Below are 67,404 nucleotides of genomic sequence, written 5' to 3'. Positions count from 1 at the left end.
CACGCTGTGTTCAAACTCACAGAACTAAGGAGATCCCAAAGTTGGTAAACAAAATATCAAAATGCTGATGATGTGATGCACGAGACATTTAAAACCTTTGCTTTTTTGAAATGATGCTGCAGCCTTCTGAAAAAGAAAGCACCGTGCGGCTTTTATCACGAGCTGGAACACAGAATATGACGCGTGGATCTCGTTGTGTAGTAACCCACAGTACATTGTGCATATTTTAATATCATGAATCATGCAGTGCTTTGTTAGAAGCATTGTAATGTTGCAGCAGTACGAGGACGAGGAGCTTCTGCGCGTAATGTTGGTAACTTCAACCAGTGGTGAAAAGTAACTAAGTACTACTACTCAAGTACATTACATGATGAACTTGTATTTAACAGGATTATTTCCATTTTATGATTCAACTACATTTATTTGACGGCTGAATATAGTGGCTGAACCAAAAACACAAGAGGTTATAGAGTCGGTTGTACACCTTAATGCATCAGTACAATAATTCAATAACAATACATCACTGGGGGGGGGGGGGGGGGGTCTTAATGAGTAGTTCTTATTCTTTGATGATGGTCAATAACAATTCAGTTCTTATACTTAATCAAGAATTTAAATGCAGGACTACTTCTATTAATTGTATTACTGTAATAAAGTTTCTTCCAAAACTAATGATACTATTATTGAAGTTGAAGTTTTGGATCTAAAATATTTATCGACAAAACAACTTATAAAGAGCTATAAAATAAATGTCCTTCAATCAACAACTTTCCTCTATAAGTGTAACTATAGCTGCATTTTTAATGAAACAAACTGGCCGAAGTGGGATTCAAGCTTTAGTATTGTTTTCTGCTGCTGACATGTAAAGAGGGCAGAGATTCAAAGTCACTGATGTGGTTGGTTTTCAGAAACGCGGAGCATCAGCCTCTGCATCCTCCACTGGAGCAGTGATCCCTCTCCTCAGCTCGGCTCCTGCTGGGCTGCAGATGGAGAGGAGGGGTCCGTGAAGGTGGCAGCTGCTGATTCCCTCAGTCACTGAATCTGGACTGCTTCTTTTATCAGCTTGTAATGGGTCTAATGTATGTCTGACAGCCCCACAGTGATAAGATGGGGCTGGGGAGGGGGTATACTCCACATGTTGATATTAGGTTGTTATAAAACCAGTGTCCCAACCATAAGTTCATCATCAAACCATCTTCTGTCTCTGTGGTTACAGTTCTGGGACATAGTTGCAATGGAGAGTATTTGACATAGTGCACGGTGGCAGATGACCGTAAGGTGTCCTCTCGCTCAGACTGAGTACAGGGGATAAAATGAAGGACAAAACAAAACTTATTTAACATTATTTCAGTGTCGTTTTATTGTACGAATATAAAGAATAAATAGCAAATGTCATTAATTTACAGGATAAAACAAGTCACCGATACACGACTCTGTATCAATGATTCCACTTTTAACTCTGAGGTTGATCTGCTTCATCCGAACATGGGAAACAGCACAAGTCCTTTACGCGGCTCTACGCGCCACATCTCCATAAATACAAAATATATAACCAATATTCTCCACAAATAAAGTAGACTCTGGTTACAAATAATACTGACTTTGTACAGGGAGTTATACATAACTGCGTGGCAACCGCATATACAGAAAATACATTCCTACACTCGGTGGTGCGTGTGAGAGGGAGAGATCACAAAAAAGAAATGTCGAGCTTATAATTGATGTGGTTCAGCTGGAACAGGAGCATTTGCAGTCCGTGATGATGGGGTATTGCACGGGTATCCACGCGCACTTCAGCCCCCCCTTCCTCTGCACGCATCTCCACCTCAGTATCGTCAGGTGGGTCGAGTTCGCGGGCTTGCACACCATCCCCTCCGGCACCGAGCACGACCTCTTGCTGAGGCAGCTGCCCACGCGCACGAACCGCGGCCAGAACCTGTTCCCCAGGTCGGTCCAGGTGTAGACCACCGGGCAGAACGAGTACGCCCACAGCCACTGCTGCAGCCGCCGCTTCAGTTTCTTACTCGGCTTGTGCTTCTTGCCGAACTGTACGTCGAAATCCATCGCTCGGATCTCCTTCGGCAGCACCCCGCCGGGCTTCTGGACGTCCAAGTCGTCGAGCTCCTCGTTCCCGGTGTATTTGTCCTCCGCGGGCGGCGAGACGGACAGAAAGTGGCTGTCAAAGTCCCCCAGGACGCTCTTCAGCTCGGTCTCGTTTAGGTCCCTCTCCTTGGGGTCGAAGACGGGGTCCGGGTCCTCTCTTAGTTCCACCAGCGGCAGACTGTCGCTCGGGATGGGGCGGAGGAGGTAGTAGTGCTGGCAAACCCCGCTGTCCATGAGAAGTCCAAGAGACAGCACCAGCAGATACAGGGCCACGCACTGCTGAGGTTGGTCCATGTCGGACGGTCCAGCGGCGACTTCAGGGCGCACACGGAGCTGCTAGAGGGGCCACTGTCTCGTGCGCAATTACGCGTATCCAAACCTGAGTGTTGAGCGTCTTTTCAAAAATCACCGCTTCCCATGATGAAAATCCGTGACAGAAATAAAAAAAAGCGGCATCAGGGGAACCGAGGTTCCGTGACGAACTTCGTGGCAAGGCTCATGTGTCTCCTCGGGCTCCGTGCGCGCGGTCTCGGCATGATGCCTCTGGTGCCTCCTGTTGCAGAAAAGCGCTGAGCGTCACCCGCGACCTCCGTTATATCCTCCGCACGGAGCGTGATGTAATTCGTGTGCCTCTCTCTGAATGTGGGTTTGTTGTCTAGGAGGACCCCCCCCCCCCCCCCCATACCTCCTTCTTCCATCGTACTGGAGGCGGAGGGGGGGGGGGGGGGGGGGGGTACTGGGGGGACGGGGGTGCGGGGTGTGCAGGCAGAGGAGACGCCCCCTGTCGGTTTTCCTTAAATCAGTCTCACAGTGGGCATGACTGGTGAATTTTTTTGTTTATTCTCTCGGGGTTTTGCTGGTGAATCCTTCCCTGCACTCTCCCAGCACCAACCGCTCAGAGTCAAAGTATAGAAATGAGGAATTTTACATTTAAAGTCCATTTCATTTTTTGAGATACTTTATTCAAGGATTACCATTTGAATCCTCTGTGGCTTAAGATGTTCAGCTGATTAAAAATAAGAAACGCAGTTATTTATTCAATTATTTATTTTAACCGGCTACAGCATATGAGTGCTTCTCAAAGCAACGGTAATGACAATAAGGTCAAAAATAATCATTTCAAACCATCCAAAACCGCTGCCAGCATCATCATTACATTACTTTACATTACATTTAGCTCAACATTTATGAGGGGCCATTTATGAGTTCAGTATCTTGCCAAGGACACTTTGGCATGCAGATGGGGAAGAGTTGGGATTGAACCGGCAACCTTCATGTTGGCGAACGCCCGCTCTACCCCCTTGGCCACACGCACAAAACCCTCACAGTACACCACTCCTCATCTAGTGTCACAGGCTTCCTGTTTAACAAAGACTCCATCATAAAATGTTACTGTTCTCCTTTAAAAAAGAAAAACCTAACCTGCTGGAGCTTCTCCATCCTGGGCCCTGCGCCCCTCTTCAGCTGCACCTCCTCACATTTACACTCCGCTCTGTGGGTGTCAGGGCCTTCATGCCCTGCACCACGACTCAAATATTAACTCAGAGCAAATCGGTTCGGATCAGTCTACCGAACATAACAGCTTATCCATTCCGCCCCAATCAGAATGTAATATTTGTGTACTGGGGTTTTTGCCTCTTAACTGGAATTTATAGTTCTACTTCTTATTCTCCTATCACATATGGTGTATTGATAGGTGTTGGCATTTCCTAAATCAATTTTAATGTTTGTTTTTACTTTAATTACTTTGATGATTAGTATTGCCTGCCTGAGCAAACAGAGTCTACATGAATTACAGCTCATCCAACTAGCAGCAGTAGGTCCTCTCACCAAATCTGCTAAAAGAGAGTGTAATATATCAATACAATTTTAGCTTCTCTTCACTAGGTTTCAGTAAGTTTTGGAGTTGATTTTAGGATTTTATTGTTGACTCTAAGGTTTGGCTCTGGACTTGCACCTAAGTACATTTCAGATCTTTTGACACCGTATGTCCCTGGTTGTAACCTGAGGTCCTCAGTGAAGGCCATACTAACCATTCCACAGCCGAGGCTCCCAGTCTGCACAACAATCTCCCTGAAGATATTCATCCAATGAGCTCCTTATCCTTTTAAATATCTCTTAAAGACACATTCTTATATGTGTGCCCTCTCCTAGTTCTGGTCTTAGCATCTATTATAATACTTTTATTATGTTTTATTGTGTTTATATTTGTTCATCTTGCTTTTACATTTATGCATTTCAAGTGCGTCCTATACGTTTGCAGCTTGTAACTGTGATTTGAAATATATAAATAATAATAATATTAGTATTGTTATTAATATTATTTATTATTATTAATAACAAGTAATATTGATAGTGCCCATGAGTACTTTTACATTAAGTACATATTTCTTACTTTTACTTTTTGAATGCAGGACTCCTGTTTGTAATGGATTACTCTAACATCGGTGACTTGTCTATTTATATATAAATGTTTTACCACTGGTAAAAAACTATAATTAAGTTCTGGAAACACGCTTCATTTGGTTCAGAGCCCGTGTAAACGTTTTAACGACAGACACTCACAACCGTCAGGAGTTAAAACTTTTTTCTTGCCCTCGGAAAGTTTTCGACTCACCTCTGTATCATGATCCAGTTTTCAAATAAACAACTGCACATGATCATAAAAAGTACCATTTATATTTTGACATTCAGAACACACTGTGGTCCATGTACCTCTGAACAAAGTGACACTGCAATATTCCTGCAATTGTCCGCTACTTCTGGACAATGTTATTCTATATTTGATGACAGGGAGGAGAGCAAAATTACTTCAGATGATTATCGTTCAAATAAAACAAAATATGCACAAATGTCTGAGCCTAGTTATTCCATTTAGTCACAGATCTCATTTTTCCCTGAAGCCCTACTAAGTAACTGTCAGATGGACCGGTCTGTCCTGGGTTTGAATATTTTCAAAGAGCAGAAAGAAACAAACTCCGGCAAAATGAAACAGTTATTTGAAACTTGAAAAAAAGAAGACGAAGCGTGAGATGGCTTTTATCCGTTTACAATTTGCTCACAAATCTTATTTTTCTTTCTGATAAGAATCAAAATTTTTGTCTTTATTAAAGATGGCTGGAGACATCCTGCGCAGGAAACAAGCATAATCATATCAACCACATGAACCTTTCGCTAGTTTGAAGAAAAGTCCAATTTACAGCGCGGATCAGGGTCGAAATAGCCAGTTCAGTTCACTTTTTGCAGTGTATTTACCGCTTGTGTCCAGCTCGAGTGGGACAATATTTCTGCCTGTAGCGGTGCCTCTGCAGCGCGCCTCTCAATAAAGCCGGCCAAATTAGCTCCCAAATAAACAACGCTCGCTAAGCGGCGGCAATGGAAAGTATCACAATTTGCAAACCTGTCTAAACTCATGCTCAGAGAATCATTCTTTGAAAAATAATTTAATGGAAGAACTTAGCCAGCTGCTGCATCAGCCATAAACCATTCGCTTTAGATAAATGCATCTCTGTTTCATTTTGAATGAGCTAATTCACACAAGCACTTGAGCACACGACTCATTTAGTTTACGGTCGAATGATGGGGAGAAGTCTGGAAAACGTCACCCTTATATTTTTCATCTGACCAGCACGTATCATAAACTAGCTACCCTCTACACCTACACCCCCCCCCCCCCCCCCCCCTCCGCTTGACAGATAGGTTCATTCCAGTGGTGCATTTACACATCATAGGGAACGACATGTACAAACCTAATGTATGGTTGCATTTTGAAAGGCCTTTAATACACACAAAAGGCATATTTTAATGCATAGTAAAACACATATTTTGTTAATGCATAACAATTTTATTTTTGACATTTCAAATGAAGCGGTCACAAGTTTGGAGGAAGTTTGAAACTAAAATTGGCATGTTTTTCCTTTTCAGAAATCATGTTCCACACACGGGAATATTTCATCTCTGATGTGGCTGCGTGGGTGAAGACCAAGTATGGTTCTCATTAAGGGTCATCAGGATTGCCAGGCTCATTTAACGCAGAGTTGTTTTCGTTTCTTCTAATCCCTTCCTACTGTTTTACCACAGGAGCATTTCGATAGTGATATATTCCTCCTCGAAAAGACGGCCCGGTGGAGACAGACGCCTCTTTAATTGGGGAGATCTTTTATTTTTTTCCGTAAGTTCTCCAAACAATTCTCTTCGGCTAATAAACGGCCCGAGATAATGACCATTTCTTGAAGGGGTCTGGTTGCTGAAGACTTTTAAAGCTGCTCTTAAGGACGTGCATTCAAAATGAATCTCCTTGCTTGAGCCTTGCACGGGTCAATGTGGCCTTCCCTGCTGATTTCTCGTTTAGTGAGAAAAAGCAGACTTCTCTCTTGGCAGACACCTTCAGCGCTGGTACCAAGAAAAGGCACGCTCAGGTAGAAACACACACACACACAACAGAAAGGACCCTGATAGCCTCCATCCATGCGAGAGCTGACGGCAAAAGTCCAGAGATATTAAGACAGTCTCTTTTGGTCCTAAATCATCCAAGCAGGCTCTGGAGGCCGGACGTCTCCTCGGCGGCGGCCCGGTGCAGGAGCTTATCACGGTGACACGAGGCGGCTACAGAGTCCGAAAAACACAAAGCACCTTTCACGTGCTTTATCTCCATCGCTACGTGGTTTCACACCTGGTGCTAATTGAGGCCGCGCTGCCAAGCTGAATACACACAGACATGAAGTGGGTGCTATTCTGTTTACTCTGGCACTTGGGGAGGTGTGCAATTTGCTAGTTTGTTTAGCACTCCCCTCCCCTCGTTCCTCTGCAAGCCAAGAGCACACAATCACAATAATCACTCCTGCTGAGAGCTTAATTAAAATTAATTGCTACTTCTGACCACTGACCGTGAGTCGGAGAGCAGTTTTGCATCATTGCAAGTCGCATTATTTTTCCCCTGTTTGAGCTAATAAGGACTTTTTCCTCAACACTGATACTTTTTTTTTTTAACTTTTAATGGTGATTTTCAGTATTTTGCACCAACCTGAAACATGAAAATCTAACTGGCTTCAGTTTAGCAAATGATTGTCTGAAGTTTTCTAAAGCCACAACAAATCCATTGTAACGGTTCCTTTACTTGCGAGATACACCAGTCAGATAATATATCATTCAAATGAAACCTTCAACCTGATAGTTGCCTTCAGGTGGTTGAGAACACTCATAAATATCTGCAGCTTTTAACAAGGACTATATTTAGCACATGTGGGTCGTTTTTTCCCAACAGGATTCAGTGTCAAAACTCAAAGCACCTAATTCCCTGTGGGAGTGTGTGTTCCTTCCATTCCTCCATAAAATCTCACCGAGAGAAAATCCGCATCCAAACAAAGTCAAGAAACCATGAAAGTGCTTCTCTTTCCTAATTATAGATTCCTCAGTAGGAGGAGGAAAACTACATTTCAAAATAAAAGTCCTTGAGCCATCATTTGGTTGATGAGATTTATAAATCCACTGTTACACAATGTTGTGTGGCATTGAAACAAGTCTATTTAATGTTTTGGCTCGATACTCCTGGATTGTACTATTCTTTTAACTGGTGTTTGGTTCAGTGCTTGCATCAATTCCTGCTAAGAATGTTTCCAGTGTTGAAAAAACACTTCACAGTCTATCTAAATTAAAACTTTGCACAAAGTTTTGTATTACATTTATATACATTATTCGGTTGTAATGAAAGAAAACACAATGGACAGAAACAGAAAAGTATTGCCATGTTTAGATCATAGACTGTAAATTAAGAGGAACGACACGTCTCCATTTCCTCCTGTTGAACAACAATGAAGCCGTTAAATCCAGGATACGAATGCTGCCATCTTGTGCCAATGATGTCATTTGGAGTCTGTGTAGTAGTGATAGTGGTGTCCATCCAATCACGAGTAAGTTTCAGCTGTCAATCACGACATGATGTAAGTGATTAAAAAGAAACACGAAAGCTTGAACAAACATCAGTTCAACAAAACGACAGAAAAGGACAATAACCATCTTTGACAATAAACACCAATGTGTTTGATGTGTGATTTGAACTTTTAGTTTGGTCCATGTCTAATTTTCTACCGTGGAGGAGGTGGGGTTAATGACCTCTACTGAAGTAGGCCACCAGGGGGTGATATAGATGATTTGGCTTCACTTGTGGGAGCTGTCATGTTGTCCATCTATATTTGCACTGGTTCAGACTAGTTTTAGCAGGAAGCAATGGGTTTTCAACTGTCATGCCGAGCTGTGTCGGGCAAACACGACAGATGATTGATGAGTTCATGGCCTTTTAGAAAACATAGCACATTTAATTTTATACATAGTCCCCTCCTATGTAAACATACTTCGTCCAGTGGTCATAAAAACTGACCCCTCCAGGACGAGGGATCATCTTCCAGGCTCTCTCTGGAGCAGCCCACTTCTTCACCAGACAGGAAGACGGAGCACCCTGGCTATAGTGTTGCCACCACGTTCTCGAGGACACCCATGGGTGATTAGCCCTTGAGACCGATATAGCAGACAACCGCACGAAGGCTAGTTGTCTGCATTATCATCAAAAAGAGATGAACAGCAATTGTGTTGCCCGAAACAGAAATGCCAAGAGACGGCATGCGAATGCAACAAAACACAAAATTGTAATTTGGGACTATAGTGGAGGCCAGGGAACTTGTAAACGGGATCTACTGATCATTTCTGAAAGTGAAATGTCACGTCCTGAAAAGTATTTTGGTTAAACATTCTAGTATTAAACCAAATCATAACATAGGCTATCTCAACGCACTTTTCATTGTAAGGTTGAGACCTTACACAATTATAGAGAAAACCAACAGTTCCATACTTGGAGGTTAGTGGCTGGATCCCCAGATCCTACTTGACAGTTGTGTCTATAGTTGAGTCTATTATCACTGTCAACTTATTTGACCAAAGACATGAACTCCATTACAGCATCAACTACAGTCTTTCTTTGATTCAACATGATTCTCCTCAGTTTGCTCTGGTCAAGAAAACTAACATTGACTACACAAGCTCACAAATGCCAAGCATTCACTCTCCCTTGGCCCGGTCAGCAGTTTCAGATCAGCCTATATTTTACTGGAATCCAAGTAAATACTTGAACCCTTGATGGATGATTCAGTGTCCAGCAGCCCGCCATGTGATATAAATGAAGTCTGACAACCAACACAGACACACAGCAGGGGTCCCCTGCGGCCAGCCGGGCATTTAGGGCATTTCAATGTCCACATGGCGATCTGGCCGGACTTTTACAGACCATCGGAGCTGCGGCCGTGCCAGATGCTCCTGTGAATGAGCGAACGCGCCAGGAGTGGGATCGAGCGGTGGGTGGTGGTGGTGGTGGTGGTGGTGCGGATGACGGGAGGTCGCGGTGTCTATAGCCCCTACAACACAGACGGCTGTTTGTGCCATGCAACACCCCCACCGACCCCACCTTGGTCTCCAGCTCTCAGCTCCTAGTTCACACTTCATAAATCAAGATGGCCTGTCCTCGTGTGAATTCATCTCTCTCTGTGCTGGATAATAGTGGCGGTATTGTTCCACGGCAAGGATTCATTTCAGAGACATAAACTACCCTCTAGGCCGATGTACGGCCTTGATAGCTCTAACAGGTCCTGGGTGTCCATACGGAGACGCTGAGGACTGAAATTGCAGTCCTCCCGTGTCATGCCACGTCTGGTTGGTTATATTTTCAACTCCTCTGGCAGCTCAAATAGTTCCAAAAATAAGAACACTAATTGGCCAGTGTTTATTTCTGTATGGGAGAAATACTCTAAGTGTTTTTAGCAGGTTGTTTGTGGCACGATGGTTTAACAGTCAGGGCTCTCTGGGAGGTACGGCTCAGTCCACTGCATGGAAAAAGAGCCGACTCTCCCCTTTTTTTAATAAATAAGGCCTTTTATACCAAAATTGGTAATACAGTATAGTTGTGTGTGAGGCTGGCAGGGCAGCGTGTGACATCATGAGTGTTGACTCATGAGCAGATGAGTGATGCACACTGAGCTTTTTGCCTCAAACTCGTGTTTAGTGCCACAGAAAAGTAGTAAAGCCTCTCTCTCTCTCTCTCTCTCTCTCTCCCTCTCTCTCTCTCTCTCTCCTTCTGTCCGTCTCCGTGTCTCTCGCTCCACGGCTCAGAGTCGGGGAGGGGGTCTGGTAATGAAGCAAGTGTTTCTATGCGTTGAGAGGGGGGCTGTCAGCTCCACACACAGCAGACCTCTGTCACCTGTTGCCACCAGTGGGAGTCTCGGCGGGCGACAGGCACGGGGCCAAGCGTGGCAGCCAGTAGCAGGGGCCCCGGCTCCACCTATAGACGAGCCCGGCGGGGTGATTTACGCTGCCTCCACGCGGAGGTGTCTACGGACGCTCGTGGAGCCGCGGCGGCACACAGCCAGGCCAATGTCTGACTTTTTAAACTCCCCACCGTCTCAGGCAGACGTGAAACAAAGTGCAGCTCTCACTGTCGGATTATTTGGTACAGTGATAAAAAAAATGAAACGGACGGCACAGCTAATTGGTTCTTTCATCACTGAATTAGCTGAGGATGAGAACCTTCACAGGCAGCCTCAATGAGAACAAGTTGAAAAGGGCCAGTCACGGTTCAGTATACTTGAAACAAACAACAGTACGTTGTCTGACCTCATCTGAAAGCAAAACATTTGAAACCTGAATTGAGCAGCCTCACGACTCAAGGCGCAGTGAGACGCCTGTTGTCATCAACACTGTTCGCTTTTAGACTCACTCAAACTGCATTTACGCCTGGCGTCTGCTCCCAAACTCTTAATTTGACAGCCACTAAGATGGAGACTTTTGAAAATGCTGCTGGCATCGTTTGTTTGAAAACTTTGCGGTCGTCTGTTAGTCTGAACAAATGGAGACAGAGACTTTAGGAAACAATGACGCAGGCGCCCACGTTCACTTCCTGGTCGGTTCCTCCAAGTCCCAACGTATCCTTCCCTGATTGGTCACACTCCCATCATGTGAGGAAAAGCGTTGCGTGCCTTGTTTTCTGTGCTGCAACAAACAGCAGTTATTTGAGCATCCACGACTATTTCCGTACGCAGGCAGTCCAATCCCAGTGTGGGCAAAGGGTCATGTGATCTGGTCATGCTTTAGCAGAAACAGTTATTATTGTGTATTCACACAGTGTCAGAATAACCAGAACAATTAGGTCCTTCACGTGAAAGCCATCTCAAGTTGGAACAACAACTAAACAAGGAAAACTTTGAGTTTAATGTTGCAGGGCTAATACACAAATCAACAATTGTACAATCAGCTCCAAACAGAGGCTTTTGACTTGAACTAGTCAAATGTTACACAACTATTTAACCAGAACTGATTTCATGATTAACCTTCATACCTCTTCTATATAATGCAAATATTGGAAAGATGATTCAGAGTGTATCCTCTACACAAAGTCATTCATGGTGTTGCACTTGGTTTAGAGCAGTTGTCTAAAGAATGGTGAACAGGACCGGTGGTGGCACGTGCGCTTCTGACGATGTAGGCAAAACTTTTATTTTACCGCACCTCTTTTTGCAACGTACCATCCCAGCAGTAACACACAAACGCCAAAATGCGAATCAAACAAACACTAAGTTACTTCATGTACTGATCAGGTCCTGATAACTAGTGATGAAACAAACCAACCTTCTAACCAGCTGTGGAGAACCTCTGTGTTTCCACGGTTCTACAACAAAGTCGCTGACCTGCTTCACACTTGTGTGTGTGCTGTCTGGAACAGACTGTCACACATTTGCTCTCACTCCTGGTATTTCACATGATGAAAAAAAACGGTATCATTTGTCAAGTGATTTGTTCAGTTCAGCATTTACTAAAAATATGAAAATGCACAACACTGCATCAGTATATTTTAATCGCGAACTTCCATCTTTTTTTTTTTTTTATATTCGCAACCAGATAATTTGGGTTGTTTGGATTTGAGCACCATCGCTCATCAAGTTAAATAACTCTAAATCGACCACTGACTCTTGAGAGCTGGGGGCAGGAGGCAGGGAAAGAGGCAGCTGTGATTGACACGCTCCTCAGCAATTCACATTTTGCCTACATGGACGCGCCGGCAGTAAAACTGGCTTTCCTAAGATGCAAATAGAACTTAAATCAGAAGCAAACTGACATCAACAAGTTCAAATTAGAGCCAAAGTGGATTTTTGGAAACATTTCAGGATCAACACCAAGTCACATCTTTTCTGCATTATTTATTCTGTAAAATCTTTGCTTTCGTAGTGTGCAACAATGAAAAGACAAAGCACTTTACTTCATGAGAATGTGTCTTAACAGTGACTGCAGCATTTGCAGGGGCCTACCATGGTGTTTACCATATGGATAGCATATTTGTAAAAATGGTAATAATAGCTTAAGTACAAAACAAAGTTACGATCTAAGTTTATACCGACATAATCTTCAACACTTTAATGCTACTTTCTGAAATATTTCCAGAAATGCCACAATGCATCAGATTGACCGCTCATGAAGTTTTTCAGGTGAGCTCTATGTGCGGCTGAAAAAAAAAAATCCCACAGCAGCACGAGATGAGACGGAGTAATGAAGACTGACGGCAAGAGCAATGGGATTTGAGTCGGGAGGGGGGAGGGGGGCTAGGGATTGAGACTGGCTCGCCGCTGCAGCAGCAGCAGCAGCAGTCAACACTGCAGTGGAAAGGGTTAACACGAGACAGTAAAGTGAATCCAGATGTGCTGTTATTATTAATATCTCTGGCTGATGAATGGGAAGGTAAAATTACAGGCGCCAGCCAGGGAGGCCCCGTGTGCTGCCCTGCCACCCAGGCGCTTCCCAGTTCACCTCCACAGCTCCGGCAGCAGCAAATTGGGGCGAGACCATCGTCGAGCCTCCACGTGGCCTCAGCGTGTCCAGGAGCAGCCAGGAGGCGAAGCGGTCGAATTAGACTAACAGGCAGTCAATGTCACAGACCAGTGGTCCAGCGGCGGCCACAGAGATGGCTGACAGACACTCTGTTAGTTGACACTGTAAGTCCAATTGAAATGCAGGAATGATTCCATGCTAGTGTCCAAAGATGGGTTTGTGAAGTACAATAAATTCGATTGGATTTGTATCACTCAGACACTTTCATGGCGCATTTTTCCAAAAATCAGTGTTTCAATGGAACTAAAGCAGGACCAATAATCAAACGCTGTCAGGAGGGCAGCAGGAGATTGTCCAGGTCAGATACGTTCACAATAACAGGAACATTTCCACAACATTCAGGAGGCACCCAGGTCAAAAGTGCAGGACTTGATGTATAAATTCTGCTACAGATCCTGCAACTTGTTTGGGAATTTCTTCATTAGCCCGTATCATTAAAACTCTCAAATTTCATTGAGTTTAAGTTAAAATATTAGTACGTGTATGGATCTTCTTTATCCAGCTTTGTGACCTAATCGCGTTAAAAACATCATCAACACGCCCACTGGCCCACATGGGCTCACTGGAAAAAAATTCTGGAAAATGTTCCGACTTTAGTGCAGGTCTGAAATCAGATATATAGTCAGTAAACAAAAGTTAATTACAGACTGTTTTCATAAGATTGATTGTTTGAGTTTCTGAAATTTTCCTCTGTACAATAAGCCTGTAACCTAAACATCTTTGGGTTTTGCTCGGTTCATCAGACAAATAAGGGATTTGAAGACATCCCCTTAGTTGACGGAAGTTACAACATAGAACCTGAAAAAAATCAAGTAAAAAAGAACAAATTGAAACTGCGATTAAATCAGAGAATGGGAACGTGTTCTGTGAGGCCCAAACAACATTTTTGTTTGTTTAACTTGACTGAAGCGTCAGGCAGCTCCGTGGGCTTGATAGGAAGGAACTATAATCACTTTATTGGCTCTATAAGCTCCTCACACCTCCTCCAATTCACACCTCAGTCAGCCTCTCGTGTTGGTTCAACATGCGACTGTGTTGTTGCTGTGAACTCAAACAGACATGGAGACAGACAGGATTTCACACCGATTCTGGGAGGCAGAATAGTTAGTTTTTTTCAATCTCATTTCCCTCTTTTTTTATCTGTGACACAAGTTTCTGTGTCGGGTTATTGAGCAGAACTCCCGCTGGTTTCAAGTTTTCTAATTTTGTTCCCGGAAAACGCTTCAGTACGCAGCCCTTATAAGATGTTTGCACTACAATCATAAAGTTAATCCATTTTTATTTCATTTTCACAGCTTCCCTTTTTTGGTTTCAGTTGCTCCACACACTTCCCAGCCTTCTAGTAAAATGGAAAAATGTCAGAGTGAGCCCATGTGAGAATACAGCAAAAGAATGTCCGGAAAATTCACCATTTGCGATTAGGCGTGTTGATTATGTTTCTAACACAAGACAGACTCAAAACTAGAATACTACAAAAATCCAAGGCTTTCGACTCTTTGGTTGATTTTGCGTCCAAATGAATGCATATGGCTAATTCAGTAGCTTCTTCTCTCACCATCATCGATGTGCTATAAACAAAATCACGTGATTTCTACATCTCAATTCATACGTTGTGTCCTGCCTCCTGCAGGCTCTACCAATGGCTCCACCCCTCACCTGAATATTCTGGAGATTCTTCGGTTGTCTGACCCTTACATTCTCCTGCTGCATTCTTAAAAGGCAAGAGGCAAAGTCTGGAAAATGTCCAACTATAAATCCACCAACCTTTTCCAGAGTTCATGTCTACAAACAGCTTTAGACTCAGTATATAGTCCGGTGACAGAGTTTACAGAACCAAAAATGAATTTAACACCTCAGCTTAGCAGATAATGTTCATTATTGCAGCTACTTTCTACATCTCCTGTTCAAGGTCTCGTGCTATTTCCCAGAATGCAGCATTGGAGAAGTCTGGCGAAGTCCGCCACAGGATGATGGAGGCAGTGCCAACATTTTTGAATGGTTTTACATTTCTGTGTCGATGTCGAACTTTAAGAAGACAATGTAACAATTAGATTTTGTTTAAACAACGTAAATAGCCTATGGTTATTTTCAGTGCCAAAGCAGGAAGTAGTCAGATGTTCCTTCTGTGGGGAAAGTTCCAGGAAGAGGTTCAGAGCATGAAACATTCTTCCTCTAAAGACTGCAGCTATAGGATTCCTCAATCACACAAGTCTATAAATTGCACAATGGAAAAACAAGTCTTTTGGTAATTTAGATGTGAGGATTTATTGCAGACTTCAGGAGTGGTGAATATGAATATGAATCCGACTTCAGAGACGAAATCTGGAATATGTCCGCACAATTGGGTCCGGACTCTCTCCGGAGTTAAGGCAGAATTATAGTCGGGTTGCACGCACGCACGCATGCACGCAAGACACGCAACACGCCCCTTTCGTGCCCTCTGCGGGCTTGCGTGCGTCCGCCAATTTTTCTAACTACACGACAAAGCGACGCGAGCCTCATGCAGACCGCAAGGCTTGTGATTGGTCGGCTTACTACATCCCGTCCGGAGTCTAGTTTCCAGTTTCATGCCCCACAATACGCGGAAATCACGGAAGATTTAGAATGAATATGGACCAAAATAGAAGAACACTTGGCAGAAGAGATCCGAAAGTATGACCACTTGTATAACTCGTCACTGACTGGCCGATTTGTCTGCCAGAAATAGACTATGAGGAGCCGGAGTGGCGATGTAACAGTCAACGAAGAAGAAGACGTCTCTTCTTTGTGTGTTTTGTCTTTGAAAAAAAACGTTACTCCGCCTAGTGTTCTGGCGGTGAATTGCGTTGCAACACGCGCAGCACGTTAGAGAAGTATAAACCTAAACGAGTCCGTCGATGCAGCTGCGTGGCCTTCCGCGGTTGCAGTCGCAGGACTATAATTCAGCCTTTAGCCTTTCGCAAATTAACTATTCAGCGGGAGATTCTCAGCTCAGATGCATTCACAACAACACAGAAATCTTGTCTTTGCAAGTTGACATTTTGGTCGGCCTCTTCGACCCTTATCCTTCTCTTTTACATTCTGAGATATTTATATTCATTGTGTTTTATTTCACTTTTGCATTTGTCACAGTACAAACATCCTTAACACGCCAGCTCGCTTGCTGGGAATGTTCCGGCCATTTGCTGCAGTATTATCACATGTGCCACCTCAATTTCACAGACATTTTACAATGGGTTTGGTAGGAAAAGTTCCAGAAAATGTCCGGAACAACTGACTCACAAATTTGTGTTGACACAAACAGCCCCAAATTTCAGGAACATATCTGGACTTGAGCACAGGTTCTAAAAGCAACTTTGCCGCTTCAGGCAACCGATCTTTGATGGCTGTGTGTATTAGGTTTGTACATAATGTTTTTGAAGAAGCTGTTTACAAGAGCAGCAGCACATCTCTACAGACGAAGAAAGTCACGGAGAAGAGAAGGTTCCTGGCCGATGGAGGAGGAGACAGAGGGGAGGGTGCAGCAGAGGCTGGTGGGAACGAGAAACAAGCGTAAATCCAGTAGGGAAGCTGGAGCCTGGCTGGCCACAGGGGCTGTTGTTTTAACCGTCAGACGCATGGCAGCAGGGCGGGGGGGTGTAGGTAGGATTTGGAGGGGAAGGGTGGTGGGTGGTGTCCCTCTCGGGTTGCTGCTGTCCCCAAGCAGTCCTGTGGGAGCTGACCCAGCCAGCCTCTCTGTCGCTGGCTGCCCCCCTCCACCACCACTGTTGCCCGGTATGGGGCCCCCACCATCCCTCCACATGACAGCTCAGAAGACAACCTCACGCTGGCTTTACTCACCCTCCTTTGTGCGTTTTCAACACAGGGATACCAGACAAATTATGCTTAATGACCGGCGGTGGTTGCCAGAGGAATGGCTGCTTTGTTGCCAGTGCCAAGTGTGTAAATGTTAGGTTGCAACCTTATCCACTCGCCCTCAGCCCCACTGAGCAGATGCTCTTTCTGTAGCTGGAATAAACAGCCTGCGCCAGGTTAGGGTCTTTGGGCAACATGAAGCTCCTGAGTGCAGCTAATCAGTGGCGGCTGGATGTTCCCACAGTCTGACTTTGCACCCAAATGACGGTATATTAGATGTTTTATGCCTCTTGCGTCTTTACTAAGTAGATTCCGTGGCTGTCTCATGTTACCGAGGCCAAATCTTTATTATCACGTAACTGACCTTGTACTTGGAAAAGTGCTGCATGCTATAAATGTATTCCACTGACGTCAAAGGGATAATCCGGGATTGTAGGTTTGAAAACAGAAATCAACAAGTCAAAAAAAAACAGAGGTTGCACATTGAGTTAACTTTGCTTGCAAACAGAATGAGATCAGTGGTCTTAAGTTTAAATTGTACAGTGGTTATTACTTTTAATTGATCCTGGTAGTCACCTTCCTCCCCCATGTAATATTTCTAGAGCCCAACTGATTTATTGTTCGTCCGATAAAAAAACTGCTTAAAAGTATTGCGGCAATAAAAACTTTTATTTTATAGAATAAACAATGCAGAAAAAGAATTGCATTTATGTTTGGTTGTATTTTGTATTTCTCCTCAGTTATTCCTTTTTTAGAATAAAATATAATAAAATATCAAGCCTAGTATTATATCAAGAAAGAAAAATCAATCTCAGTTAATCTACACAAGAAAAAGCTGAAGATGTTCATCTAATGGTGAAGGTTTCCTGAGCACAAGGATCATGTGTGAATCTCATTCCTGTGTCATAAATCTTTAGTTTTATCTTAATCCAAAACACCTTGCTGCCGTAGATCATCAAGAAATGTGTATTAATCCACCACTGAAAATATACATATTAGATTGAACTACAACAAAAAAAATTGCAGGTCCCTGGTAAAAAAACTAAAAACTAAACTATATATCATTCTGACATTGTGTTCACATTTTAAACCCATGGACTCCTTACTGTTTTTCACATCGTATATTGTGTTTTACTTCTGTTTATTGTGTTTCCTCTGAACTGAACTGCTGACAGGACTAAACTATAATTCAGCACTATTGTTTCAATTCTAGATTTTCTTCCTATACTTCAGAGCAAGTCAAAAATAAAAAAGTTACTGCACAGACTTTACTTTGCTCCGAGCTCTGATTTATCTCCGGTGGAGTTGAATTACAGAGCAACTTTCACAACAGGAAAATGTTAATTGATTTCTAATCAATGTAACTGAGCTGTGTGGGTACGGCAAACACAGCAAGCTTAGGTTTCGTCTAATTCCACAGGTCTGAAAAATGAGGAGTGGCAGAGAGAGGAGACTTTTTAAAAAGCTGGAGTCAGTCTGATTGCTCCCCAGGGAGACATTTCCACCCAAGTGTCCCACAAATGACATGTTTGTATGTAACACAATATGCTTTCTTTAAGAGGTGACGCTTTGGTGCGAGACACATTCTTCCCCAGGGCCCTGCAGTCAAACACTGAAAATGTGTGGCTTGTTCCCCTCCATCTTTCTCTTGTCGAGCATTAAATACTAGTGAGAGATCATACCTGCTCAGGTGCCTGATTGTCTCTGATTTATCCGCCCTGCTGATTCACTGACTTCCTCCATGAGATCTCTCCTTATTATACATTTATTCACACAGGCTGCATCAACAATGTGAAGAAATAAATTCACTATATTCTAAGTGAAATTGAACTCTTTTACTTTTTTTGCTTAAGAGGGATTCTCGAGGGCAAATTTACTGGACAATGAAATCGCACATCTGTCTTGCACACAGGCAAATTAACGGGCAATTTGTACCAATGAGATCTGTGTTGGTTTAAATTAGGCCGTCACATAAACACAGAAATAAAAACATTTTCCACTGCTCCGGGCTGCGAGACGTTTGTTTTCTGAAGCATTTTTCTCACGCAGCACGACACATAAAGACGTCCGCAGAGCTTCACTGCAGACACGAGCTGCATGAGCAAGATCCAAAGAAGTGATAGTATGTAGATGACACCCGTGCTAAGTTCAGGCCCCTGATGCTGAGTCTTTAGTCGTATGCAGACAAAAGAAGCCCACGTGTGAAACTCTGGACAAAAGTAAAAGGACACATTACAGGTCACAGTTTGAATTCCATGGACCTCAAACATTAAAACATTTGATAACGTTCGGTCTGCGCTTTTTGATGTTGTCTGCCGTTAAATTTATTGACCGTATAAGTGTTTTTCTTACTTGAACAGGGAGGGATACAAATTTTCATTTAGTAAATGATCCTTATTTTCCACATCAAGAATTACTTCTACTATTATATATATATCATAATATTTGATGTTACTCTGGCATGAATTTGTAAAATAACGTCAGAATTTTGTAATTGCTTTAAAAGGTGAAAATGGTTTATGTGCTCTAAGAAAGACCAGAGATCAACAATAGATCACCAAAACCATGAACTATACTATGAACTAAACGGATGCAGACTCCGGGTCCGGAAAGTGAAGCCAATGCAGAAGTGCCTGAAATCTGTATTATCTTGAATGACCAGCAGAGGGCGACTACGCCACTTTCAAAAAAAGTCCAAAGAAGTCTCTCGATGAATAACGTCAGTAAGCATTAAATAATCCACAACAAAGTAGATTATGGTCTCAATCTCTAGTTTCACGGCTACTCCAATACAGCACGGTGTTCATTATGTAAACTATAGTCCCATTTAGTCCCAAATGGACCATAAAGCACTGTCTGCAATAAGGAGTGGATACCATATGATTGACAGCTTTTACCGTCCAATGGGTGAAGGTGGGCATGCACTGTCAAGCTCTCAGTCAGGCTTCACCCCAACAAAATCAGATTCAGCTGGCAACATATTTCGTCGTGATCAAAATTAAACAATAACAACGTGATTCATCTATCAGTGGATTTCGTCCCCAACACTAACATGGAATGGGTTTGCTTTGAAGGAATGATTACAGGGATCGACAACTCCTTTAAATATTGTTTTAAGACAAAGTTCAAAACAGTGAACCTGTCCTTTAATGTAAATCTGAATTAATTACGTAAAAATATGAATGTGTCCTACTAATCCCACAAATGTCTGTGAGTATGCTGAGCACTTTTCTCCAGAACCCTTCATGTTATTGGCTTCAATTTTTTTGCAGCAAGCAGCGGTGGACTAGCTGTAGGAGAAGAGGGACATCGGACTGGAAGGGTCTCTGGTTCGAGACCATGGAGAAAAACATGATACCTGGACCGGAGGATGGACCAGACCATGCTTCTATTGGACATTCCTCTACCTATCCCACTGTCCAAGTGCCCCTGAGCAAGGCACCTTACTCCCCTCTATCATCTGCTCCCTGGGTGCTTTCCAATATGTAGTGGAGGTTGAATTTCCCAATTTGCATGTAGCATGATTGTGTGGATGATGATGCGTGATGAATAAAGGAAATCTTAATCAAAGCTTAATACTGAACTTTTATTATGAAAAGTTTTCAAGTTGGATCTGAATATTGTGTTGATTACTTAACAGATCACTGAAATAACTGACTGCACTGAATGAGAGAAATACCAGCAGTTCAGGAAGTCATTCAAACGTATATATAAACCACACAAATGAACAGAAATTTTGCATAAAAAAAAATTTGCAACAAATACAATCCTGTTGATCATAGCTCACTTTTATAGGAAAGAAAGTTCCGACCAGCATCACCACAGGCCAAACTAACAGCACATTCCAAACAGGCAGGTTTAGAACAGGGACTGCTCTACTTATCCCTAATAAAGTCACATTTTATGTCCTTCCCACAAAGGGAGGAGGTGTGCAGACGTTCAAATCTACTCTAAAAGCTCACGCTAAAATTCATTTTCAAATAATCTCCCAACTCATATTAAAAGGTCTAAATTAAATTACTTTAATCAAACTTTCCCTTTTGTGTTTTAGACTGTTAATTGTCAATGATAATTTCCCAACATCTTAAAGTGACATCGATGATTTGCTTGTTCTGCTTTTATTTTAAGTGTTTGTATCAAATGTCCGACAGCAATAAAAAGGAAAAAGAGGCAGATTTTCACAGTTGAGCAGCTGCAACCCTTAAAAAATGATCTTGTATTTAAACCATTAATCTCTTATCAAGATTAGTAGTCGTTGGTTCTATTAATATTGGCTCCAGCTCATGGAGTCACGAACGCACACATGCTGCTGAGAGTCGGCGCGCGTCGACCACCGCCTCCTTGTCTAGTTTCAAATCTTCTGCAGATAAATGTTGTTTCTTTGGGGGGAATCGAGAGTGATAGATGGTCTGCTGGGTTGTGACATGGCAATTTGGTGTGGAATGGTTCACTGTCACCAGGCTCCAGTGATCAAAGCAGTCACCGGGGTCAGCAGGACAGTTCACAGCCTTCACACCCAAACCAGCCCTCCTTCACAATCACGGCATGCTTCTCCATCCCCTGCCGTGTGAGCTCGGGAGGCCTGACGTTTGGATGCAGACAAACTACTCCTGCATTTAGAAGCTGCTCTTAGTTTGTGACGCTTTTCTTTTTGCACAGGACTTCATGGAGATCACTTGCTCATCAACATCTCCCCCTTTGGAGTGTTTGAGCATCTTTATCTTGGCAAATATCACCGCTCAGTATTTCTCTCCAGGACGCTTGGTATTTACAGCTACAATAAAAACTGTAATGAACTGGAGCCTCATCAAATTGCTGTTGTGTGCTACTGCAGTGGCCAAACAGATGTGATCTATATTTTGTAACTATTGATTATTTGTCTAATTCTGTTAGTAAGAGGCAGAGTCCATGTTGTTAACCCTTTAGATCCGTATGCCCCGAGCTCTCTTCTAGGGGATCAAAGAAATTCTCGGCCAGCATGGGCGCTGTTTGACTGTGAAAACTCAACGTCGTGCCCCCGACTAGAAGGGATTCACTGTGAGATAGAGACACAGAGGGGGATCAGTGGTCAGCCCGTCTGAGGGCAGGGAGCGAGGGAGGGGTTGAAAGCAAACAGCCTACTGCCAGTGTGATATATGTCTAAGCCCACTGGGTGCAGAGCAGAGACACCCGGCTTAAGATCTTTAACTCGTCTCAGCAACCGGGATGGTCGATCCCTGCCGACTCTGTGACCCAAGCTGGTGCTTTATTAAAGAAAAACAGAGGCTAAATGTCCATATGAAGGCAAAGACGAGAGCACAGCCTCAGATGAGAAATCTGTTAAATCTGTCAAATAATTACGTAAGTTGCATGTGACCTGCAATTGCATCATTTTAGACTCCTCGTGAAAATCTGAATCAGTAAAATAATTTGCACCGGGTTGTATTCCAGCACATTCCTCGCCGTCTTTAGACACAAAAGTATATGTGCTCATCAAGTTACAAGAAATGAGGCCATTTTGTCCAAACTGGGTGATGTACTGACAATAAAATCCTCGATCTTTATATTCGTTTATATTGGGATATCAGTATATCAAATAATAGAGCATATTTTCTGGAATATTATGGATAAAACAACTGAAAAAAAAATATTTGTCCAATCCCGTGGATTTAATACCTGACAAATAAATAGATGTGTTCACATTGACGCCAAATCCCGGAAAATACTATATATAATAGATACTTTAAAGATCACGAGAGTAAATGTTGTGTTCTTTAATATTGCCTTCTAGTCTTAAAGGAAATGCTGAATTAAAAAATCTGAATTGTTAAGAAAATACAGAAGCTTAGCAAAGTAAATGCATTAAAATGAATGTAAAATTTAAGGGCTGTCATGAACAATCATTTAGGATATTGTGCAACTATAGTGATATTCTATCTGATTATAATTAGAAGTTTAGTTTTTTTTAATGTATTTCTCTAACGGTTTATGGTTAAGTGCAGCGAAGACTGTTGCTGTCGACCAGGACAAACTGTGGACTATGCCTCCACAAATTTACTCCATGAATGGGTTGATGTAGTTTTAAAAGGTTCTCTTCAATCAGCGTAAATTGCAGAGAAACCAGAGATTATAAATAGATAAGTTTCACTTCACAAGTTTCAGTCTCATCTGTTTTTGCATTTAGCCTGACACGGCTTTAGCTCAGCTCGGCTCCGTCCAGCTGCTCCGACCGATTCTTCGCAGCGCCATGAAAATCCATCAAATCGTCTACGAACATTTACCGCTCTAATTCGTCTTCCCAGACATTGAAGTATGAAAATAGTGGTTCAGAGACAGAGGCCTGGTACCTGACCCTGAAACTGACTGACGGTTAAAATCTTCTCTTTTTCCTTCTCTCTCTTCTTTAAAATGACAGTCAGACGCCAACTGAGGTCTGCGAGTAAAGACGGGGACGGTTATTTGCCATGCTGTAACAATTAATGAGGAGTTGCTCAAATTACCTGAGTGGTCCGGAGATGGTCAACTGAGACGCTCCCATGAAGAAAGACCAACTCAGACCACCCAGATCCCTCAGAGAGCACCCACTGCAAAATACTTTTAGAATAATAGGAAATATGGTGACAACCTATGGCAGCTAAAAGAACAAAAAGCTTTCGGATCATCTCATTATTGGAGCTCCTTGTAATGGGCTCCGGACGGCATATTGTGAAATGGTTTCCTCTGCTAAGTTTTCAAAAATAAATACTCTGGCGTTCACAGGGTTTGCAGGAGAATGGCAGGTTGGCGACAAGCAGCGGTTCAATATGCCTAACCCCTGTGACGCGGTCCGATGTTTTTAATATTCTAACCCATTTCACAGAACTCCCTGCAGCAACAAATGAGCCGAGCTGGTGAGGACAGACGTGAAAATGTTGACAGTGAAAGCTGAGGAGTCTGTGGTCACGTTGTTTTTATCGTCTTTCTGATTCTGCTTGGCGGGGTGCCTGCCTCTGTACCTTCTAGCCTACTGGGCTTTCCTTCATCCTGACGAGGTTCACACTTAACCACTTTGGGATTTGATATCATTTACACAAGCATCTGGTTGTTACAGAGCTTAACAGACACAAATAATCCTGGAGATGTGATAAGAGAAAAAGTGTCAGTCTTTTGAATGTCAGTCTTTGTGGGTCAGGCCCTAAACTTGCTCAGCATTTTTCCAACATCTCTCAAAGAGAATTGTGAGCCAGAGAGGATGATTTGTGTTGAATTGTACCCTGGTGTTAAAATAAAAATGATATTTCATATGACACTGATAAAATCACCTGCAAAGATACAAACTGTTGGTCGACTGCCTTCTGCTCAGATAAGAAAAATATCAGCTTAGCCTCTTAAACTAGATCAGAAGAATCAGAAGTGGAAAGAATAAACTGGTAGAAAATGATGAAGGATATATTTTATAAGACTACATTTAGTTTAGTTTATTTTACTCATTGGTTGGAAGTTATTTTATTGTTTCACTCCATATATAAGCCTATCATGATGCTCGTATGTATTTTTTAACACGTTAACATATAAATAGGCTCCTTACACATTAATGCATTAAAAATGTTTAGTTTAATAGCAAGTCAGTGCTTATGTACTATTACTTCAAAGAGACATATTCTGCTCATATTCAGGTTAATCGATAACATTTTTACTATTACTAGAAATGGTGCTCTAATGTTCAGACACATCACTGACCTCACATTGCCCAATTGCTGCAGCTCCTCTTTTCAGCCGCTGTCTGAAACACTTGGTTTTAACTCCTATCTCTTTAAAGCCTCATGAGCCCAGTCTGCTCTGATTGGCCAGTTTTTACTCCTGGTAACAGACAGACAAACGGAAATGAAAACAAGACTCCCTGGTGGCAGTATTAAGGACGAAGAAAATTACTGAACTCAATCATAAGTTCATGCTCAAAAAGACGGGCCGACATCTGAAGGTAGAGACAGAAAGAAATGACGGAACTCTTTTGGCTAAGGATGGGGAATTAGATCTAGCCTTAAACTGACATATTTCCTTGTGACGGTGTCACTATAGTTGAGAGGTTGAGTTATGGGAGCAGATGTAGCCCTGTACAGCTGATGGTGAATGATGTGCTGCCTCTTGGGATCCGCATCTCCAGAGGCTTTAGGAGTAGGAGAGACACAGCGGTGTCAGACTAAACAAAGCCCCCCCCCCCCCCCCCCCCGGCCTCACTGCGGACTACAAAGACCGGTGCTGCTCCTTCTCAATCCACTCTGAATCCACACCAACGAGGTAAACCACTGGAAGACCTCACATGATACGAATAATCAGCGTCGTATATTCTTCCGAGGTTTCGTTGAAAGACCCCCTCACTTCATAGATGTATTATCTGTCAGGTCTTGGCTTGATTACAATGAAGTACAACAGGTCACCAAAAAAATGGTGGTGAGTTAGAATACAAAAAGGAAACTGAAGAGATGGAAAAGCACTGCCACAGCCCAAAGATCTTTGAGGTTCGGACATCCAGAGAGCAGCCTTACTTCCTGACTTGTGGTCTCATATATGGTTTAAGAGATGTCAGAAACAAACAAGGTTGTTCATCAAAATAAATTTTGATAATAGTTTCATCATTCATTCATTTCTTAAGCAAATGTTCCCCGATTCCAGCTTCTGAAAAGTCACTTTAACGCTGCAGTTTTCTCAATGAACCTAGTTGGAGTTTATCACACTAGTCTTTAAGTTTTCACAACATGATATTTCAAAAGAACTTACTAATTTAAAGTATATACATTAGAACTATTTCTAGATCTATAAACTGAAATGTAAATGGAATGATTTCAAAGTCAAATTCATGATGCAATTGGGAGAATATTAATGAATGCAACAAGAATGTATCATAGGGGACTGAATCACGATAATGCTTTTGTTACAGACCACAGACTCTGTACAAACTCACAACAGGTCTCCAATTCCACCAATTAAAAAAATAATGAAGCCAAAATATCTCTGATACAAACGTTGTCATCTTGCGCAGACAACGCCCTGGACGAGCTGTCAATCATGATGTTTCACCCAATTTTTATATCTTCGAATTAAAACTTCAGAATCATGAACACCTGGCTATGAGTCACTGTAATAAGAACTACATAGAATGATAAAAACAACTTAAAAAAATTGCAAAACTTAACATATACTTGAAGTGTTTTGTTTAGTCCATGTGTCATCTGCTAACAAGCAGGAGGCAGGGTTCTGTAGACAATACTGCAGCCAGCCACCAGGGGGTGATCGTGACACTTTGGCTATCCTTTTGGGGATTGCCATGTGATCCTTCTTAATAGACAGTCTGTGTATATAAAGAGTGTTTGAGATATTTGCTTTGTTTGAGAAATGAAAAGGAGTCTTTGTAGAAAATAAAACCTTGACTTAAATCATTTTATCAGCACCAGACTCAGGTATCTTATCGGTAATAGCATCACATGATACTCAGCCTCAGGTAAAGGTATCATATACAAGAAGCCATTTTCTTTTCTCGTATTTCAAGACAACGAATATCATAATTATTGTGCAGTAAGAGAAGCAGGCAGTAAATCAAAATGAATAGGGAGAAAGAAATATGTATGTGGAGATAATGGGACTACAGTATCCAACACTGAACACGGAGGGGGCTGATGTTATTACACATCAGAAAAAAAAGGGGCCTCAACCAAAGTCTCCATCTAAAGTCGATATAAATGTTCTTTAAACAAGCTCCGATTTTAGATCAACTCATCCCATAGTGCTTGTGAAGGCGGTATTCCAGGGTCAAGCCTTTTCCTCCCACAATGTTTGTACAGTTCAGCCTGCGAGTGATTGTATATACATCCTTGTTTTGAGCAGTGTGTGTGTGAGTGTGTGAGTGTGTGTGTGTGTGCCTGCGCCACTAACAGTGCAGAGCTAAAACAAACTACAACATGTGGAATCAGCCGACGTAAGAACTGTGGCACCAGACTCATCCAGACAAGCCTGAATGGCGAGCTCTGTGAGAAGCCAGTCTGCCGCTTGAATTCCTTCCAGCATTTGTGAGACAGCTTAATAACTGTAAAATTAAACTAATTACAAACACAAAGTTGCAGCGGCAGAGGCTGAACCTGCCAAGCTCAGGGAACCCTGATAGTCTGGACGTCCGCCTATCTCCTGATTCCAAAAACAAGCTTGAGAAATAAAAAAATAACCAGGATTAAATTGAAGCAGATTGAATTATTCATGCAGACGCACACACACAGAAGTCTCATTCTGTTAACTCCATTGTGTTCGCGGATGCAGCAGGTTGCGGCAAATTGCGGAGCCGACGTGAAATCGAGAACCAAATGTGGGGAAGTGGTTCGGCTCTGTAAGTGACAGTTATTTCCAAACACAAGTGTGCGAGTGCAGCTGATTGAGACCCTTTTTTTGTTTTCCTTTCCCCAGGATGGAGAGAAAGAGGCACAATTTCTGTTGCCATTGCTGCAGCCACTAAACACTTTCGATTCCTCCCGGTGTGTGTGGATCCGAGAGCAAAGCCGTAACGAGCGGTGGCGTTAATGACACTGCAAGATGTGCTGCTGCAGTTAACTGGCTTCGTAATGGGGTCGTTTTCCAGGCACGTTTCTGTAAAGCGCCGACAAAGAGCAGGACTCAATCATATCTACGTGCGTTACTGGAAAGCAGCGAGAGGATGTGCAGTTATGATCGGCGGCCATTACTGCTGTCGTACGGAGAGATTGGGTCAGGCGAGGTGGAAGGGGGTGTCATCTTTCATTTTTTTGAGGCTTCTGGTTTTTAAACACAAACGTGAAGCCTTAGAATTTGATCTGTAAAGCATCGATTTACATCCATAGTAAATCACACAAATATTTCAACAACATCCCTGAGGCAGCACATGAATCATACCTAATACTAGTGATTTGATAGCAGCAGCCCAATGATAACAGTAATATTGTACTTCCCACTTTGTTTGTGACAGTATGAGGGTGACTGGCCTAGGAATCACCAGATCGTCTGCAGGCTACGATGACACATCTCGTTTGAGGTGTTTGTGTATTTTGGGGTTTATTGGTCCCAGAATGCCTCCTTATCCATCTCTGAGCAGTTTTTTTTTTCTTTACTAGAGAAAACACTGTTAGGAAGTTTATAGAAGAGCAGTTCACAGACAGTTTACTGCTGTCTCCGTGCGCACGGTGTGAAACAACAAACATTTCTCTTAAAATAACACTTTCACTGCTCAACAGAAAGTGTGCGGCTGCTGAAAACCAAATAACAGCAGAGACGCAGAGATCTACAGAAGGTTCATGAGAATATTATTTAGTTTATGCTCAGGAGGTAAAGCTAACCAGGTGAGCAGTTTGACCCATTTCCCTTAGTCCTCGAACAGAAGTCGCATCGGGCAATATACTGATCCCCAATGTGCCCCTGGCAGCTGTGTGTGAGTGATGTGAGCTCATGAAAGTGCTGCACATAGATGCACTGTATGAATGAATGGGTGAATGGATGAAAGCAAAGGTGTACCAATACCCAACAGTGTCCTTATGAAACCACATTTAAATTCACTAGATTCTGCCTTTAATTTGGATCTGCACACACACATTAACATCAGTCCCTGAAACATGTCTGACTTTTCATCAAGAAGCACAAATTATTTTCTTAGAAATGAAAGAAAACTAACATGTTTATGCGTAATCCTGCCAACTGACAAACACAGACGAAAAGATAAACTCCTTGGGGCAGGCAATAACAGTGAAACTAACAAACTTCAACAGTCTCTCAGGTAAATTGTTCCTCAGGGTTGAGGCCCTAACAACATGAGTATCAGTGTCCATGTTGCCATCGTTTAGCAGCAGCGTGCTCACGTCTTGATCAGCTGAACACCAAGCGCACAGTGCACACGTCTTTCCTCATCAAGTGCTCCATTTGAAAGCATCACTATACTGCTCCAAAGAGAAAATAAAGATAAAACTAATAGTGGAAGTGGAATAAAATTTATTCTGATTATCGAGCTATTTTTAAAGCCAACTCTGGCTTCCCTAGTAGTTGTATTTTAACAACTCAATCAGAAGAGGACAAATCCCTCTGGCACCTAACGACCTTGAAAGAGCCGATCATGTGGTGCGGTCACAGTTATCTGGATTCCTGATAATTCTGCCATGAAACCCAAAACATCTAAAAGGCTCCACTTTACAACCCGATTAACATAATTGGGACGTTCCATGAAAAAAAAAAAAAAAGTTTTCATGTTGTGCTCCAGTAAATGATTAGACAGACAAACTGATCACTACATCCCCTGCGTTAAGTGCCGGGGAGGTTACAAAAAAGTTGCTGTGGCGGAGCGCCAGGCAGAGTAAAGAGCTGATTGCACCATGTGATTATCTCATTTGTCCTCAAACAATAACATACATTTATCTGAATATTTTGAAAGAGGCTATAAATCACTCTGAATGTTTTGTGTGTCGGGGCATTAAATGCATAATTTGATGTAAATGAAACTGGAACTGTATCAAACGCTTAAACCTGCCAACGGAATGCCTCAATGAAATACAAAACAGATCTACTTCTGCACCAGTCCGAGGTCAAAGGCTCGTTTCATTTTTCAAACGCAGGACCTTCACCTTCTTTTTCTGCAAGGTCTAGTGTTTCCCTGCTGTTTCTTGACTGGTATTAATATGATTTACTCTAATCCAAATAATCAGTGAAGGTGAAAGCACCACTCCAAGAAAAGCACTCACATGGTGCCAGTGCAAATCATGCCATTTATCATTCCTCGGTAAACATGTCCCTACCTTACAAGCATTTTTTAACCAGCACCCTGGTTTTCTAGATGCTTTACACCACCTTCCATTTTAATAAGATGTTTGGCACATCAGCACATACTTGGGTTTTATGTGTGTGGTGCAGGATAATGATATAATTTGAGGTGTGGGATCCTGAAAGTTTCGGTAAAGTCGAGGGCGATAAATCTGCAAAGTAGCCAATTAGCAATCACACTTCATTAGACCCCGAGAGTGGAGACGGAGGATGGAGAATCTATTGTGATATTTTCGAGATGAGTGTGAGGTGTTAAAAGGGATGGTGGGACATGATACGCTGCTCAGAGTTCCGCCTCTGAGGAGGAAAGTGAGCGTGCCGCGTTTTGGCCTCATCGCAAAACTGTCCTCCGAGGACAACGAGCGGAAAACTGACAAAGCTGAGAGGGAAAACAGATTCTTCTCCTCCGTATCCAGAAAGAAACGCTTCACCTACTTTATGTTCAGCCGCTCATGCTGCTTTGTTTCAAGCTGCTTGGCTGACTGCGGGTCTGGCCTGCTGATTGCAGTGATAGACATGGAGGAATCTGGCGCTGGCTGCCAGAAACCACAGAAGAAAAAGGAGAGGACCCTCAAGTAAGCCTGCCGTCTGCCTGCGCCGGTAGGGTGAGGTAAACACAAGTCGTCCCTCCCTGGTATGCAGGGCTTATGTTGGCCCAGAGAGGAGCTGCGACTCAGAGGAGGTGCCAGTCTGTGGTCTGCTCGGCAGAAAACACAATTATTTTTAATGAATGCAAAAAAACGAGGAAAACAAATATCTGGCATTAGCCGTGCAGTCTGCAGCGTAAGAGCATTACTGTTATGCAATCGAATCCATACTAGCACAGACAAGCAGCAGATTAGCATTTTAATTTTAGACGTGCGTTCACTGGAAGTGTACTGTAAAGAGAAGGAGGTCGTCTTAGTGCAGCATATAGAGAAACTTCACTCAGGATTTACAGCTTAAAAACCTCCTGTGGAAATTAAGCCAAAATCACAGGATCGATCGTCCACACTGCAACACACTGAGAGTCCATCTGCTGTTTTTCACACATGAGAACTGATCGTTTATGAATTGTTTATTTAGTTCTATTAAACTTCTGATTTCTAGCATCTGGAAAACAACAACAACATCTTGCTCGGGGGCCACACTGTCAAGATAAAGAAAACTGCAACGAATCTCTTACCCACACTGTAAATAAAATTGGACATCCTCTCCAGGTCTGTAAAGTAAAGGCAAAGTTAAGGTGCCTGAAACCTGTATTATCAAGAATGACCAGCAGAGGGTGACTCCTCTGGTTTTAGAAGAAGCCAGTTATGATAGAAGTCTATGACTCACTTGATTTATAACTGGATGGCGCTTGACAAAGGTTCAGCCAGGCTCTCGGTCCGACCATTGTCCTGTTCTAACATTTTAATGTGGACGGAGCTCATAACAAAAACCCTAAAATGTGTGTTTTGAATGGATGATGTCGTGATGTCACCATGACTCAAAATATAACGTATATATATTCTACAGGGTAACGTCTGTAGGAGAGAGGAAAACATGCATATATTTAAACCGCACAATCTGAAGACAACGCCATCTTTTATAAGAAACCAGTCATCTGAATAAGCGTTCAGGCTTTGTCCAGTTGGATGAATTATCAGGTTGAATTACCTTAAAACATCCGCTGTTTGATTTACCTGACTGTAGACTTGCTGGAGAAATACAGCAGTGCTCCAGTCCCTGAGGCCGACTGCAAGCAAATCTGTATTCTGTATCGGACATCAGAACATTATCAGCAGGTAGCTATCCAAGGTTCTCTCCTGGTTAAAACAACTTTAACGATATTGATTTAATGCATGTATTCATACTTATATACTTTGCTTTTTAGAAGCAGCAGTGGTGTTGGAGATGGCTCTGTAGCACAAACAAAAACCCTGATATTAAAAGAAGGTTGATGATCAAGATGATCATTTTCATTTGTGTTATTACTTGAAAAAGGTTTAAGGCTATTTCACACTACACAATGCAGATTTGCCAGATTAAACACTATGTGTGAACTAAGTGCAAGACGAGGAGAAGGTGGTGAAGGTACGTGTAGTGGAGAGGTGCCTCCAGATTATTTACACTGCTTATGTCTGTAGATATCAAGCAAACATGAGTGTGAGGGACAGGGTAACACAAACTCCCATTTGTGGGTCTATCTCCCATCTTGCTGGGGATTCGCAAGGCGTTCTGGGAAATTCTCTTACCCATATCGGTTTAAAGTGTGTGTCTGAAAAATCTCCGTTCCGAAAGCTGTACAGCCCTAACACTTGATCGCCCCCTGTGTCCTTAAGGCTCCCTCTCACAATAGAGCCCCAGTGTGCCGTGATTGGCCGCTCAGCCAAGGTAAAACAAAGCTAAAAGGTTATTTAAAGCAATTCTCCGAGGTAGATAACATGTGGTTCCATCCACACGACTAATGAGGTGCCACAGGAGCTGCAGTGTTTTCTGTGGAATAGACACACAGACTTTTGAACTTTGCAGTACTTTTACATTCACAAAAACACGATTTAACAGTCACAACTGTAACATGTATTTTAAATACATTAATCCATAAATTAAGATGAAGGTATAGACTAAAAATCTGATATTTTGATTGGATATTTCTTAATCTAATGAGGACAAATTTAATTTACAACACTTCTTCATTTAACACGGACGCACTAAGCTCCTGTTTGTCGTCTCCAAACTGAGGGAAGTGTATTATATCAGTGCAAAAGCTCAAACTGCAATGATCTTTAAATGAATTACAAAAATTCAGAGTTCAATACGCAGCTACTGCTGATGACCGATTTTCTTTGGGGGAAAGAGCCAGAAGATTTTTGCTCGGATGAGTTTCTGCTGAATTATGGAAAAGTGCTGTCAGATGTTGCACTGGCTGCTTTTGCTGATCTCTCCAGCGACTATGCAGCTAAATAAGAATATTGAAATAAACACATGTGGCCGTGTTCAGTAGCATGGCTGCCGTCAATGTTTGTATGTTGCCAGTTGATGCATGAGGGGGGATTTTTCAGGAGACAGTTTACTACAAATGCACGGCTTGTTGAACCACTATCATACAGACACACACACACACACACACACACACACAGACACACATTTTAACTATTGTCAGAGTTTCCGGCTCTGTGTCCAGCGAACTTTGCAGCTCTTTCGAAACCAACAGTCCAACAACAACTCCCGGCCAATCACATAAAGTGAGAGTTGAGTAAGATTTGAACCTAAAGCTCTTTCCTTCTTTCTTGGCACAACTGCTTCCATCGATATCAGAGCAAGTCCAACACTACAAATCAATCATCAATCAATCAAATTTGATTTGTATAGCCCATATTCACAAATCACAATTTGTCTCATAGGGCTTTAACATTGTGAGACATCCTCTGTCCTTATAACCCTCAACAAGAGTAAGAAAAAACTACTAAAAACAAGGGTAAATTGCCTCAGAGAACATGATGAAAAGTTATTCATTCTGTATTATAAATGCATAATGCTTATTGTAGCATATTACTTGAAAACGGATGCATTCACACCATTACTGTTTTTAGACACGACCAACGAAAAATGTCCATAAAAGTAGGTTCAGATATTTTTTCTTTCACATATGAGGAACGCAGCCGGAGATTGTCCAGGTCAGACGTGTTCAAGACAACAGGAAAATGTCCAGAACGCTCAGGTGAGGGTGCTGCCTGAGGAGAGCATGCAGGAGGTAGGACACGACATATTAATGAGGCTGCAGTGTTTGTGTTTACAGCACAGCGACGATGGTGGGATGATCAGCTGTAATATATATTTTAGTGTTGACAACACTCAAGGGTCGAAAGTCTGAGATATTTGTATTCTGCCAGTTTCATGTCTGTCACCTGTGAGAAACGCCATCAACACACACTCGCTCGTGGTGAAGTCTCCCGACATCTTCCCGCTGTCACATGGGTTCACACGGTCACGTTCTTCACTTCGATGAGTGATGTATGGCAGAGGAAGTGCTGCACATAGATGCATTATATGAATGTGTGAATGGCAAACTTGTACGGTCGAGAACATTGAGTGGGGTTAGAGTTAGAAAAGCTCCATAAAAATACAGATACATTTGCCATTTACTTCTTGATAAAAGGCAAGTATTTCACCCAATCAAGTTTCCATAACTAAATTTTATTGTATTGTGTAGCAATTTAAAAAAAAAAAATGAATGCATCGAAATTGGTTTAGTTTGTCTCCTATAAATGAGCTCAGGTTGAGCTTCCATGATTATCTGCATGCATAAAAGAGCAGAAGGTCATCCACCAGAATATTGCTGCTTTTCACAGCGGTAAGTAGGAAAAGGAAGAAAACACATAAAAGCCTATTCAGGTTAAAGGATTCCCTTGAGTACCCTAATATCTCTAATAGTAATCTATTAAAAATCACACACACGCACACACACACACACACACACACACACACACACACACTCACACTCAAAAACGACTTTGAAAAATAGGCTTCCAAGTGGGGCCATTATTTTGTTACCTCTGGCAGACAGCGAGGCACCTGGGAAATCTGAGCTGACGTTAAGGGGGAGCAGCAGTTCAGCAGAAAAAACTATATCACTTTCTTAAGCTAATTAGCCCTGTACATTACCAATCAAAAGAACCTCACTCTGAAACACAATGGCCCGGCCAAGAAATATATTTGTCTTCCATTTGTGAAGGACCGACAGTGGAAAGAGTCCACGAGCGAATGTTATTCACCCGAGACATTCCAGGGGATAAAATGTTGAATTAGAGTTGGATCTTAGTGGCCCTGATTTCTGTCACTCCGACCAATGTTATTCTCACACAAACGGATGGACGGCCTCTGTGGAAACTGGATCTCCTCGCCGCTTCACATCGAATCAGTCAGACAGTTAACATAAAAAAAGATTCACAGTTCGACTGCAAGTTTTGGAACCTAGCGTCACGTTAATGACAAACTCATTGTTGTTCACCTACAGACACCCAGATTGGGCCTATGAACAACTGTTTACTCTGACATGTTGATCTGAAATAAATCAAATTATAAACTCTCATGTGTTGATCTGAAATCCACATTTTGTTCTGTCGGTTCTCTCCTTTTTTAGAGTGAATTCTATTCTGTGGAAGCTGAACTTTCCAATGAGTCCACCACAGGGTATAAAAATGTCACTAAATATTTGGACAGAACTACAAAATGGCAAATTCGAAGCATAGTGAAGTATAAAGTGATTAATGATTAAAAACCTCTGTTTTTCTGCAGTTTGACTTTTCTCTGGATGATTCTTTTTAGGGCTGATCAATAAGAAATATTGCTTTTATTTTGTGTGAGTAAGGTGAGGAGGTATAATGCATAATTGTTCATCAGATCTTTATAATATGAATGTGCTGCAGGATGGAATTCACAATATATGTATCTTATACTACATATTCAAATAAAAATTATGTGTGTATAGAGTAAATGTCCTTAAACAAAAAATGCTGCACATCTTCCCCGCTCTCTCCACACTATTTCACACTAATGCTGTTACAACAAAATACAGGGAAAGAGACTGATAATTCATAATAATTCACTGCACTGAACCTAGAAAAGTCACTGCCATTGTTTTCTCTTAGTAATGCACATGGCAAGACCTCAGTCGATGTACGCGTTTCACCACCAGAGGGGGTAAAAACATCAAAGATCACAGCCATCAGGTGGTGACTACTCGTTTGTGAGAGCAGGAATATCATATCATATCATATCATATCATATCATATCATATCATATCATATCATATCATTATCATATCCAGCTTTTCCACTTTGTGATATTCAAAATATAAAAGAAAATATAACAATGAGGTTGTTTTTAAAGTGAAACAACAACACTCTCTTTATTATACAGAACCAGAAATATACCAAAGTTGATATTCATCACCAACTAGAAAATACTGTATAACGCTGAACATGATAAAAAGCATCACTCACTGTGGAGATGTATATTCTGTCATTCATTCACTCACAACTGGTCCCAGCATGTACCTTCATTTATGTTCCAAATGTCACCAACACCAATCCATGTTTTTAAATCGTATTGGATTTGCTTCATTATCCCATATCTAATGTCTGCACTTTAAAAAGCCAAAGTCTCATCCTGTACTGTATTCATCTGTTTGTGGAAGTCACTGTTAAATGGTTTAAATCTGGGCACGCCCTGTTTTGTTTAAACTATTAATGATAGTTGATGGATGGTCTGCAGAAAACTCTACGACGGACTGTGTTCATGTTTGACGGACAGCGAGGGGGAGAAACAGTCAATGCAGACCACTGCAACCATCACTACTACGCCACCAGCAAGGTGACCTCATAGGAAACCACAACCATCTTCTTCCGCCAGGAAACATCTGGGCCAGCACTTCAGCCTCTCGACTCATCAGGGCACAGGAAAAAAAAAAAAACAGGGCGGGATGGGATGGTGTCAAAGCACCGAGAGAGAGAGTGTGTGTGGGTAAGGGGGGGTGAAGGTCCCTGGCCTGGTTTCACTGTGTGGTAGCAGAGTAATCAGTAGGATTATAGGAGTGACAAGGAAATGACCCCTTAATTCATTGTTTCCACTTAGAACTCCTCCTCAGCAAGAAGTAGAAGTATGATGTATGTGAGGTCTTTGATTCAACATGTGTTATGGTTATTATTCAGTAATTGAAAAACATGAAAAAACAGCCCCCCAAATTCCTCAGCCCCCCCAAATAATTATTGTGAATTTTTTTTTTTTTAAACTTAAAAAAAAATGTAACTATTGTTTTACACATGGTCAAGTTATTTATAAATCTAACATGCTACATATGTGAGTGTGTTTCTGGTTTGTATGTTTTCTACCCTTCAAATTACAATCCAATAGCCTCTCATCATACTTAACAAAAAAGACCGGGCACTAGGACCTTGGGGAGTCTGCATCGGGGCTGGGCTGGCTTTCTCACTCTGCCAAGTAACTTCTCTCATCAAGACAGCAGGATAACAGCCAAGGAGTTTAGCTCATAGTAAATGATGCAAGGAGTGAAATTGTAAGTACAGGTAGTTACAGAATGTGGCTCTGTAGATGTTAACAATTGTTAACTGCTTAAATTTAGGTTTACTTGAGGCAAATGAAAGGGAATATTGTAATTAGCTATGTTAACACTTAGCTAGCTAGCTAGCTATTTTGTTAGTAAATGTCTCCAGTGAGCAAGAGTGTGAACGAGCAAATTTGAAATGTAAGAAATAACTATCGACAGCTCTCTATTCTTTGCATTAATATCTATCTCTAGTATTTAAAACAATATTATCAGTGCCTATTATTCCCTTCTGCTCATAAAACAACAAATAAACAACTCAGAAGTGACACTGGCAGGTCCATTCTCCATCCATTGCGTGTGGCCCCTTTAAGAATTAGGATTTGGGAGTGACGCGGATATTGAAAATTAGTATATCCGTCTTTCCTTTACAAGCAGGAAAAATAATTTCTCTCTATTTGAGAAAAGTTAATTTTTGTGTTGTCAAATTTCACAATGACCCTGAAATTCTGTCTCTTCTGTCATCTTATACTGAATGAATGCAAGCAAAGATACAGAGAAAAATCACACTCTTTCTGATTGAACCATCAATGAACTGTCTGAAACAATGGATATCCGCAGCCCCAAATGAGCCCTATAAAAAAAATTTGCGCGCGCAAACATTCCGCATCCTTAGGGGCTAAGCCCCCCCTTTCTTTCAATCCTACAAGCGCCCCTGCTTTCAACCATCACGTGTGTGGCTATCATGTTGATGTTAATGTGGCAGTGATCAAACAGCATGAGAGCCAACGTGAAGAAGAGGAGCAACTTAACGACAGTTGGCACCAGAGCCAAAATGAAGTGACATAAGCAGTACCAGAACCCAATTAGATTTGTGTCTGTTAAAACCCTGAATGTTTCAAACTGAATGCACCAACCTTCTCAACGTGTGGCTGTCTGCTCCAATGCTCTGTTCATGTGGACAGGAACATGCCATCGCAGCCTCAACCATTGGAGGAGCAGAGAAGACATGTCTTTGCTGACTTCAACATTTCAAATTTCATTGAAATTTCCCAGGGGGACATCTGCGCGATAATGAAACACAAGAGAGAAGACTGAGCTGAGTCTCTTAAGGAATGAATGGAGTAAATTTCTTTACAATTGGTTCGGCCACATCTGCCTTAAGAGTCCCATTTTCATATAATAAAGTTGTAATCACACACCTATTGTTAAAACTTGATGAAAAAAAACATATTAGAGGAAAACGGCCTCAGACTTCAGCTCATCTCATCACAATCACTGAAACAATGAAATTATCAATAAGAAAAAGCTGTTTTCCTCTTTTAAATTTTTCTCCTTTATTTTTATGTAAAATATATTTTTGGTATATGTTTATATGCATGTACTGCTTTATGTTTCTGATTAATATTTACTTGTCTACATGATGGTATATTTTGCTGTAGCCTACTAACCATTTAACTTTGTTGAGCACACATCTTGATGTTTGTATATGCATGTAATGTATATACATTCACTGACGTTATTTCAAAAAGGTCAGCTCATCTCTCCATATCAATATCATAATAAGTAGTATAATAATTTTTTATACTAGTATAATTTATTCTTGTCGATGAAAATATAAAATAATCAATCATAACATTTAATATCTTGTTGTACGGATCAATCAAGGGAATGAATGTCCAACTTTTGGTTGGATTGAAAGTGTCAATATATTTTATTATTTGAATCATTGTCTTTAAGATCTGATAATAATAGTTTTATGAATCATTTGTTTTAAATCAAGCACTTTGTAATCTGGATTTGAAAAAGCGCTAGATAGAATCATATATTATGATAATTACAATAATGATAATTAAGAAGTGGCACTAACAGGGGCTCAGATACCAGCTCAGAAAATACAGTCAAAGTTTATTACTTCTTCCAAAAAGATGATCAAGCCAGTTTGTAACATTTAGCAGTTGTTAGCTTGACATAAATGTATAAGAACCAGAAGTAAAAGCAGTGGCTGATTCTGTTTGAACCGTTTGGTTTAAATTTAGATTTGGTAAACTTTGTAACTGGAAATCTTGCTAAGACATAGGTCACACATCACATGTTGTGGTCAGGGAGCTAACATGCTAAACACTTACAGACATCAAAAGGATGCTAACTTGCTAATTTTATGTTTAAATATATAAACTTATAGTACTCTACATTGGGTCCTTAGCTCCTCCCGGTTCCTCCCGGTTCCTCCTCAGGACTCACCCAGCAAACAGACGCCGACCTCAGGCCCCTCCGCACGGCAGCAGCAGCAGCACCTGTCAGGTGTCACCGGGACAGACTGGAGGACCAATCAGAAGCCAGAACCCGCCCAACACCCATCACCACTTCCTGGTTGCCTTGACCCATTGATTTTACATGACAACTGTCAGTGAATTACTTTTATACTGAGGAAGAGTCGAAAACCTGAGGATTCTCAGGCAAATTCTGCAGCTTCTTTTTGTTTCTTTTTCTTGTGGCTTCCTTTTTTGTAACATCTGTTTATTGATTTTGAAAAGTTTTATACCGCAAATCAAATGCGCACAGAGTAAACAACAAGAAAGAAAGAAAGAAAGAAAAAAAAAAAATAAAACCTATTTGGAAGCAAGGATGAAGGAAAGAAAAAAGAAAGAAAGAAAAAAATTAAAACCTATTTGGAAGCAAGGAAGAAGGAAAGAAAAAAGAAAGAAAGAAAAAGAATTGTGGGATCACAAGAAGATGTTAAACATTATTTAACATTTTGAAAGTATTGACCAACAAAGACAGAGTAAAAGAGTTAGACCATCAGCCATTCAATTAGATTTTTCACTCAGGCCAAGTGAAACGATGCCATATTTTCTGAGTCTTCCTGTTTGAAATAGAAAATCTAATTTTCTGCAAATGTGAAACATTACTAAATTCTTTCAGCCACATATCAAACATTTGGCTAGCAGTGTGGGTAGAGAGCATATGACCATGGGTTCTCTTCCTTACTTGACCACCCCAAACAGCGCAGATTAAGGGGATGGGGGAAACTCCGAGCTAAAAGTCTTGCCAACAAAAAAAATCGAATAAATGATACAGGGACACTGTTAGAATAGATGACCCAAAGTCCTTTGATCGACTGGACATTTGAAACAGAGGGGTGGAATATCCTTCCTGAGAATGTTTCTTTGCATGGACATCACAAGTAAATGTATCCTAGGAAAGTGCAAATAACACCAGATCTAAAACTTACCTGGAAACTGACCCAACACTACGCAAAAGTAGCCCAGGATTTAATAACCTGTCAAAACCCAGTGTACCTGTCATGTTAGAGTTGTCTTCACTGTTACAGTCTGGCATGGAAGCAAAAAGGTTATTTTGTATTTTCATATAACTAACCTTGGCCTGTAACCATTTTATTGCAAGAGTATATTGCCATTAGTGCAAATTGTTGGTGCATAGGGAACCTATAGTTATGAATGAGTGATATTTGGTGCAGAATTCAGGGGGACTGTTGGAAAGTAAGAGCTCCGCCTCTGAGTAACATTCTGGTATTTTCACATATTTTAAATCATGGAAGCATCAATTTCCTTTTTTAATTAACCACATTTCAAACTGCATGGCTATTAAAAACGTTTTATTTTATTCTGCGGTCAAAGTTTAAAGCAAAATGGACAACAGAAATAAGGAAAATTCTAATAAATTTTTTTCAAATTGAGCACTGATAGATTGTACAACTAGAGTTATAGGGATATAAATCATAGAGATTTCAACAGTATAATCATTATGAGTGATGATGCATTTTTGTCCAAGTAATGAATGAGGGTATGTCAAAATAAAATATACAGTTCAACAACACCACCATACATTCAATTCAGCCCATTTATATCAAAGAGGGCAGGTAAATTATAAAATCAAACACCTCTTTAAACAAGAAAACCTATATTATAGATCATAACCTTCATCAAATATATGATCTAAGATGAAGGTGACCCTAACAAACTGTCCGACTGTTTACAGTGTTTCTCAATGTAAATGAATTGCTTAGGAGCAATTATATTTCCATGGAAGCATCCATTGAGAGTTTTTTTTTGTGATGCGTCAGTGTGATAGTGGATGTAACAGTAACTGCTGGAGAACAAACATGCAATACAGTTTACACATCTAAAATTTCAAATTTAAGTTTATTTATTCCAGTAACACAGCAGTATTACACAGTAATAAGCATTTCATAATCAGATTAAACCCAATTCTTCTGGATCAACAGGAGTGCTGAGGAACTGAGGTGCATCCTAAATACAGTAACAAATCAGATACTGTACCTCTGATTCAATGCATCCATACCAGGATCTTTGCATAAGTAATGAACCCTTGAGAAAGGACAATCAAGAAGCCGAAAAAAGTGTAAAAAAGTGCTTGATTTGTTGTTTGAACTTTCACTTCATTGTAGTACATGAGTGAATTTCCAGTGAATTAAAGTTGACAGTGAGAAGACCGAAAACATCATTATAAATCAGATCTGTAAACTTTTAACATGTACAGTACGAAGAAGAGACATTGTCGGAAACTTTAACTACCTGGAGACCATCAGAAGAGATGTCTGTAAACATGTCCGACCCATGAGTACTCAGGTGTCATAAGGACTCAGTACTCCTGAGTCGGATCCATAAATTGTATTCAAGATAGATAACATGACAGGTCCCAAAAGTGAAGCCAAAGCATCCTGATCACCTCCTTGTGGCTGGTTGCAGTATAGGTTATAAACCCAACCTCCATGCTAATCAAAGTACACATCAAATACATTTTGCCCAACACAGTTTCTGTCATTGTATTTAGCTCTTCTCACACTGACGGAACGTCCCATTGTTCAGGTTTTTGACAAGTTTGGTTTTAATTCGTTATTTGAATATAACGAATAGACTGAGATTGATCGCATTTGGCTCTGTTGGTGTTGTTCCAAAAACTGATTGTCCACCAAAAACTGATCACACAGCCTCTTAATAGTTGTATTACCCAATTCATTTATGGCTATAGCTGCTTTGGATGAAATCATAACGTCCTTGGCTGAGGTATTAAAGAAATAATTTCTTTGCAATAATCCTTATTTTACCTTGTGATCTAGACTGCGACCAGTCAAGTCCTTTTTAACAGTTTAAATAAAGGCGGATAAACAACTCATAAAAGTTAGTTTTCCACTTAACAGCAACCAGATGATTAATCTTTGATGCAACACTATCGTTCTCTTCAATGTTTGTACCTTTTAAACAGAACATAAAACATTCCCACCTGCAAAAGGCTGTGAGAAAGGAGCTGGTTTTACCGTTGAGGGCCTAAAGTAATAAAAACTGATCATATATATGTATATTAATAATAATCATACGATTTCAAAGGAAAAGAGAATACAGTTTTGTATATTACAGTACAATGGAACAGAATTGACTCACACCAGCACATTTAGGAGGGAGGCTGGTCATGCACATCATACCTGAGTCAACAGCAAGCTGCAACCTCAGGTAGCAGCTCACACCATGCCACTTTCACCCCGCACACAACAGTCACATTTCAACAAACAAGATAAAAAAATAAAAGATAAAAACGGAGCAATGCCCTTGAGCCCGAGTCCTTTTCCATCGTGTTCATTTCTTCTGGCAGAAGGTTTCGTACTTGCTGCAGGCCTTCTGCATGTCTGTTAAGAAACCTGGCACCCCGCTCTGTTTAACACAAACACACAAAGAGAGTATCCGTCAGTGAGCGTCATGAGAGCCAGTGCCAAGAAGACCCACCCAGGAGGAACAACGAAGTGAAGAGCTGATCGACATCACCCTGTCACACATCTGTTAACAATAACGCTGGAACAAGCATGAAGCAGGCGGAGCGATGGAGCTCTCTGAGGCCCGTGAGTGAACCCGTTTAACGCCAGCTTCAAAGATCTGCTTGTGCAGGGATACAACAGGCACATATACGATTGTTGAAAGTGATCAGGTGGTTGGAAACTGAAGTTACTAAGCGCACATCATATCCTTAGGATATTTAGAACAAATCTTTCACTTTCACTCTCAAAGGGCAAAGTTCTCTCCCACAGAAAACTCTGTTCCTGACATGACTTGTTTGCAATCCTCACTTTTCTCTGCAAAACGAGGCGGGTCAATAGATGATTAGACGATGCTATGAGGATAATAATGTGTATAAATGTATACATATATATGAACTAAAAGATGGCACTTTAAAACAATCACTTTTTGAATTTGCTCCCCTGAGTGCAGCTAAGGAGACATAATCCTTACACAGCTTTTCGAAATGTACAAAATCCCGTTTGTTGAAAAATATTTCCAAATGAGGCTGGTTTAAATAAAATAAACAATTTCCTTATACAGTCAATCATGGAAAATGTTACACAAGATATGTTCTGGCCCCCTGTCTTTTCAGACATGAAAGCTTGATTCAAACCAGGCATGTTAAGTTACACTTAATTTATCCCAGGGAGGAAATTCTCTGCATGTGATCCATCTGTAACTGTTCAGTGAGGCCAGTGCCCCCGGAGCTACTCAATCGTCTCTATACTTGCGTTGTCTTTTTTTTCTCTGAGGTGCATTGCAGTCAAATAGAAGCTGAAGTAAAAACTAGCATGCACTGACTTACCTTAGCTGCCCAGTTCACCACCCAGTTAGGAATCATTCCGCCAGGGTTGTCGAAGTAATTCATGAAAACTGAAATAAAGCACATGGTCATTTATGTTAGGGCTTCAACCAATGATTGTTTTCAGAAATGAATCTATCTTTTTTTAATTTATTTCATTTAAACAAACAAAACAATGAAAAATTCCTATCACATTTTTCCAGAAGGGGAAATTCATATTCCTTCAAATTTCTGAACAAAGCACCCAAACACAAATCTGGGTGGTATATTTCAGCAATACGATGAACACATTGTGTCCTTTACAAATGTATATATTTATTATAATAATTTCTTTTAAAATGAACAAGTTAGATTGTTTCTGTATATATTTTCCCCATAATGGTAAAGTACACTTATACTGGAAAAATAACAAAATAATAAATGCAATAATTTTTACATACATCCTGCCCAGTCTGACCCAAACATTCATCCGAACCAGCTGTCTGACATTTTTGCTTCAACATCTGGGCGTTGAATTTTTAAGTTATTCCTTTGAAATTGGCTAACTGCAAATTAGCTAACGACAAGCTGGTGATGCAAATAGGAAATTCTCCGTAGAACAGATGTCTAATTTCCGCTCGACCAAAAGATCGAATCTGCCGATGGATGCAGACCCTGAATTGGGTCACAGGTGTTTTATTCCCTCAACATGTGTCACCTTTAGTTCCGCTGCTCCCATCGCTCTCCAGTGCAAGGCTCTGCTTGTAGTCTTTGACCCGCAGCACGCCACTCTTTTCTGGACACGGCATCTCCGGAGAGCTTCTGGCCAGGATCACCCAGATCTTCCTGCCGTCAACTTCCAAGTCTCTCCTGTCTCTAATGTACACATACTGAGGTTTGGATCTGTTAGGGAAGACAATGTGCTTTCGTGGAAAAAAAACTCTCAACAGCAGCCTCCTCCTCCTTTCAGCTTTGTAAACCATATTTGATGTGAACAGAGAGTGAATACATTTTTAAATCAACAGGATACGTCTCTGTTTGACATAAGGGCCGGGTATTTGACTTCCCAGTAGATTGCTGGCTGTCCATCAAAGTCTTTCTCATAGAGTTCTGAATAAAAAAAAAAAACATTTAGTCAATCAGCTGCAGGACGATGGACACATCCGATCCTGTGAAGTGACACAAACTCATCGATCAGTGGTTCTCCCTAAGTCTCTACATATCATTTATAAAGGAAGGAAATTAAAACAAGACTCCGCCAAAAAACATCCTACAGTGGAAGCCACTTCTACAAATGTGATTTCTGAAACTCAAACTAATGTAAGTGATTCACACTTGACTTTTTTTCTATCCCACAGGGTCACTACATGACTACTTAACTACTACTAGTGTAACGTATATTACCTTGTTACTGCGGAGGTGCATGAAGAAAAGGAACACAAATAAAAAATGCTGCTTCTTTGTCAAACTGGAGTGATAAAACCAAGCCTATATACCAAGCCTATAGACATCGTTTCAAGACATGAAGAAGAAAAGGCTTCGACAACAAAAGGCTACTGGATGTGAGGGTGGAATGTGAGCAACTACTTTGGTTAAACTGATAGTTCACCGAAGATTGAAAATTCACTCATTATCTACTCACCACTTTGTCGATGGAGGGGTGGTATGCTCTAGCCCATGTAGCGGTAAAGGCTGGCCTAGGCTCTGCAACTGCGGCTGCGGCTTTTCACGCAGATGTGTTGATGGACTCGTTTTAATTTTGGTTCTACAAGGGTTGCGCGTGTTGCAAAGTAATTCACCGCCAGAACACTAGGTGGAGTAACGTTTTTTTGTCGAAGACGACCTTAGAGATGCCTTCTTTGTGTGTGGCAATCGTCGTCGACTGTTTATTTACATCACCGCTGCTGCTCCTCATAGCCCTTTTCTTGCTGACAAATTTGTCCCTGATCTTCCTCCACAGCTTCGTACACTTGTCGACCTGCAAACTGACGTTAGCCGAGATCTCCTTCCAGGAATTGCAGTTATACAAGTGCTCATACTTTCGGACCTCGTCTGCCAACTCTTCTATTTGGTCCATATCCGTTCTTCTAACTCTTCCGTGGTTTTTGTCGGTATTATAGGGCATAAAACCTGAAATGTGACTCCGAAAAGGATGTAGTTAGCGGACCAATCACAGCCTTGTGGGCTGCGTGAGGCTTGTGTATAGTAACGGAAATTTGGCGACGCAAGCAAGAAGAGGTACGCATGAACGCAAGGGGCTCTTGCTCTTGCGTGTCCCTGCGTGTCTCTGAAAACGCAGAAGCATGCCCCGGCCTTAACTGCAGCTATGCAACAAAGCTAATGGAAGTAGAGATGCTAAGAGAAGTAGCGATGTTACCGTGCAGGGGCTCCGAAGGAGGATAACAGAGAACATTTAGGTTAAAAACATGGTGTAAATGATGATGTTTCAAGTGGAATGTGAATGTCGGGCCTTACGGACACTTTGATGACAGCACACGAGCGGTATCGAGTCATTTTCTGTTGGTCTTTTATGTTTGAAGGAGGTGTCGCCAGTTACCTCAATTCTATTGGATTTGGCTGCAGCACTGTTTACCCCTGAAGCTCCAGAAGTGTTTTGTGGACTCAAACACTTCCCCCACCCCTCTGTCGGCATAGTGGTGAGCAGATAATGAGTGAATTTCAATTTGTTGGTGAACTATAGCTTTAAGCAGCTGTGGAGACTAATGGGAAATTTCGATAAATAAAGATGATTTCTTCGTCAGGGGAAACATGAACGAAAGCTGTTTTTGATGGAAGTACAATGATTGCCTGAGCCTCGCCTTACTCCTTCAAATGTCATTATATTTTACCTTTCACATATCCATCCCAATGTTTCCGGTAGGACAAGTCCATGTAGACGTCGGCACACAGCTCCGGGGTGCAGCCGCTGAGCACGCCAAAGACTTTGTACTCATAGAGTCCCGTTCCCTGAAAACAGCACATGACAGCTCTGCTCAGGCTCCACAGCACAACCCCACAGTATGTAACTAATCCCAGAGCACACGACTCTGATTAGAGCCGCTCGCCATTACCCCCTCTCTCACTCTCCACTGAGGAAATGTGTTGGATTCGACTCTGAAGTTCAAACACGGTTAACTCCCTTAAGTGCAGTAAACAAACGGAACATGGAGTCGGATTTGTGCAGGTTCTTGAATAGATGGGAAAATCAAACCAACTCCATTCACAAAAAGGGTTTTTTAAAATGGAATAATTGATAATTAAGTGTCTTATCACTTAATTGTAATGTTTTTTAGTTGAATATGTGAATGGTATTTGGACGATGTCACAAACATATTCCAGTGTGTGCAGATTGGAATGAAATTGAACAATTTAATGATTTTATTGTTGACGAAGCTTCATTTAAAATATCAGCTTTTTAATCCGTAGGACAGTTTTTGCACATTTCAATAAACTGAAGGTGCCAATAGGTGTTTCAAATACACACAACACATTTGTGTACCTTTTATTTGCAAATTTTTCAAAGAAAGAATCTGATGCACTGGATAGAGCCTTTACGTTATTCATCGCGCAAGTGATTCTCAAGACAACTTTTTATTTTAGAATATAGTACTAGATTGTGAATATCACTTGTATGTTCAAATGTCTTCTGCACAATTTAATTTACGAACTACAGTACCAGTGGATGTTAGCAGGTTTTAGCAGCTGCCAGCAGATGTTAGGGAGATAACTTCAGTCATGCACCTTAGCGTCAGCTAGTGTTTTGGCCTTGTAAGAAATGATACAGGCTGAACTTGAGGGTACCCGGAGGCTAAAGGTAAATCTGACTGGCTAGCACTATGAAAACCATGTGATCATCTGAGTAGATCAGACATCGTTACCTCTGTAGGATTCGATTCAACATTAGACTTTTATTTAAGTTCAGTTTAAGATGCTGGACTTGTGAGGTGTATGCCGGATTAAACCCTTGAGTGCAGCCTTTCATAAACGTCTTTAGCAAAGTCAGACCAGATGTGCATATCTGCAAATAAAATCTAAATATATAAAAAAGCAGTTTTATATAGACAGGTTTCTGAATGGAGTTTGGTGGAACGGGTAGAGCCGGTCTGTGACTCAAGGAAAAAATAAATTCCAGACTCCGGCTCCATTTCCTGTTATTTCCCTCTCCCACCGCTAGGACACCACTGCTGAGGCGTATTATGAACGTTGTAAACGGTGAATTATGATAAAAGGTACCAAGTTGACGTCACTAAGATAAAGCATAGTGACAGTAGACACGCAGCGGGCAGACATTCATTCATTCGCGGAGTCAGAGAGTGTGTGTGGGGGGGGGGGGGGTGTCCTGCCGTGAGGACCTGGATGGGGTGCGGGGTTCTGGGGGTTCCGGACCTGGTCGTGGAGGCGGTGGATCTTCACTCCCATGGTTTCGGTGAAGAGCTCCCATCCTCCCGCCAGCTGCGGCTCGTCCAGCTCCAGCCACGCTCTCTGGAAGTCCTCATCGGTGAAGCGCTGCGACATGACGGCGGACTGCTGCTCCTGCACCAACACACACACACACACACACACACACACACACACACACACACACACACACACACACACACACACACACAGACGAACGAACGACACACAGCTGTCAGCGGCTCACACTCCGGGCTTCCGCTCACTACTTTCACAATAAGAGACTTCCAATCAAATCAAATCAAATCAAAGTTTATTGTCACATGCACCAGTGACAGTATCATCGGAGCAGTGCAATTATTGTGACATGGCAGGCAACATCTACGCAATAGACGACTTTACAAAATAGAAAAATGACATACTATATAACATAACATATAACATAACATAACATAACATAACGTAACATAACATAACATATAACATATAACATTGTGCATATAACATAGTCAAATGGAGCAGCAGTTTACAGGGTGAAGGAGTGGGGAATATTAAATAAAATAAAATGAATATATGTGAAGCAAGTGTATTTGTATGAGTGGGGGGGGGGGCAGAATGTCAGAGGGTCAGTGTTGATTGTTCAGAAGCCTTACGGCCTGGGGGAAGAAGCTGTTTTTGCATACGCGCGTGGTGCCTCACAGGTGGGAGGTGCACACATTATGTGCACCTCCTTATGTGTGAACAACATTTAAGATGAATAATTCCTTCCAGTAGATATCAAGATAAGTGTCACTTTATTATTTATTTTACATTCCGATTTTCTTTAAGAGCAGACAATGAGAAAGATTTAAAAAAAAGTGAAAGTACATTTTAAATTGTACACAACTCCGACTTGCATTCACTTGACAATAAATGTTTTGTTATTCAATCAATGAATCATACTTTATGTAATGAATTGATGAAAAAATATGTCAAGCTAATCACTATTATACATAGTAACGGAATTATAGGAAATTTGTCCTTCAAAATAAATACAGTCAGTGGGCTGGGAGTCATTGAAAATAATCTAAGATCATCGTGCGTTTTATTTTGAAAAACGCAACCGGAACAGGTGTTTGTCTCTCATCTGCCGGAGCTTCACAGCCATGGATAATTGAGACAGCAGCTCTGACTGAGGATGGTACAGTCCGACCCTCAGCCACTCAACCTGAGGACGTCTCTCATGAACGGTAGCCTGAGAGGGACGAGAAGAGAACATTGGTTTTTGACTTCAGAGAAGAGAAGAAAGTTTGTGCTTAGAAGAATAAAGTGAATATTTGATGCTGGACAAGTTTCAGTGAAGCAAAGGAGCATGGACACGGACAGCTGCAGCACGGAGGTGACAACTCAATGTTCTTCTCTCTGCACAGCACAGAGCAAACATGTCAAGTTCGTTCACTATGAATTATTAATATTATTGTTATTATTATAGGCTCCATAAAGTACTGTTATTTGTGCAGAGTTTACTTGTTGTAGATTAATATTGAACCATTGCATGTTTTATCTAAAGATCCAGACCTCATCCTCTCCTGATGCTGATTCTTCTTCATTCTCACTTCTATTTTTTCTCATTTAATTTCTTCATTCTGTCCTTGTGCCTTTGTTCGAATTAACTACCTTACTGTTTTTTTAATTTATCATTTAAAAAAGAAGATATTTGGTTAAAGAGAACAAACCATTGCTTCAGGATTTTTCACAATTGTCTGACAATTTACAAATGAAATCACGTATTGATTAATGAGAAATAAATTGACAGATGAACCAGTAATAGAAATGATCCATTTCATCAACAAAGTGATATAATGATAATTACAAATTAAAGGGAAATAAAGTTACATAAAAACTAACATCAGATGAGTTAAACTTACTTTAGCAAATTTAAAGCTTTTTGTTTCCAACTAAGAGAACAGAAAACAACTGTTCTTCAGTGGATCAGAATCTCAGCATCTTTACACATTTTCAGTAAAGACTTGTCAAAGTACAAAAGGACCCTCATCACATTTTGGTCCTGCAAGCACTTCAAGCACTTTTACAGTTTTGTGGTTTCACGATTAGAAATTAAAGATAAAGATGTTTGGAGCTGTAAACAGAAAACAGATGAAGTTAAAGTTTCTAAATGTCTTTTTTGCTTGGCTCAAAAGCCCACATGTTGTGTCAAAACAGAAAAGACAACCACCTTTAATGACGTTTTATACTTTTTACCTTTTCTGCTATCTTAAAATGTCATCTACTTTTTATATATATATATATATAAAGTATATATGGTGATATATATATATATATATCTATCACCATACTGAAAACCATGTTTGGAGTTTTCGAAGCTTCATCCATATTTCTTACATCTTGTTTTCAGTCATAGATTTGTGACTTCCTGCTCCACTTTTTGGGGAATTAGCTTCTAAAAATTTGAAAGTTAATTCATCACAGACGCTTGACTTTTTCAACTTCTTGTTTGTTGAAACTTTTTTTCCTGTCAAGTGATCACATGTATTGTTCCAATGTCGTCGCTGGTAACATCAGCTCAGAGCTGTGATGCAAAAAACTATCACTAAAAGTCTGAGAACACCTAATAATCATTCATGGAAATGCCAAATGAACAATGTTGATTTGTTTTTCTGCAGTGATGCATATAAAATACAAGAAATAAGCTAAAACACACCATTGCGATTGTCAAAGCTTTGATTTGAAGGACATTTAATGACTTTCTCAGTCTTACTAAACATTAATGGACAATGTGAAAAACTGAATTGAATCCTTCTACCTCCGATAATCTAAAAATATATCAGAGTGTTATTTTCAATTAAAATTGACCAAATAAAAGGCAGAAAGCTTCTCCACCCAGTCAGGATACAATTCTGATTGAGAAATAGTAAACAAAAAACTCAACTTTAAAACAATTAAAAATATAAATATACTGCCAACTAAAGCCAATTCAATTCCCATCATCCCTCCAATCACCCTCCAAATCACAGAGGATTGGGAGCATGAGGTATGCATGACACATTTCACCATTTGAAATCTCATCTTTTAACACATGAAGATGAACAAAGCCGTGTTTTAAAGCCCTGACATTGATGGAAAGTCCAACTGAAACCGCACTTCCCCTTTATTGTCACTCAGCATCTGAATCCCAGCTTTCCATGCACCACACCGGGGGGGTTGTAAAGAACGAGTGCTTGTGAAACTGCTGGTGATTTCGAAGCTCCTCGCATTTCACGGAGCAGTTTGTAATGTCATATCCTGCGTTCTCCAGGGAATGTCTCAGCTCGTGCTGGGCCGAGCGGTCCTGCGTCATCGGGACAACTCCTCTCGCCTGGGTCAGGAGCCGGCTGCGCGGGGAGGTTATAAGGGTTTATTAAAGCAGCATGTGGCGGCCGGGCAGAGGTGGTTAATTGTGAAATGTTGGGGTTGAATTCCACGAAAAGGATCTGTGAGGTCTTTGTTTTCCCTTCTCAAAAAGCTGCGTCCAGCGTTGAGCAACAAGTTTGACTCCCTCTAACGAAAGGTTTCTCTCTCCTCACAGACGGGGAGACCCTAGCGAGGACAAGTGGTACAAGGGCGACGCTGAGGAACCATCTGTGGTTGGTTGAACAAGAGGCTGTAGAATCCTGCGATGCCTGAGGAGGTTCATAAGGACGCCATGAAAACCCCTGTGACCCCAGAGAAGCCCAGCAACAACGAGCACCCCATGGTGACCACAGTAAACATCCCGCGGCTCAATGAAATCCAGCTGACTGCAGCCACCGGCGGGGCGGAGCTGTCCTGCTATCGCTGCACCATCCCGTTCGGAGTGGTGGTGCTCATTGCGGGCATCGTGGTCACCGCTGTGGCCTACAGCTTCAACTCGCATGGATCCACCATCTCCTACTTTGGCCTGGTGCTCCTCTCGGCCGGAGTGGTGCTGTTAGCGTCCAGCGCCGTCTGCTGGAGGGTGAGGCTGGAGAGGAAGAAGGAGAGGCGGCGGGAGAGCCAGACCGCCCTGGTCACCAACCAGAGGAGTATTTTTTCCTGAAGCCAGATTTCCAGAATGTGTAAAGGCCGGAGAACTCAACCGTCTGCAGATGTTGTCCAGCACGCACTGCATCTCCAATCTGTAAACGCTTCAAGCGCCGACTCTCAAGGCCCAGAACTTAAAGCTTTGAAGGGATTCATTTGTCAGACAGACGTTGAGCATCTGGAGAGCTGGGAATGCAGCCAGAAGGAATTTATCATAATTAAGATGAATTACCACTGTGCGAAGCGATGTAGAGGAAGTCTCCCATCTGCCATTGGATGTGGCGGCTTTGATTGTAATGGGACAGATTGTGGTTTGAAGAGTCCGAGTAGGGAGAGGGAAAAATCCAGAACAATGAATCATGCCTAATTTTCTACACTTCAACTTGCACATATCTGTTTATAACGTCTCATTGTTCATCTTATACGGAATGATTGGGAATTGCCTGTTATGGAAGAATGGTACTTGATTTTCTTAAAAATCTGCCAATATATTCTCTATCTAACCTTAAATATGTATTCACTTAAAGCACTTTGATTTCTCATAATCATCATATTCAGTATTAAACAACATCTTACGTTGAAAATATAAGTAGTGTGGCTTATAATGGCTTAATATGGTGAATTTTGTTATTGTGTTGAGGCAATGGTCTCATGTTCCACAGTGAAACTTCCATGATGTAAAAAAGATATAACATGTAACACATGTTCTGTTCTGATGTAATCGCTTTCTTGTATTTACTGTTAACAGGACGCCATGAGGTTTAATAAACTCATTAACACTCAAGCATGTGAAAGCGTGCAGAACGATTGTGAAGGTTTATAAGATGGAAACTTTATTTTTAGGGGTGAAGCCCAGTTCAAGCTTCTCTATTTTCAACCCAACAAGTTTTGCAATTTCGCAGTGAAAAGCCCCTGATCGGCATGGAAACGGCAGTCGTTGATCGCTAAGTGAACTCTTGAACAAAGCGATAAGAGGGGACATGTCCCTGACAAGTCTCAGACTCTTTCCATGCTGCTGGAACTCTAGTCCGAATCTGCAACAATGCTGGCCAACTCCAGCCAGTCAGAGCGCGGGACGGGGTGTGTGGGTGTGCCTGAGTCTGCACACACAAATATACTGACTCCACCTCAGCCGAACGTGGGTGAAATATCTTGCAGTTAAATAAATAGGTGGGTCCTGACAAATTGTCGCCAAATATTTGGCGGTGTAACCTGAAGCTCTTCTTCCTCCACAAAAATCTGTGACTCGCCTCCGACTCGTGTGAGACTTGGCTAAGAGACGACGAGAATTGACTAGTGTGAGGAGATGGGAGAGAGCACTGGAGACAAGGAATCCCCGAGAGATAAATCATTGAATGATAACATTTGGTAACATTTCTGAACAATAGAGACATCAGGTTGTTGTCACCTATAGGCGATCGGACACAGCAACCTACTCCTCTGTTCTCTCACCAACAACATCTTTCCTCCTTCTTTTCTCCAGATTTTGTCCGGACGCTGGGAAGCGCAACAGACGCTCTGCTGGTCGTCTTCCACCGTGACACACTGTACACAAGACAAAGAAGCACTCGTTGCACCTGATGCTCACTCTGCAACTCATCAACTGACCCTTCATGCCTGTTTTCAGTCTGTCACCTTTTAAAAGTCACAGATATTGTTGTCAGAGAGTCTTATTTATAAATTTCCCTTTTCCAGGATTTAAATTCTCAGTGGGAAAAAGGAGCTGAACTCTCCTGTTTGACCCTGTTAAGTTTAAAATAGCCCGGACGTGGAAGTATATTTTTAGGCAGCATTTGCATTGCTATGCGTCCGTGTGACACCAGACACTACAACTAAATGGTTTCCTTGCGTCAGAGGAGAACCTACAACACACTTTGTCACTTATGGGAGATCACCACCACAGACGCAGTCGGCTATAGACTGGTGCCGTGTGGACTCTGAGGAGCAGCGTCCACAACACATTTACGAGACACACGACACGGTGAGGCCTCACCTCCCCTTGTCAGGTTAGAGGGAGGCAGACTGAAGCTGGAAAAACGGGTGACTTGATATGAAGTCTGACAGGTGCTTTCCGCCAGTGTCTTTAGGCTCTTTACCCACGGCTGGCATCTCATGCACAGAGTGTGTGCGTCACTTTATGTGCGTCACGTGGTTTCACCTCACTCAGAGCCACGCTGAGGGGTCAGCCAACTGATAAACAGCAAAAAACTCAAGTGGAATTAGTTGAGAAAAGACATGGGGAAATCAAGGAAGGTAGAAGTGGAAAAAGTGGGGAAAATGGAGGGGAAGAAGAAAAAGGAGAGCTGAAGGAGCTGAAGGAGCTGAGATTGAAAGAAGGGGAGAAATAAAACAAGGGAGAGAGGAAGGAAGGAAGAGCGTCCATAGTAAGGAAGCACACGAAGAAGGAGAAAGACAAAGAGGAGGGAAGGAGGAAAAGAACAGTGGTAAGAAGAAAGATGGAAGAATAAACGGGAAGAAAGAAGGAAAGATGGGGATAGAGAGATTTAAAAAGATTGTAAAGAAAGAAGTAAAGACTTGACTGGAAAGAATCAAGCAAAATAAAAGAAGGGATATGACTAATGAAAGGATTAAATCTAAACCTCTACCACATGCTTTCTAACCTCAGATTGAAATGGATTAAAAGTTAATTTCCCATTGAAATACAGTGGATTAACAGCTTCTAGAATGGAATTACCGCAGCGCGTGATTATGATAAATACAATACAAAAAGTACAGTTCCTCTTTCTAGTCCTGAACAAAACACTGAACAAACTTTCCTCTGAAATTCCAGACTTCCGCACAACTGACTGCACTCGGTTAAAAATCCAACACAATTAAACCTAATGAGTTCAGCATCACAGGGATCCTGTTCACTTCACTTCGGTCTAATAAAACAGCTGCAGACGTAGCGTGAACACAATGAGACAGACGTGACCCGACAGCTCGCTGACCAGCTGACTGGACCGAGCTGACATTTGGTTTATTTTCTAGAACAACCTGGACCGCAGAGAAGCCAGATTTTTGTAGAGGCTTGTTTTATTTGACCCGCCTCAGCTCGACTGGATGTTGACATTATTCATTTTTTGCTCTGTTGCTGGACATAGAACAAATATTGTGTGGATAAGATCTGTGCCAAAAAAAGGAGAAAGAAGTTTTTTGGGTGTCGGGAGACTAAGATGACGTATCAAAACTAAATTTGAGAGATTTCATGGAACTATTTCCATTAGATTTCATTGTTGCTCGTGTTTCATTTTGGCTCGTACTTTGCAAAAGTCTTATTTTTGTTGGATATTTCTTCAGGTTTCAGTTATGTTGTTTTTGCAAGTCTCAGAGGCTCTGTGAGGCCTCTCCCAGACACCCCAAAAACCACAACTAAGACAGCTTTCACACCTTATTTGGTCTGCACCTTTAGACTTTTCAGTCCAGGCTAAACCAAAGTATCAGGGGTGAAAAGTGCTTCGGACTACTGTCGTGATGAACGGACCAAAACCTAGAGAGGGGATCTCGGGCTAGTTAAGATTGAACCATGGAGTGTGTGTGTGGAGTGTGTCTGTCATGTTCAGACTTTCTGACCAATTTCAGGACATAACATTAAATTAATAATTCGAGTGGAGAAGTACAGTGAGTTGTATGATCCTCGGAACATGTTGTATAGAGACAACACCAAAAAAGACGCTGGGATGCTGGGACACTGTTGCTTAATGTTGGAGCAACAAATATGCTTAAATACTACTTGATCAACGCGTGATATTATTAGCGCTGCCCGGCGGTTCAGCGTCGCTTCAGTGTCCGGTGTGAAAAGCCAAGCGCCGGCGCGATAGGGATTAGCGCGGCGCTTTGGCGTCGCCTCCCGATCTCTGTTCCTCTTTCAAAATAAATGCGGGGGGGTTGAGCTAAACTCCATCGTACGGACACACACTCTTGTCTGGATGCATGAATTCATGGGACACTGTGATTAATCATTCAGCAGTGTGTAATCTCCAGTCCTGGGGGCTTGCAGTGGGCAGGTAAAGGGTCATAGTTCCAAATGCAAACAAACAGAAAATCCCTCTATTTCTTTGCCACTTCATTTGCTTTGCAACCCCCCCCCCCCCCCCCCAATGTGCAGATCATCTCTTCTGTGTGTTATCTGTTGAACTTTTACGCGTATTGACAGTGCACATGCAGCAACATGCTCCACACCTCTGGATTCCTGAATGTAAACGCTTTAACATTTTTTCGCACCCAATATAAGAATTTCAGTCCAATAACTCGTGTTTGTAAGTTTAAGGGAAAATTCAACAGACCAGGTGTCTCACTACTGTAGCCTTGGCAAACTGGGAGTTTGCTACAGCGGACGGACACAGCACATAGGCACTGAGGAGGATTTCATATCTTTTTCATATTAGGTTTTATGAAGCACCTCTTTGTATTAATTCTGGCATGTCTTCTTGTTCTCATGCATTCTTGTGTAACGCCTCTTTGTATAAGTCCTGGCTTTTCACCTTCGCAGCCAGTTGTTCCATTCTGAGCACCCGTGCTTGTTGTGTATCTCTGCAGAGATTACTATTATAAAGACTCAATGGCAACTCCAGTCTGATTTCATTATTTCAAATCTCAAGATGAATTTCCATCACAATTTTGGCGTCACGAACAGGATCCCTTGAAAGATCGTCTGGACCCGAGAAGTCTTCGGTGGCTGATCACCCAGGAGAGAAAATCTTCTGCCTCTACCTCCAACACTGAAGAGAAGAGAGGACCGAAAAAACTGGGGCTCTGGACCTTCTTTACAGGGATCCAAAGACCTCTCTTTGGTCATCTTAAATCTGGTGAGATGTTGAAATTCTGATTTTTGTGACTGTTAAGGTGATTTCTCAAATATGAAATCAAACATAAGAAATCAAACATTTAAGGGTTTTATTTGGAACAGGTGTATTAGTCATTGTCTCTGGATTATTGTGGATTATTATTGTTAATCTGACCAATTTTGTGGCAATCATTCTTGTGGCATTTTTCCTGTTTTGCCAGAGAAAGAAACAAGGATTCGTGGAGACGTCCACGTCTTAAATTAGAGTGTTGTGAAAACTGTTGATGAGTCCATTTTCAAACAGCTAATTAATAAGGTTATGAAAATTGTTGATAAGCCAATTTCATAGACCAGACAGGATGGGTAACAAGGGGAGTCAAGGACCCCAAAACCCAGAGGGTCCTATTGTGGACGCCATGGTTGCAAGGCACAGGATGGGAAGGTGTGACATATCTTCCAGTATGGTCCAGAGACTTTGGTTTTCCTCCTAACGGGTCATTCAGTGTCGAAAAAATTAAACTTCTAAGAGAGAAACTCCTCAAGAGAGAGGAAGAGTTAAAAAGCAAGAAAAAGGTCAAGGTCGCAATGTTGAAAGACATTGAAGACAATAGAAAGTGTCTTGAAATGTGGGAAAAAGAGGCAGAGTGTAGGGACAGGAAAAAAAACCTTTAAACAGATGGCTAATGTTGAAGGAAACTGAGAATGTTGAAAAGAAAGTTGAAAAGAAATCATATACATCTCTTTATCCTCCCCTTACAGGGTTTAAAGGGCCTCTCCTCGACGCCTGCCTCCCTCCTCCCCAACGACAAAACCCCCCTCCATATGATGTGCAGATACCAGACTCCACCGATCAACTCTCAGGCCCATCCCAGCCTCCACCCGCCGCTCTGCCAGTCTATGGAGACGGGGCAGCTGGAGGACTGAATGATAACGTCACCTCTTCCTCATCTCTGGGCTCCGATTCCTTCTCTCCCATTGCAAATAGAACTCGTCAACAGCAGGGAGAAGTGATAACTGCTCCTATGATAAATGTCATGGGACCAACCGGCCCAGCCCTCGTCTACCGCCCCTGGACTGACGCAGACATGACCGAAGCACTGAATCACCTCCCAGACCCACGGAACTCTGGCACAGCATTTCCCCTCCAGTTTGAAACATTTTGCAGTGAATTCATGCCAACAGTGTCTGAAATCAGACGACTTCTAATGAAGAAATTAGGCCCCACTGACTTTGCAAAAATACGTCAGCACTGTGGAGGTGACCTCCGTCTGACTTCGCCAGACTGGGAGGATGCGGGTAATGCAGCATATGTCAACGCTCTCAACACACTCCTCAACGCCCTGAAGACCGCCTTCCCCAATAAAATTGCCATGTCCAAAATAAAGGGGTGCAAACAACAACCAGGCGAAACAGTAGGAGATTTCCTCACACGTCTGACTGTCCTGTTTAATCAACACAGCGGGTCCCCATACCGGACGACCTTGGCAATGAGCCAGGGGCTTATGAAACACATCTGAAACAGGCCTTCCTGAATGGTCTGTTCCCCCCACTACGGGCAAACGTAGGCAACACCTGCATCGGGCTTGAGGATGCTCGCTTGACAGAGATCAGACGTCATGCTGAACATGCTGAACGCCAACACAAAGAAACCAAAGACAGAGAAAAACTAAAAAAGGATCAACAGCTCCAGAAAGCACAGCTAACCATGATGCAGGCTGTTTCAGCCTTGTCAAGGCCAAGTAGCAAAGATAACGCTGATAGCAGAAGCAACTTCAATGAACCAGGAAGAGGGGGGCGCGGGCGTGGACGTGGTCGTGGGAGAGGCTTCTATCGACAATTTCAAATTCTCAAAGATGAGTGTATGATCTGCAGAGAAAAAGGACACTGGGCGAAGAACTGCCCCCACCGGCGAGAGGAGGGAGAGACAAGAACTTTCACTGCCGGCTGAAATAGAGAAAGGGAGGAGATGGCAGACGGGGAGGAGACGACCAATCAACCCGCCGAGGATCAAAGAAAGGAAAGTGAATCACACACACAGACGCTAAAGCAATGAAGTATTCGCTTGCCAAACTAACCGAACACATACAAACAAGCTACAGCAATGAAGAAACGCTTGCCAAATTAACCGCACACACACACACACCAGATCACACACAACTTTGTGGTACTTATGTTAAGTACAATAGTGATGCTTTTAAGAAAATGCCACAACTCGAACTGTGTGTTAACGGTCACAAACTTAATTTCATGGTTGACTCTGGTGCAGGTTATTCTGTGGTTAGGACTTCAGATTTGCCCACATCTCCTGAGATGAGTGGTCGCTTTATATTCTCTCAAGGTGCCAGCGGTGCCACTGTAAAAGAAAACTTCACAAAATCTCTCAAATGCGCCGCTCAGTTTGACAAACATCAACAACATCCCATAAAGTTTGAACATGGTTTTCTGTTGTCTCCCTGTTGCCCAATTAATCTATTAGGAAGAGATTTGATGATTGTGTTAGGCCTCAACTTAGTATCCTTCTCTGAAGGAGTGACGGTTACACACAATTCTTCTTCACCCACATTCACAATGTCACAGACCACACATGAGCCGATGTTTGCATATCAGTGGCAACTTCCTATAAATGCCTCCACTGATCTGCTCTCCACGTCGCACTCTCTTGTCACTCCTTTTTCGGGTTTTCATGCACACTGATTCATTGCATTGCACCTCACATGTGACAAGCACAGCAGATCACGTTTATGAATCTCTGTTTTTGCCTTTTTCTGATGATTCTCTTAAAGTGTCCAATGTTTTGAACCAGGCCTGACGTAATGTATTCCCCCAGTCTGAGTGCATTTGATCTAAAAATGTCTCCAACCTTCTGTTGTCCAGCCACACGCTCATTTGTTGTGACTGAAAATCACCTTCATTCTTATGCAATGTTGTCTAGCCCCTCTGACATTTCTCCTTTACTTTCAGATCTGCCTGAAACACTGTGGGCAAAGGACAAATATGATGTGGGCCTCATCAGAAACTGTGATCCAGTCAAAATCACTCCAAAATCTGATTACAGGCCATGTAAACAACAATATCCACTCAGACAAGAAGCAGTGGAGGGGATACGTCCTGTTTTTGAATCCTTTTTGCAGGCTGGAGTAATTGTCCCCTGCCCTGATTCACCGGTCCGCACTCCACTGTTCCCAGTTAAAAAGATCAGAGACAAAGGTCAACCTACTGAGTGGCAGTTTGTGCAGGATTTGAAGGCTGTGAATGATGCTGTAATTTTTCGATCGCCTGTTGTTCCCAACCCATACATGCTGCTTTCCCAAATTCCGCCTAATGCAGTGTGGTTTTCGGTTGTAGATTTATCCAACGCTTTTTTTAGTGTTCCTGTCCACAAGGACAGCCAGTACTGGTTTGCTTTTAATTTTGAAAACAAGGCCTACACGTTCACACGCTTATGTCAGGGCTACTGTGAGTCTCCGTCATTGTACAATCAGGCTCTCAGGAACAGTTCTTGAACCCCTCATCTTCACTCCGGGTTCAGCTCTCTTGCAGTATGTTGATGATCTACTAATTGCCAGTCCCACACAGGAGCAATGTGAAACAAATATGATCGCTTTGCTGAGGCATCTGGCTCGTGAGGGCTCCCACTCTTGCTCTCCCTAACCCTGACAAACCTTTTGTTCAGGCTGTGGATGAGAGAGACCGCTGCATGACTTCCGTCCTCCTTCAGTCTCATGGTGACAAGTTTCACCCTGTCGCCTACTTCTCTGCCAAACTTGATCCGGTGGCAGCTGGCCTTCCACGTTGTTTGCGTGCAGTGGCTGCATGTGAAAAAGCCGTTATTGCCTCACGAGACATAGTAGGTTACTCTGACTTGACACTCCTTGTTCCTCATGCTGTGTCTCTCATTCTTACAGAACAGAAGACCTCACATCTCTCTGCTGCTCGCTGGTTGCGGTATCACACTGTTCTTCTTGACATGCCCAACATCACAGTGAAACGCTGTTCAGCTTTGAACCCAGCCACGCTTCTTCCGCCTCAGGATGACGGGGAAGAACACAACTGTGTGGCCGAACTTCAACTTCCACGATGGGGAATTCCTAGCAGGATTTCCAGTGACAACGGCAGACACTTCCTAAACAAAGCTGTCAAACAACTCGGTTCTCATCTAGGTATGGATGTGCGAACACACTGTGCATATCATCCAGCCACTGGTGGAGCTGTGGAACGAGAGAACGGCACACTCAAAACTAAACTTGCAAAGTGCTGGGAAGACACAGGTCTTGCATGGACAAAAGTCCTGCCTCTGGTGCTGATGTACATGAGGATGAGAAAACGAACAAGGTCTAATCTTTCACCTTATGAGATTCTTTTTGCAACTCCTCCCCACATTGGTGTGGCTCCTCCATCTTCTCCGCTTCCATCCACAGACTTGTGTGATGATAACATGTTGTCTTATTGTGCTAACCTAACTTCGTCTCTTTCAGACATCAGGAGACAGGTGACCTCCTCCCTTCCTCATCCAGCTACTGAACCGCTTCATAACCTCCAGCCAGGCGACTATGTGGTGGTCAAGGACTTCCGGAGAAAGAATTGGCGCTCACGCAGGTGGCAATGGCCTTACCAGATACTGCTCACAACCTACACAGCCGTGAAAGTTGCTGAAAGAGCCACCTGGATCCACGCCAGCCATTGCAAACGAGTACCATCTCCATCGGACCAGCTGACGCCTTCAACTGAAAGCACACACACTGATACTCTCCGACCAGCTTGCGTTTGTGTTTCTTAGTGATTTCACTAGACAAAAACAGCTATTGCAATTATCCTTTCAACTTCATATTTTATGATGCCTTAATTTAAATCTCTGAATTTTTAAGTTTGATGTGTTACATTATGAAGTTTGTACATACTTAATAATATATACATACCACTTCTGTCCATCCTGAGTGAGGAATCCCTCACTTGTGGCTCTCTCTAAGGTTTCTACTTATTTTTCACCCTGTGAAAAGGGTTTTTGAGTAGTTTTCTTCCTTACGCTTTATGAGGGTTAAGGGCAGAAGATGTCACCCCATGTTTAAGGCCTATGATATTTTCAACCTTGGATATACTTTATGTTGACATTTAACGTTTTATTACTTTTTAATATGAGTTACTTTTGCCAATCAAAACAGTATGTTATATTTTGATAATGGTTAAGGAGAAAATTATTTTGTTTGACTTGATTTCCTTCCATATTTTTTCATTTTAAACGCTTGCTCCATTACAGGAAAATATTTTTTTCCTTTCCGCACAAACAGCAACGGCTACGTATTGTGGCCTCATCGCCAGTGATTCTGTATGTATGCAAAGTACCAGGGTTGCAGACTCAACGATTTTATTTTTTCTATGATTTGATGTTTGTTATTGATAATGATTATGATGTTTCTTGATTATTTTTCGTTAGTGATCATATTTTTATTGATGATCAAATGGGGGAGTTTAAGGAAATTCATACCTTTTTCATATTAGGTTTTATGAAGCACCTCTTTGTATTAATTCTGGCATGTCTTCTTGTTCTCATGCATTCTTGTGTAACGCCTCTTTGTATAAGTCCTGGCTTTTCACCTTCGCAGCCAGTTGTTCCATTCTGAGCACCCGTGCTTGTTGTGTATCTCTGCAGAGATTACTATTATAAAGACTTAATGGCAACTCCAGTCTGATTTCATTATTTCAAATCTCAAGATGAATTTCCATCACATAAGGATTCTCACAGCAGCAGAACATTAAGGCTCCGACCTCGTCCCTCCAGAGGAGGGTCATACTGAAGCAGGGCAGCGAAGGAAGTGAATAGCGAAGGGAGAGATGGGAAATATTGCAGCTTAAATAGACGTCTGAACTAGGATGGTGCAGATTGTGGAGAGTAACACACGTTATGGTGAAGTGCAGCTCGCAAGCATCACTCCATTTGTGCAAGAGCTGATTTTCTACGGCACTTAAAACAAGACAGCTAAACAAGATGACACCATGCATTACAAGATCAATGAGAGGAAACACAGATCAAAACAAAAGTAGGGGAGAGCGGGGTAATGTCAATTTTTTTTTACATTTGCTCCCCTCTAGGCGAGCTAAAATTATAAATCACATCACCGGCCCGTATCCACACTGTTTTAACATCTGCATGGAACTGTGCTATCTCATGATGCCAAGGTAGATCTACTGAAGAGTTTTCACTGAATCAAACACATACACTGGCATCCTCTCAGCTCCCAGTGGCTTGTGTAACAGGACTCGTTTGGGGGGGGGGGGGGTATAGTAATATCTATATGCTATGGTGTAATATAGTAATATCGATATGCTATGATGATATATAGTAATATCGATATGCTATGATGTGCTACTGATGGTGACCTCTTAAAGATCGATGTTAAAGGTCGATGTTAGGTAAATGTACCTTTATGTTGGTTCATCAAAGGAGAAGTGTTATAGTGAGTCAAGTGTCGCTCACTTGACTCACTATACCAGTTCATCAACACCTGTTTATCAGCATAAGAAGAATCCGGATCGCAGAAATGAAGAAGGTTTTTTCTCTTGCTGACAAAGCCTGGGCGGGTTCTAACCTACTCTATAAGTGGCAGAAAACTGTTGGTAATTTCATTGCTGTTGCCGGAAAAGACAACTCAGTGAAGATATTTGATCGAAATGGACACAAGTGGACTGAACTCAACCTGCCAGGGCGCTGTGTGGGTATGGACTGGGATAAGGATGGAGACATTCTGGCTGTGATAGCTGCAAAATCCAGGTCCATCTTCCTCTGGGATGCGACTGTCAATAAGTCTTCCAAGATGAACAGCGGCATGAGAGATCAGATGTCTCTCATCTTGTGGTCAAAGACGAGGCCAATGTTTGCTGTCGGGACAGTCAAAGGAAACCTGTTGATCTACAATCAGCAAACTTCATGCAAGATCCCTGTTCTGGGTAAACACTCTAAAAAGATCACCTGTGGGTGCTGGAGTGCTCAGAACCTCCTGGCTCTTGGAAGTGAAGACAACACGCTGAGCATCAGCAATCATAAGGGGGACACCATCAGACGGACAACACTTTGCGGTGAGCCTAATGAAATCGACTTCTCTGTGATGAAGACAGATGAAAGGTCTTCTCCAGGAGAGAGCACTGTGAGTGTGTCTGTGGGAAAGAAGATTTTGATGCTTTTCAACGTCAATGATCCTGATAAGGGGGTAGAACTGACCTTCCAGCGCCGCTATGGGAACATTGTGTCATATCACTGGTATGGTGATGGGAACATACTCATTGGATTCTCCAATGGATACACGGTGGTTATTTCTACTCACCTCAGGGAGATTGGGAAGGAGCTCTACCCGGCTCACAACCATAAAGATAGCCTGAACAGTGTGGCTATCTCATCATCATTAAACAAGGCTGCATCCTGTGGGGACAACAGCATAATGATCCATGACCTGTCTGAGCTCAAAGATAACATTAATGTTGTTAGATTTGATTATGGGACTAAAGGTCTGGACAATCTGAGCTGGACAGATGACGGACAGCTGTTGGCTATTTCCACAGAGAAAGGGACACTCCATGGTTTCCTCACCACGCTGCCTATTCTAGGTGACAGCTTTGGTACACGGCTGGCGTACCTCACCTCCCCGCTGGAGGTCACCGTCTCCAACCAGGTGAAAGGAGAGACCCCTGTGGCCATAGAAGTGGACATCGAGCCCACTTTTATTGCAGTCGGACCGTACCACATGGCGGTGGGGATGAACAAGAGAGCCTGGTTCTACGCACTTGTAGAAAATGAACCTGGTTTTAAGAAGCTTAAGCACTTTGAGTACTCGGGGACGATAGCCAGCATGTGCCTGAACTCCAACTACGCAGCAGCGCTCTTTGAGGGAAAGGTGCAGCTGCACATGATTAAAGGCAAAGACCATGAGGAGAAGAAACAGATGAAGTTGTTTCCTTATGATGACAGGAATGGTCGGATCCTTTGCCACGCCCTCACTGCGGACTACATGTACTACGGCACTGATTCAGGTAATGTAGTGTGTGTCCTGGTGGAGGACTTGAGGACTGTGAGCAGCTACAGCCATTCAGTCGGCGTGAGGAAATTGTTTCCTGACCGAACTGGCACTCGGCTGGTCTTCATCGATGACAAGAACAACGGCTTCCTGCTCTCCCCTAAAAATATCAAGGACCCCTGCATCGAGCTCCCCAACTTCTCTCCCACCATCACAGGAGTGCTGTGGGACAACTGGCATGCTGACAGTGGAGTGTTTGTAGCTTATGACAATGACAAGGTCTACACCTACGCCCTGCATGAAACCACCATATACGGTCCCAGAGTGGTTCTGGTGGGAAGCACAACGCTCCTGTTTTCCCAGAAGCCTTTGCTATTGTACAACGGGGTTCTGACTTGTCAGACAGCAAGTGGGAAGACCAGTGAAGTGGCTCTGAGCACACACTCATTCCTCAAGCACTCAACCAAGTGCACAGATTCGCCGCCTGAGTTCAGCAAGCAGCTCACACAGGCTCTCATGCTGAAGAGGTTCCATGAAGCCTGGGATCTGTGCAAGTCCGCAGGCAGTGATGCAGACTGGACAGAGTTAGGCAAAACGTGCCTGCTCCACATGGAGGTCGATCTTGCCATCCAGGTCTATAGCAATAGTGGAAACACGGACATGGTCCTGTCCCTGCAGGGTATCCAGGGTACAGTGAACGTGAATCTGCTGGCAGGACATTTGGCCAAGGTTCTAGAAGACTACAACCAGGCTCAGAAACTCTACCTGTCCTCAAACTGCCCAGTCGCTGCCCTGGAGATGAGGAGAGACCTGCTGCAGTGGGAGAGCGCTCTTATGTTAGCGAAGAGGCTAGCAAAAGATCAGATCCCTTTTATATCAAAAGAATATGCTGTCCACTTGGAGTTAATTGGAGACTATGAGAACGCACTGGCTCACTATAAAAGAGGCATGACCCGCAATAAAAAATTCCAGGAGCACGACGAGGAGTGTCAAGCAGGTATAGCCAGGATGTCCATCAGAATGGGTGACATCAAGAAAGGAGCCCTACAGGCTATTCGGCACCCGAGCAGTGTGCTCAAGAAAGCATGTGGAGCCATACTGGAGAGTATGAAGAAATTCCCTGAAGCTGCTCAGCTCTATGAGAAAGGCCAATATTATGATAAGGCTGCGTCGCTCTACATTCGTTGCAAGAACTGGTCGAAGGTGGGAGACCTGCTGCCACAGGTTTCCTCTCCCAAGATCCACTTGCAGTATGCCAAGGCCAAAGAGGCGGATGGAAAGTACGAGGACGCAGCCCGGGCCTATGAGAGCGCGAAGGACTGGGACAACGTGATCCGAGTTCTGCTGGACCACCTGAACAACCCTGAGGACGCTGTGCGCATTGTCATGGAGACGCCGACCATTGACAGAGTAAAAATGGTTGCCAGGTTCTTCCTACGGTTGAACGACGAAAGCTCAGCCATCCACTTCATGGTTCTGTGCAAGTACAAAGATGAAGCCTTCCAGCTGGCAGCGCAGCGCGGAAAGATGGAGGTCTTTGTCGACTTCATCGGCTCTGAGGCGACACAGGAGGATTACCAGAGCATCGCTTTCTACTTTGAAGGAGGAAGGAAACATCTGCAGGCTGGAAAGTTCTTCCAGAAGTGTGGACACTACAGCAGAGCCCTGGGACACTTCCTGAAGTGTTCCAACACAGACGACAACCTGGCAGTGGAGATGGCCATTGAGACGGTGCGTCAGGCCAAAGACAGCTCTTTGACCAATCAGCTGATAGATTACCTGATGGGGGAGAGTGACGGCATGCCCAAGGATGCCAGGTACCTCTTCCGTCTCTACATGGTGTTGCAGCGGCATAAGGAGGCTGCTCGAACGGCCATCATCTTCGCCAGAGAGGAGCAGTGTGCAGGGCACTACTGTAACGCCCATAACGTGCTGTTCAGCATGTACACGGAGCTGCGGGCCCAGAAGGCTAAGATCCCTAAGGACATGACCACCGATCTGATGATCTATCACTCCTACAAACTTGCGAAGCTGCATTCGGACAGAGGAGAACACCTTAAAGCGGGCCACATGCTCCTTCGAGTCTCCAACTACATCAGCCGGTTTCCTAAACATGTTGTTACCATTCTGACGGAAGCAGTCATAGAGTGTCACCGCTCCGGGTTGAGAGACTCGGCCTATAAGCTTGCAGCCATGCTGATGAGACCAGAGTACCGAAACGAGATCGACAAGAAGTACCAGAGGCTGATTGAGTGGTTGGTTCGACGTCCCGATAAAGATCTGGAGGAGGAAATGACTCCATGTCCGTTCTGTGGCTGCAAGCTCCCACAGAACGAGCTGCAGTGTTATTCCTGCAAGAACAACGTGCCCTATTGCATCGCCACGGGTCGTCACATGCTGAAGGAAGACTGGTCAGAGTGTCCTCACTGTGAATTCCCTGCTCTCTACTCGGAGTTCACTCGGTTGTTGGAGAAGGAGGGTGTGTGTCCGATGTGCTCAGACACTGTGAGGGTCAAACAGCTGAAGAAGATCTCGGATTGTTCCCGATGTGTTCCCACATGAATTTAACGTCACCTCTTACAAACAGGTATAAAAGAAATTACAAAAGGCGGCATGGAAAACAAGAAATAAAATGATCAGTTCAACCCCCGTTGCAGGTCGGTTTACTGTGTTCTTCTGCGCCCAATAAGGGCTACTCACAACCACAATCTCAAAGAAATGAGATTCATAAATTGATGAATACATTATGAAATTACTCAATAAATGAATAAAAGATTATAACTAAGTTGAAGTGTGGTTTAGGGGATAGCGTGGTAATGTAAGACATTTTTTACATTTGCTCCACTCTAGGCGAGCTAAAATGATATATCAATAAAATGTACACATTTCCCATTAATTTAGAATGTTTTCAAGCAATG

The 67,404-nt window shown here is 42.3% G+C and overlaps 4 protein-coding genes across 4 annotated transcripts; 2 read left to right on the top strand and 2 right to left on the bottom strand.

The window, feature by feature from the left end:
• Window positions 1–1,374: 1,374 nt before the first annotated feature.
• LOC133971288 (noggin-like) lies at window positions 1,375–2,618 on the bottom strand. The gene has a single exon (XM_062408578.1). It carries the CDS (start codon window positions 2,395–2,397, stop codon window positions 1,729–1,731), a length of 669 nt encoding a protein of 222 aa, XP_062264562.1. The 5' UTR covers window positions 2,398–2,618; the 3' UTR covers window positions 1,375–1,728.
• A 38,193-nt stretch (window positions 2,619–40,811) lies between these two features.
• pctp (phosphatidylcholine transfer protein) lies at window positions 40,812–50,996 on the bottom strand. The gene is made up of 7 exons (XM_062408155.1): window positions 50,848–50,996; window positions 47,648–47,828; window positions 46,111–46,228; window positions 44,292–44,371; window positions 43,980–44,151; window positions 43,286–43,353; window positions 40,812–42,357 (listed from the first exon to the last, which is right to left on the bottom strand). The coding sequence occupies exons 1-7, from the start codon at window positions 50,994–50,996 to the stop codon at window positions 42,283–42,285; spliced, it is 843 nt and encodes a 280-aa protein (XP_062264139.1). The 3' UTR covers window positions 40,812–42,282.
• Window positions 48,833–52,473, top strand: tmem100a (transmembrane protein 100a). The gene is made up of 2 exons (XM_062407287.1): window positions 48,833–49,037; window positions 51,225–52,473. Exon 2 carries the CDS (start codon window positions 51,315–51,317, stop codon window positions 51,711–51,713), a length of 399 nt encoding a protein of 132 aa, XP_062263271.1. The 5' UTR covers window positions 48,833–49,037; window positions 51,225–51,314; the 3' UTR covers window positions 51,714–52,473.
• Window positions 52,474–63,019: 10,546 nt separating this feature from the next.
• Window positions 63,020–67,048, top strand: LOC133970989 (WD repeat-containing protein 19-like). The gene has a single exon (XM_062408154.1). It carries the CDS (start codon window positions 63,020–63,022, stop codon window positions 67,046–67,048), a length of 4,029 nt encoding a protein of 1,342 aa, XP_062264138.1.
• The last annotated feature ends 356 nt before the right edge of the window (window positions 67,049–67,404 follow it).

This window comes from Platichthys flesus, chromosome 16 (assembly GCF_949316205.1).
Source record: "Platichthys flesus chromosome 16, fPlaFle2.1, whole genome shotgun sequence".
Classification (NCBI taxonomy): Eukaryota; Metazoa; Chordata; class Actinopteri; order Pleuronectiformes; family Pleuronectidae; genus Platichthys; species Platichthys flesus.
Note: the sequence above shows the minus strand (reverse complement) of the source record. Positions and strands in the feature narration are given on the sequence as shown.

Coding starts and splice junctions, on each gene's coding strand:
- LOC133971288 (XM_062408578.1), bottom strand. CDS start 2,397: ATGGACCAACCTCAGCAGTGCGTGGCCCTGTATCTGCTGGTGCTGTCT.
- pctp (XM_062408155.1), bottom strand. CDS start 50,996: ATGACGCAGGACCGCTCGGCCCAGCACGAGCTGAGACATTCCCTGGAG. Junction 44,372..46,110: donor TTGGGATGGATATGTGAAAG/GTAAAATATAAT, acceptor TTTTTTATTCAG/AACTCTATGAGAAAGACTTT. Junction 42,358..43,285: donor TGGTGAACTGGGCAGCTAAG/GTAAGTCAGTGC, acceptor TGTGTTAAACAG/AGCGGGGTGCCAGGTTTCTT.
- tmem100a (XM_062407287.1), top strand. CDS start 51,315: ATGCCTGAGGAGGTTCATAAGGACGCCATGAAAACCCCTGTGACCCCA.
- LOC133970989 (XM_062408154.1), top strand. CDS start 63,020: ATGAAGAAGGTTTTTTCTCTTGCTGACAAAGCCTGGGCGGGTTCTAAC.